This window comes from Erythrolamprus reginae, chromosome 6, assembly GCF_031021105.1.
Source record: "Erythrolamprus reginae isolate rEryReg1 chromosome 6, rEryReg1.hap1, whole genome shotgun sequence".
Classification (NCBI taxonomy): Eukaryota; Metazoa; Chordata; class Lepidosauria; order Squamata; family Dipsadidae; genus Erythrolamprus; species Erythrolamprus reginae.
The window spans coordinates 98,934,563-98,996,630 of NC_091955.1; the positions used below are offsets into that span (position 1 = coordinate 98,934,563).

General features: G+C 58.6%; 2 protein-coding genes across 13 annotated transcripts; one reads left to right on the plus strand and one right to left on the minus strand.

The window, feature by feature from the left end:
• The first annotated feature begins 948 nt into the window (after positions 1–948).
• PPP6R2 (protein phosphatase 6 regulatory subunit 2) lies at positions 949–32,858 on the plus strand. Of its 5 annotated transcripts, none has more exons than XM_070754632.1 (22): positions 949–1,040; positions 6,442–6,702; positions 9,114–9,300; positions 12,779–12,916; positions 13,455–13,520; positions 13,998–14,110; positions 15,573–15,686; positions 16,511–16,637; positions 16,968–17,120; positions 17,215–17,394; positions 18,329–18,393; positions 19,086–19,201; positions 20,073–20,158; positions 20,272–20,352; positions 21,047–21,144; positions 21,404–21,464; positions 21,911–22,041; positions 24,023–24,192; positions 25,384–25,546; positions 26,192–26,280; positions 26,826–27,015; positions 31,569–32,858. In XM_070754632.1, exons 2-22 carry the CDS (start codon positions 6,476–6,478, stop codon positions 31,618–31,620), a joined length of 2,607 nt encoding a protein of 868 aa, XP_070610733.1. In that variant the 5' UTR covers positions 949–1,040; positions 6,442–6,475; the 3' UTR covers positions 31,621–32,858. The 5 variants fall into 5 exon arrangements, with proteins under 5 accessions (XP_070610733.1, XP_070610736.1, XP_070610737.1 ...); XM_070754635.1 differs by having other exon boundaries at positions 966–1,040; positions 26,829–27,015; XM_070754636.1 differs by lacking the exon at positions 31,569–32,858 and adding an exon at positions 31,026–31,170 and having other exon boundaries at positions 966–1,040.
• Positions 32,859–35,303: 2,445 nt separating this feature from the next.
• On the minus strand, positions 35,304–60,021 carry SBF1 (SET binding factor 1). Of its 8 annotated transcripts, XM_070754630.1 has the most exons (38): positions 59,916–60,021; positions 56,304–56,409; positions 55,974–56,106; positions 55,762–55,870; positions 55,494–55,607; positions 53,551–53,628; positions 53,250–53,363; positions 52,884–53,012; positions 52,660–52,758; positions 52,141–52,345; positions 51,307–51,419; positions 50,940–51,089; positions 50,786–50,854; positions 49,886–50,044; positions 49,556–49,800; positions 49,296–49,468; positions 49,126–49,199; positions 48,846–49,041; positions 47,547–47,683; positions 47,272–47,447; positions 46,906–47,048; positions 46,600–46,807; positions 45,653–45,849; positions 45,418–45,558; positions 44,929–45,021; positions 44,559–44,636; positions 44,099–44,268; positions 43,822–43,998; positions 42,456–42,557; positions 42,179–42,364; positions 41,948–42,074; positions 41,726–41,856; positions 41,402–41,638; positions 37,285–37,395; positions 36,961–37,178; positions 36,785–36,872; positions 36,540–36,671; positions 35,304–36,426 (listed from the first exon to the last, which is right to left on the minus strand). In XM_070754630.1, exons 5-38 carry the CDS (start codon positions 55,494–55,496, stop codon positions 36,328–36,330), a joined length of 4,758 nt encoding a protein of 1,585 aa, XP_070610731.1. In that variant the 5' UTR covers positions 55,497–55,607; positions 55,762–55,870; positions 55,974–56,106; positions 56,304–56,409; positions 59,916–60,021; the 3' UTR covers positions 35,304–36,327. The 8 variants fall into 8 exon arrangements, with proteins under 8 accessions (XP_070610731.1, XP_070610730.1, XP_070610728.1 ...); XM_070754629.1 differs by lacking the exons at positions 44,929–45,021; positions 55,762–55,870; positions 55,974–56,106; positions 56,304–56,409; positions 59,916–60,021 and having other exon boundaries at positions 45,653–46,008; positions 55,494–55,573; XM_070754627.1 differs by lacking the exons at positions 44,559–44,636; positions 55,762–55,870; positions 55,974–56,106; positions 56,304–56,409; positions 59,916–60,021 and having other exon boundaries at positions 45,653–46,008; positions 55,494–55,573.
• Positions 60,022–62,068: the final 2,047 nt, after the last annotated feature.

A 62,068-nucleotide genomic window follows, 5' to 3' on the forward strand; every position in this document is an offset into this window, starting at 1 on the left:
TTACTGAATGGGTAGTAGATTGTTTGGAACAAAATTAAACAGTAACTGAATTTAATCATGCCTGGGATAAACATAGATCCACCCCAAGATAAAATACAGGAGCATTGACTCAGGGCCAGGCTGGGCTGCCATGGCCGGACCCCTGCTCCACGGGGCTGCCTCCTCTGGACTCGGGCACTCTGGACAGCTGCACGTGGGGGGGGGAGATGACATACCCTCCCTGCCTCACCAACCAGCCGGAGGGTCTACGTGAGGGAAGCAGGGACAAGGCTCAGGGCCTGGGAAGAGGCCAGTCTGCCCTCCCCAGGGGGCCTGGCGGGAGAGGAGCGTCCAGGCGTAGGGCAGCCCCACGGAGGAGACCAGAGCCGAAGGGGCCAGCCTGGCGGAGGGAGGGAGAGACCAGCCTTCCTGGGAGGCTGCTAGAGGAGCCCCCTCTCACACGTCTGGCCGGCCTTTGGGTTCTCTCCCTGAGCAGCCCCTCCTCGTCCCAAGGCCACCCGCAGGGGCCACTGCAAGAAGGCCCCGCCTCCCCTCCCCAATCAGCGGCCTGGCAGGGCTGGAGTCGGACTTGTCCGCTTGGGAAGGAATCCTCACCCACCTGGCAAAGCGCAGAGCCCCGGAACAGAGCTGTGGCCCTGGCAGGTGGCAGCCGGGGGGAGCGTCTGGCCAGGCCCTGGGGGCGCTGAGGGGGGGTCCCGGCCCCTCCCCCCCCCGCCCTCCCCTGCCTCCGCACGCGGGTCCGGCTTCATTCAGCAAGGGCTCCGGGCCCATCAGGCGCAGCCCCGCGTGCAAGAGGCTCAGGCAGGGCAGCCGGGACGCCAGCACCAGCGAGTGGAGGAGGACCAGGCTGCACGGAGCGGTCGCGGACTTGCCGGGAGCGGAAGCCCAGTAGGCGAAGAGGTGGGCGGGATCCGGAAGGGGAGGAGCAGCGCCGCCCCCTCTCTCCCCTCCGCCATTTTGCTTCCGGAGCGGCAGCGGCCCAGGAGCGAGCGGGCGGGCGAGGCGGCCGGTCCGTCAGCGCCGAAGGACCTGCCTGGCCGGTGAGGGCGCCTGCCCCCCTCGCCCCTCCTTCCCTACCCCCCTCCCGGCGGCTTGGTGTTCCGGCAGGGGAGGAGTCGTCCGCGGGCCCTCTCGGGGCAGCCCCTCCTCCCGAGCCCCCCTTCAGCCCCCTCCTCCCCCCCGAGTCCTGTTGCGGCCCCTGGGTGGGGGTGGGGGGCTGCCTGGCGGGGGGGCTGCATTTCCCTCCGCTCCTGCCGGTCTTCCTTCCTACAGGAGGCCACAAGCCCCCCCCTTCTCTCTCCCCCCCCCCCGGAAAGGCCCCTCTCTCTTGCTGCCCTTGGTCTCCTGGATTGATTCCCTTTCTGCAGGAGACCCCGAGAGGGGGCCCGCTCTGTGCCGCAGAGGGAAAGCCAATGTCTCTGGCCTGGACGAGTCCCCGGCACCGCAGGCCCTGCGTGAAGGAGGGGGCGAGAGGAGGAGGGGGCCAGTAGCAGGTGGGCCCTGCAGGGTCAGTCTGCTGCTGGGAGGAGGAGGGGGCCCTGGGGGGCTCAGCCAAGAGAAGGGGACCCTCCGCCTCCCCTGGCCCCACTGACCGGCCTCTTGACTAGCAAACTCTGTATTTGGGGAGCCTCAGAGGGCCTGGGTGGCAAGCGGTGGCCGGAGGATAGGTGCCACCGTCCACTTCCATGCTTCAGGCGTTTCTTTTGGTAGAAGCTGGAATGTTGGATCCGTAGCTTTTTAAATTCTGGACCATGGAGGCGTCACCTCGTCTGTTTGTTTTCCTAGGCCGGTTGGGATTCAGAACTTCTTGTGTTAGGTCTTGCGGTTGCAGAGGGGACTTTGAAACAGATGGAAAAATCAGAGGGTCTCGAGCAATACTGGAATCTCCTTCTGGCCTAAACGGGAGTTCCCAGTGGGACAAACATGGGGGAAGCATAAGGCGTCCATTTATGGGGCTGGGGCTTCCTTTGAAGAGTGTTCAGAAACTTCAGATCGTGCAGAATGCGGCCGCGAGAGCAGTCATGGGCTTCCCCAGGTATGACCACCTATCTCCAACACTCCGCGGCCTGCACTGGCTGCCGATCAGTTTCCGGTCACAATTCAAAGTGTTGGTTATGACCTATGAAGCCCTACATGGCATCGGACCAGAATATCTTCAGGATCGCCTTCTGCTGCACAAATCCCAGCAACCGGTTAGGTCCCACAGAGTTAGCCTTCTCTCGGTCCGTCGACAAAGCAGTGCCGTCTGGCGTTACCCAGGGGAAGAGCCTTCTCTGTGGCAGCCCCAGCCCTCTGGAATCAACTCCCCCCAGAGATTAGAACCGCCCCAACCCTCCACGCCTTACACGTTGTTGAAAACCCACCTATGTCGCCAGGCATGGGGAAATTGATATACCCCCAAGCTTTTATGATTTATGGTTTGATTGGGTTGTGTGACTATTTTAATGGCAAGGGTTTTTTTTAAGTATTGGATTTGTACACGTTATTAGCGCTATTTCAGCCTTGTTCTGGCCGAAGTAGATATACAGTATATAAAATATATCCCATAGCTCTATCAATTGAAATTTTTTTAACAAACTACCTCTGGGTAGGCCTCAAAAGGGCAGTTTGTGTTTGCTTGAACAATATCATTAATTAAAAGTTATTTTAGGACTTTTTGTTTCTGTATTTATTTTTTGGTCCACTACTATACTAAGCTACTATGAATAGCTTTTTTGCTATTCAATCTACTGGGTAACCGAAAAGCTATAACGCAGAATAACAGAGTTGGGAGGGAACCTGGGGGAGGGGAGGGGGGGTCCTCTAGTCCAGCTCCCTGTTTTTACGGCATATCACTTTGCTAGTGTTGGGACGTGTGGGCCACAGGTTCAGTGGATTTCATAAAGGTGGGCTTTTAAACCAGCCCTCCAATTTTCTCAGACACAATCACTTGGAGAATTTTTGCCAGTCGGAGGTCCAGCAGGGGAGCAGTCTACAAAAGTTAAGCCTATTCCAATTAAGCTATTTTTACAGTTGTTTATTTTATTGAATATTTTCTTTCCAACTTAAAAGTGTAGAAAAGAAATAATGAAAGAGAAGATATAGATCCAGAAAAAAGAATAGTTAAAGAAACACCCTCCTGTTGCAAACAATAAAACTGTGTTTCCCCAAAAATAAGAAAGGGGCTTATATTTTGATCCCCCCCCCCAAATGCTCTTGTCCTTATTATTGGGGAGGTTTTATTTTTGGAGGGGGGGTGCAGGAGGGGGGGCGGGCCGCGACCTTTATACCTCCACTGTGCTCCTCGGCCGCAGGGTGTCCATGGCAGACCGCTCGGAAAGAAAGCTCTCGCGAGTTCAATTAAACATCTCAATCTTGTGAGATGTTTTCTGTCGGAACGGCCGGTCCTGTGGACACGACAGCAAGGAACGCGGTGGAGGTACAAGTGTCCCACGGTGGGGCGGAATTTGGGAACGGGGCAGGTCAACAACAAAGGTCCAATAAATTTGAGGTAGTATGTTGCCAGAAATTTAAAGCACAATTACACAAAAGAGGCTAAAGAGCCCAGCTATAAAAACCCAATGTGTGGATATCTTTGCACCGTGACAGATACTCAAAAACGCTGAGACAGTTCTGCCTAAAGTTAGGCCAAGGGGGGGGGCAGTGGGGGGGCTGCATGCCAAGCCTTCCCCCCAGGCAGGAAGGGCCCGGGTGGAGGTCCCCTTCTCCTGGGCCTCAGGGGCTCCCCTTGCCTTGCTTGAAGGGCTGGCGGCCTCAGCCTCTCAGATGATCTTTTGTTGTTTATTTGGGGGCTTTTTAAAATTTATCTTTGCAGCCCACCAGGTAGTTTAGAGAAGCAGATTAGCCGCCTATTGATTTTTTTTGCTACAGGGGGTGTGTGTGTGTGAGTGGATCACCCACTTGTGTTAGAAGGAGAAGCTCTCGGTTTCCTGGGCTGCACCATTTGGATCGCTGTGAGTTACTTCAGGGGGCCACTCTAAGAACACAAGAAGAGCCCTGCTGAATGGGGCCCAAGCCCCTCGAGTCCGGCATTCTGTGTCCCACAGTGGCCCCCCAATTGTCCATGGGGATCTTGAGCAGAAAGAGAAGGCAAAACTCTCCCTTTCCCTGGACCCCCAACAAATGGGACCCCAGGGAACCCTGGCTGCCTCAACCCACATAGAGTCTTAGGCACATGGACATCCATTTCAATCACCACCATGGATACACCTGGCATCCCTGAATCTGTCTCATCCTGCCTTGAAGCTCTCCAGGCTGACAGCTGTCACGACCTCTTCTGGAAGGGAATTCCATCAACCGAGGGCCCTCTGGGTGGAGAAATATTTCCCTTGATTTGTCCTCACTTTCTCACCTGTGACCTTTAGGGAGGGGCCCCTCGTCCTAGTATTGTGTGACACACAAAATATTTTTTCTCTATCCACCTTTTCTATCCCACACCCTTCCATCAAGTCCCCTCTTTGAAGCCGCCTTCCAAGGCTTAATTAGACCACTCTGTAGGTTTTTTTGAGTGAGTGAGCGAGCGAGTGGGGGGGGAGGCGACTTCCTTGAGACTCCCCCCCCCCCTTGGGAATTGGTCCTCGGTCTGATGGAACAACCTGGGAGAGCCACCTGCCTATCTTCACCCAGTGGTGGTGGCTCTTCCCTGAGCCTTGAGTGAGTGTGGTTGTGTGGCTTTGTTGCCTTGCTTCGTCCCTGCTTGGGGGGGGGGTGTTCCTTTCTAGGGAGGTTGAAAGTGCTGGGTTTTATTGTTGACTTTATAGTTTTTCTATATGTTTAGCTTTGATTAACAAACGCTGCATTACAAAACAAGGCTGCCGTGGCCCACTATTAGTCAATTTTACAATTTTCAGGTGAAAAGATTAAAAAGAAAGAATCCTAGAGATAATAAAGATTTGTTTTTGTATGCTTTACTTTTATAATTTGTGTGTATGTATATTTGTTCAGTCATATTTCCAGAGCAGTTTAGCAAGTGGGTCGCCATATGGGATGAGTGGATCAGCCAGACTGTCAATCAAAGAGAATATTGGTAGCTCAGGCTTGAAATGAGGAGACCCTCCCTGAGCTCGGTTCTTTCGTTACCCAAACCCAGGTCGGCCTCATCGGCACTTGTAGTGACCGAGCTCTGGCTGGATGTAATTTTAAAAGGACAACAGACACTTCAAATGTCTCTCCCGCCCCCGCCCCCATTCTGAACTGGGAAGCCACGGCTAATAGCCAATTGGAGGGGAGCTGGCAGCCGAGAGAGGGATACTGGCCGGGCGGACACAACTCAAGTGTGAAAGGACTGATGGCTGCCCTGTCCGAAATGGGAGGCTTCCTTTGCTGGTGAAGGAGAGAGCCTGTGGCTAAGCCCCGGCGGGGGGGGCGGCGTAGCTGTTCTCCTGGCAAAGTACAAACGCGCGGATGCTCTGCGGACGTTGTTCCCATGCCTGTCTCGGAGGAGAAGCCCATCAGGTCAACGAACGGGAGACTGAGATAGAAGGACTTTGGTTGTGATCTGTGATTTTTTTTCTCCTCCTCGCTGTCCATCCTTTTTGGTGCCAGGGTTATCAAATTGCAAAGACCTGAGTAGCTTTGAAAGTGGACTCTGCCCCAGAATATCTTTCCGTCCTTTTTTTGTTCCAAATCTCTCAGCAGGGTGTTGAATGCGAGAGGGGTCCGCCCTGAATTATTCTGCGTGCAACTAATGGCCACGCGATGGAAGGAGGGCAAAGGGGGGGGGGGGGCCTCCGCAGAGCAGAACTCGCAGGGGCTCCGGACACCGGGCCTCGATTTCTCCACATGCATTTCAGGTGGACAATCCTGAACCTGATGGTCAGTTAGGGAGCTCTGCCCAGGCCCCTCCCTCCCTGTGATAGGCGGGCAGGGGGTCCAGCCTTCTTTCTCCCCACCCCCACCCCGCTTGGGTTCTTGGGCTGAGGGCGGCCGGGGGGGCCCTCGCAGCAGCGGCCCTTTCCTTTGGCCCCCATTCAGAGCGACCTGCGACCTCTGCAGTATCCCCCAGGCCTCTGTGGTCCGAATGAAGAGGCTCAGCATCCGGTGCATACTCACGGCCATTGCCGTCTTCCGGGGTCTCATGGTCGCCTTTTGCCGCCTCCTTTCACGAAAGTCAATGGAGAAACCAGATGTAATTAATAGCCAGTTGTTATCAGTTGGAGCTATTCACTTAACGACCATCGGTCGTAAAATGGGCAAAACCTCACTGCACAGATCTCTCACTTTACAACGGGACTTTGGGTTCAGGTGGTGGTCAGAAGCTGAGGAGCACCGGTATTGAACCCCCCCAGCTTGTTGGTTCTCGGTCATCGGAGGCGCCCCCCCCTGCCCAGTCAGCCCCTGGCGTGGGCCAGTCCAGTCTGTTAGCCTTGGCTGCCGCCCTTCCCTGGAGAAGCCTTGGGAGCAGGGGGTGCAGGGGCAAGGCCGGTTCCTCTCCCTCTCCAGGTCGGCGTGAGTGCGGTGTCCAGTTGTCCCCATCATGTTTTGGAAGTTCGATCTGAACACGACGTCCCAGGTGGACAGACTGCTGGAGAAAGCAGATGTGACTCTGCGCGAGTTGATGGACGAGGACGACCTGCTGCAGGAGTGCAAAGCCCAGAACCGGAAGCTGGTGGACTTCCTCTGCCGTCCGGCCTGCATGGAGGAGCTGGTGCAGCTGATCACCCGCCAGCCCCCCCCGGGGGTGGACGAGAGGGTCCGCTTCAAGTACGTGCGCCCTCCGCTTGGGTCAGCCCCACGGGCGAGAGGGGGGAGAAAGCCCCCGGTGCCCAGACCTCCTCCTCCTCCTCGGCCCTTGGCCGCCCGGGAATAGAGGATCCTCCGGGGAGCCTTTGACCTTCCTGCCTTTCCCTGGATGCATGGCGGGGGGGCCAGGCCCAGACCCCCCCACTCCTACTCAGCCCTTGACCGCCCGGGAATAGAGGATCCTCCGGGGGGCCTTTGACCTTCCTGCCTTTCCCTGGATACATGGCAGGGGGGCCAGGTCCAGACCCCCCCACTCCTACTCAGCCCTTGACCGCCCGGGAATAGAGGATCCTCCGGGGGGCCTTTGACCTTCCTGCCTTTCCCCGGATGCATGGCAGGGGGGCCAGGCCCAGACCCCCCCACTCCTACTCAGCCCTTGACCGCCCGGGAATAGAGGATCCTCCGGGGGGCCTTGGACCTTCCTGCCTTTCCCTGGATGCATGGGGGGGGGTCCAGGCCCTCTGTACGCTCTGTGTTCTGCGGGATGATTTAAACACCAGTACAGGCTCTTATTAAAACACCTTTTGTTTTAAGTTTGTTTTTATAAATATATTAGCATTAGTCTATATATGAAGAATTATTATGAGAAGAGTTTTGAATTTATATTAGTATTAGTATAAATGTGAAAAATTTTAATGTGAAATTTAACAAATTATTTTTTTTAACATCTATAACAATGAATTGTCTTTGAATAAGTATTCTTTTTTCTATATTCAAATTTATACTTTTGAGATAAGCGGGAAAATTATGACCCCATTTTTTTTATGTTAAATGTTGGTATGTTTGTCTATTTTATGAAAACTAATAAAATTTATTGGGAAAAAACAAACAAACACCTGGATTCAACCCCCCCCCTGGGGCCCCCTCCCCCTGACAGAAAGGGCCTCAGCTAGGCGTTCCTCAGGGCCAGCGTCTCCCCCCGGTCCCTGAGCCTCTCGGAGGGGCCCCACTTCAGGGGGGTGGCCTTGGAGGCCTTGCTCTGTCTTACACACACACACACACACACACACACACATACTCCATGGGACTCAGATTTGGGCTTCGGCAGCCCCTCCCCTCCCCAACTGCTCCAGTGCCATCTTTCTCCCACCCACCTTTTGGGGGGGGGGGCTTTCCTTTGTGGGTTGACTGGTCATGGTCATTTTGCAAGGTCCGGCCTTCCGGCAGGCGGCCTAACCATCTCCTACAGAAGAGGTCCCCCCCATCCTGCTCTTGGCCTTCCGTGAGCCAGCTCTGGTCTCTGTCCGGAGAGGGTGTGGGGCTCCCCCAGCTTCCTTCCAGTGGCCGAGTCTGCCTTTTGACTTTGGCTGTGGGTCCCAGGATGCAATTCTCAGAGACCCTCTCCGGCCTCCTGGCTTCTGCTCTCGGGCGGCACTGGGGCTGGGGTGGCCTGGCTTGGACAGGTGGACGATTGACACCCAGGCCCAGAGGCCCTCCCGCCTCCCTTCCCAGGCCTTGGGGGGGCGCTCTTTCGGCCTGGGCACGTGGGGGTGGGCCCCCCACTTCACCCCCCACAAGGCAGCGGGGCGCCTGAGGTCTCCCTCCTTTGGTGACCGGCTCTGAGCCCTTGGCGGCTGCGCTCGGTCCGCCTGTGGCCATCTCTGCCCAAGGGACCCACACCAGGGGCTGCCTGGGGCTCGTCCCCTTTTCTCCCCCCGCCCACACGGTGGGAGGTTCCAAAGAAGTCGGGGGCTCCCCCCCCACTTTATTCGGGGATATAAAGAGGAAAGTGGCGGAAGGCCCCTCGTTTGCAGAGAGCCCAGCTGGGGAGGGCAGAGATGAAGACCCCGGAGGGGGAGGGCGTTCCGTGGCACAGGTGGTCTCCAGATGGTGCCCAGTCGGTTAGTGATGGGTCCGCTGAGCAATGCAAGGGCCACCTCCCCCCCCCCTTTTTCTACAATAACCGTCAGAGGAATCCTCTCCAGGAACCTGCAGGGCCTTTCCCCAAATGAGGGGAGGGGGCTCAGCCCAGCCATTGGACAGGGCCACCAGAGCCTGGGAAGGGAAAGCCTGGGGGCAGCCCCACTTCTCCCTTCGCCCTTGGTGCCAGTCTGGAGCCCCCCCCCCCACCTTCCGTGAGCTGCACTGCCTGGCTAAGGAGGGGGCGGAGGTCTGTCTCATGGGCCAGTCTGCCTGTTGGGAATTGTGCTGTTTGGCTCTGTGCGTGTGTGAGAGGGGGGGGAGAAGAACCCCCCCCCCCGCAATATCTGGCATTGGTGTCTATAAATGCCACATCGCGAGAACTCAGTGCTTCCTGCCCCTCCTCCTCTGTGTTGCCCGAGCGTGGCCTTGCTGTGTTCCTTGGGGCCGTGGGGAGGGTGGGGACGAGGCCCCGCTTGTCCTCAGCTGTGGCTCTGCTTCTGCTCCTGCAGGTACCCAAACACGGCCTGCGAACTGCTGACCTCGGACGTGCCCCAGATCAGCGACCGGCTTGGGGGAGACGAGGCCCTGTGGGACGCCCTCTACGCCTTCGTGGAGCAAGAGCCCCCCCTGAACCCCCTGCTGGCCAGCTTCTTCAGCAAGACCCTCGGCAGCCTCCTTGCTAGGAAGGCAGAGCAGGTGAGGGACGCTCCCCCCCACCCCACCCCACCCGCTCCCTTTAAGCCCCACACGCGCACACAGGCACACTGCCTGAACTTGGGGGTGAATGAGAGCCTCTACCGCCCTGGCAGAAGGAACGGCCGGTGCTCGGTCCCTGGGCAGCCGCACTCTGGGAGGGAGGGCCGAGGGTGGAGGATTTCGGTGTGGTCGGTGGCTTCCCCCTCTCGCCTGCCCCTCCCTCTCCCTCCCCCTGAGTTTTACACACACACCCCGTGCCGGGATGGTAGTGGGCTCAGGGCCCTGGACGGGCGCCCCACGATCGATCGATCAGGGTCGCTGGATCAGCATTGACATCAGATCCGGGTTGTGGTCAGCCTTCCAGTTGGCATCTCCGCTTCAATCGGCCTCCTCAAAGCGCCCGTTTATCCCTGGAGCCCCCTTACATAAGGCCCTCAGAGGAGCCCTGCTGAAGGGGCCAAAGCCCCTCGAGTCCAGCCTTCTGCGTCACCCAGTGGCCCCCCAATTGTCCATGGGGATCTTGAGCAGAAAGAGAAGGCAAGACCCTCTTTTTCCCTTGACCCCAACAAGTGGGACCCCAGGGAACCCTCCCTGCCTCAACCTACAAAAGAGGCATAGGCACATGGACATCCGTTTCAATCACCACCTATGATACACTTGGCATCCCTGAATCTGTCTCATCCTGCCTTGAAGCTCTCCAGGCTGACAGCTGTCACGACCTCTTCTGGAAGGGAATCCCATCAACCAAGGACCCTCTGGGTGGAGAAATATTTCCCTTGATTTGTCCTCTCTTTCTCACCTGTGAGCTTTAGGGAGGGGCCCCTCGTCCTAGTATTGTGCCTTTTCTGTCCCCTGCAGGATTTTATGCCCTTCCATCAAGTCCCCTCTTTAAACGCCGCCTTTCGAGGCTGGACAGACCGAGGCCTTGCAACCTGGTTTCATTCCCTTGGTCATTCTGGTGGCCCTTTTTCCAGTTCCATCCTATCCTCCTTGAGGTGCGGTGACCACCTTGGAGCAGCCATGTCTCCGGGGGAACCCAGGTCTGACCTTCCCCGGGATTTCTGGGTTCCCCCGTCCCACCCCCACAAGTCCGTCGCCCCATGGACCACTAACCTCCTGCACACACCCGCCTTCTTCCGGCCCGGTGCTCGAGAAAGGATGACTTTGAAACTCTAAAAATAATTCATGTGGTCTAACTCCTCGCGTGACAGGACCCCCCCCCCCCCCCAAAATTCCCAACGCAAGAGGCATTGCACAACAATATAGCATCAGGGGGCAGGCCAAGACCTCCAGGCATTCCGGCTTCGGCCTGACGGGCTCGCGGATCTCGGGGCCCTGCCGGTGGCCAGTTCCAGCTCTAAACATCCCTCAGCCAGGGGTCATTGCACCACCCAGAGCCCCAGGGGCTGCGACTGACCGCACGGCCGCTGAGCGGCGCTGGGTGAGACAGCAGGATTACGACCCAGAGGTCACTCCAGGGGTTCATCTGAGGGGCTTTCTCCCACGAGGCATTCCCCTCCCTCGTTCCTCCGGAAGGGCCTGGCCGCGGGACTGTCCAGGCAAGGGTTGCCGCTACGCGCACTCTGGGAGGCGCATGCGCGCAGAAGGGACGAAGCTACGGGTGCGGCGTCCTTATCCGTGCCAGTGGCCACAGGCCCCCCGGGACTGCCCCCCAACTGACTGTACGCCATCCCAGGCAGCGCCCCCCCCCCCCCATTCTGACACGCAGCCGGGATGACCAGGGAATTAGAAGAAGAATTTGGAATAGATCTTACAGTTGGCTTGAAATTAGGAATCAACGTAGGAAACAGAAAAAACTAAAATCTGAATGATAAAATAATCATTTATATTTTATTTATTAATGGGATGCGTCTGCCACCCAACTCCAGTTGGACTATACGTGAACCCGCAGGTTAAATAAACCTAGATCCATCCTAAGATAAAACACAGGAAATAGTATAAGGGCAGACTAGATGGATCATGAGGTCTTTTTCTGCCGTCAGTCTTCTATGCTTCTATGTTTCATAATCGCTAATGGCAAAAAAAGTGTCCCAGCTGAAACGGTGGAGTTTGGAAGTGGTGCAGTGGACAAGAACCTGAACCGGGGGCGCAGGATTCTTTTGCCTCTTCTTAAGAACCATTTCCTACTTAAGAACCCGAGACCGGAAAACTTTCCCAGGAAATTTGAGAGCAGCACGAAGGCCCGGTCAGGTCCCTGCCCTTCCCCCTGGGTTTCCCTCTCTGGCGCCAGGTGTATGGGGGGCAGCCTCGCGTTGGGTGTATGGGGGGCGCATGCTCCTCGCCGCCTCAGAGTCCCTTTGGATTTCTTTGATTCCCCTCCCCTTCTTCCTTCGGCAGTGACCGTCCTCCTCCTCCCACCCAAATTCCAAGCTTTTATTTCTTTCCTAATGGGTTTGCATCATTTGCTTTTACGTTGATTCCCATGGGAAAAATGGCTTCTACTTACCTACATTTCTACTTAAGAACCTGGTCATGGAACGAATTAAGTTCTTAAGTGGAGGTACCACTGTATATATATATTGACACAAAATACTGCAAAATATATTGCTATATTATATATGTCTGTATTTGTTCCATTTGATTTTTAACTTACTATTTTTTACTTTTATTTTTCTTTGGGGTTTTTTTGCATTTGTGTTTTTTAATGTTGGGAAATTAAATGTTTAATATAAAAAAGAGAAAACGATGGTGCTACAGCCTCAGAGATGCCTTGAGTTTAAAAGATTCCCTTTGGCCAAGCGAGCCCCCCCCCTGTCCTGTGTCCCTCCCGGTTTCACGCTTGGAGGGTCTCTGGTGAGGGCGGGGCAAAGATTGGGCTTCCACCCTTGCGCCCCTTGACCGTTTGGCAGCTTTCCAGACCGTCTCAGAGGACCGGTGGGGGGAGGGGGGCAGAAGGGGGGCTGCTTTGTCTCCCCTTTCAGGGCCGGTCAGGGGGTTGTTATGGGGGTCCTGTAGGAGAAGCGTTTTGCAGAAGCTAGTCCCTTCCCCCCCCCCAGATAGCCACAGCAGCTGACCAGCTGGCCTCAGACCAAGGTATATCAGGAGCCTTTTTGTCTTGGAGATAATTGAAGGTACATACTGCAGGTAGCAAACCTACACTAACTATTTACACCGTGGCTATCTCTCCAGCAGTTACTATACTAAATACAATTCTCTATCTACTATTCTCAGTGGCAATGGTCAGCTACGAGCCGTTCTAAACCCTCCCAGGCCACAATACCTTCAGGCCAAGCCACAAGCCACGGCTATGCAAAGGTGCATTGTGTACATATACTTTTGTCAGGCAATCAGATTACATGGCCGTCTGCATATTCCCCGTGGCTAAGCGGTCAGTCCCGGTGGGTTCTTTTCTCTGCAGTTTGGAGCACGGCATCAGTTGGGCCCCGATCCTGCTGGGGAAAGCCAGCTGTCAAGGCCCTGAGTGACGCCTGTCTCTTGTGGTGCTTTTCCCCACCAGGTGATTTCATTCCTGAGGAAGAAAGCCGACTTTGTCAATCTGGTGTTGAAGCATCTCGAGACCTCCGCCATGATGGACCTGCTGTTGCGATTGGTCAGCTGTGTGGAGCCGGCCCCCCTCCGCCAGGACGTGCTGCAGGTCAGGGCGTCTCCCCTGCGGATGGGCGGGGGGCTGGCCTTGGGAGAGGGGCCCCCCATGAAGGGGCCCGGCCCTTTCCTCCGTGCCCTGGCAGGCCTGAGGGGGGGTGCGGGGGCCTCCTTCCCTTGGACGGCTGAGAGGTGGCCAGAGGGGGGCGCTCCATAGCCGGATCCCCCCCCTCGGCTGGCCTCCTTCAGCCTGATTGCTGGGAATGACAGTGTGTGTGTGAGTGTGAGAGAGGGGGGGGGTGCCTGCCCTGGGAGCCCCTTTTCTCCCAGCAGACGGGCTGGGGGCCGGCTGCGCTGGGGCGGGGGTCAGGGGAGGGAGGGGTCAGGGGAGGGGGGGGGCAGGGGAGGGGGGGCGGGAAGCCCTCCTTTGGCTGCTGTGGGCCTCGGCCTCTTCCAGGCGCCTGGGAACGAAGCCTGCGGGGGGGGGGGGCTGTGGCGGTGGTGGCCAGGACTCAGGGGGGGCCTCGGGGAAGGTGGCCGTGTACTTACTCTTCCCCCCTCCCCCCCACCGCCCTCGTTTTGCCCTGCAGTGGCTGAGTGGCACAGAACTTGTTCAGAGGCTGCTGGACCTCATTCGACCCCACCAGGATGAAGACGTGAGTGTCTGTCCCCTCCCCCCCGGGGCCCTCTGGCCAGAAGGGAGGGGGGCAGAGCCTGGACTCCTCAGGGCTTGGCCCGCCTTCTTCCCGGGGGGGCTTCCCTGGCCACCCTGGAGCGTTCCTGGCCCCCCAGGGGCTGGCCGAAGGAGCCCGCCTCGCCTTGACTCACACAACCGAGGGCGGGGGCTGTTGGGGGCGCCTGTTGAGTGATAGGGAGAGATACCCACGAATGAATACAGAAAGGGAGAATAGAGGCACCAGGGCCTGCCCCTCCCTCTTAAACCCATCAGGGCCAGTCCAGAAATCCCGAGGGGGGGGGCCTCCTGCTGCTCCGTGTGGGGAGGGTTTTGGTGCAGCCGCGGAGGGCCCCTGCTTCATCTTCCCCACTCCTACAATTGGTGGGTGGGTGGGTGGGAATGGCTGGGGCCGCTGGGGGGCCCTCTGGCCAGGAATGACTTCTCGCCCGGTTTGCAGAGACAGTCCAATGCTTCTCAAACCTTGTGTGATATCATCAGGCTGAGCCGAGAGCAGAGCAACCAGCTGCTGGACGCGGCTGACCGGGACCCGCTCCTGGCATCCCTGGAGTCGTAAGTCCCTGAGGGGGGGGGGGCTGGTTGGGCCCGTGCTTGGCTGAGCTGGGCCTTCCGGGATGGGTTGGGCTGAGCTCCTCCTGGAAAAGGAGGCAGCTCTGGGGGTCCAGCGTGGGGTTTGGGCTGGCACCGATGCCCCACGCATGAGCCAGCCTCACCACAAAGTGGGTTGGGGGGGGGATGCCTTGGAGGTGCCGGAGATGGGCAGGGCCGGAGGGAGTAGGGCGGTTTCTGTCCAAGGCCCTCCCAGCTCCAGAGACCCCGCCGGGACTGGACGCCAGGTGAATGGAGGTCAACAGCGGGGGTGGGGGGAGGGAATTGCATGCCGAGAGACCGGGAGGTAAACTGGGACCCCTTCCGCAGGCTGCTGGTGCCGGGATTGTGAGAGTGCTGGAGGAAGGGACTTATACCAGGGGGAGTCCCGGTGCAGCCCGCCTTGCCGTCATGTGGCTGCAGATGGGGTGCCCCGTTGAGCGACCCACCTGAGGGACGCTGCAGCTCCCCCACCTGCCTGTCTGCCCCCAGGAAAGCTCCTTGGGCTGCCCTATGCGTTGGCGCCCGTTGGCAGCAGCACCGGGCCCCTGCCATGGAGAAAGGACGCCTCTCGCCCTGTGCCAGCACCATTGCCCAGAACCCCCTCTGACCCTTCACTCTCCTCCAGGCCACGCGGTCCACCCCTCCCCCATGCCTCATTCCTTCGAGCGGGCTGCTCCATCCCGTCCCCCTGGCCCTTTTGAGGGCGCCTGGTCTTCTCCCAGGAGAGGCGATGGGCTCTTGGGGCAACGGCAGGCGGCCGCGCTACCCTGAAGCCCCGCCAGAATGGGCCTGGGAACCTCCAGAGGCGGCTCAGCCCCAGTACTGACGCCCACGAGTGCCCCCACGCAGGGCGGCTGACAGGGCAGTGATGGACGAGGGTGGCGGCCCGGGCGGGAAGAGCCGCAGCCCTGCTGAGGCTTCCTGGGGCGGCTGCAGTTTGCCCAGCATTGTAGCCCCCTCAATGGGTGCACAGCCCACCCCAGCCAGGCCGCCTCCCGCAGCCCCTTGCGGCACCCCCCATGCCCCTGACCTGGGGCCCCCTTCACTCAGGTTCTCGATGAGCGATGGCAGCCAGAAGGCCAGGGTCGCAGTCGCTCCACGATGCGTCACTTAGCCGTGGAAACTCTGGCCTCGTCCGAGTGCCTAGGTCAGGGGCCCCCTGCGCCTACCCCTGTGCATACACCTGGTTCCTAGCAATGGTGGCGTCGCAGCATCCCACGGTCGTGCAGCCACAATTTGCGGCTGTTGGATTCAGAGAAATGCGGGTGCTAGTGGCCACCTTGTAGGCCCCTAGGATGCTGCGGTCTCTCGGAGATTCCGGCCGGGAGTGCGACCACGGCCGCCCTGAGCTGGCGTGGTCATCAGCTGCAGAGTGGACGGCCCCAGTTCCTCCCGTGGTGCTGACTTGGGTCTGGTGTCTCAGGCAGGAGTGCGTGGAGCAGCTTTTGAAGAACGTGTTCGACGAAGGAGTGACCGAGGCCTGCGTGGTGAACGGGACACAGGTTTTGCTGACGCTGCTTGAGCCAAGGAGAACCGGGTAAGCGGGACGGTCCAGGCCCAGCTGTGGTTGACCGCTTCCTTCAATTGGGCACGCCACCCGATGAAGCCCCCGATGAAACCCGCAGACGAGTTCAGTTTGGGGGGGGGGCTTTGGGCCATGCAGGCCTTATCTGGAGAGGAATTTCCTAGCGGAAGAGTTAACCAGCCGGAGGATGGACCGGGCGCTGCACCGGGGATCCTGCCTTGGGCAGTGGGGTGGGCTCAGAGATCTCCCTTCCAGCTGTGCTTCCAGGCACGGCCCTCCCCAGTCTGGCTAGCCAGGCATCCAGTGGTGGGTCTGGCGTTCTGGTACTTCTTGGACTGCGTCCATCTCTAGCAGTGCTGGCTGGGATCCAGCTTGGGATCCGACTCCGCCGCTGGTTGGCCCTGCAGGATTTGTAGGTGCCGCGTGTGGCTCCTTTTCCCCAGGCATGGAAGCCACGCGTGGCCTTCCCCTAAAGAGCCACAGGCCACATCGCTCCCTCGGGCTTTGTTGGAGGGTCAGCCCAGCGGGCTGCCTTTTGCGCATCAGGCGGCAGGGCAGGGGTTTCGGCCTGGGCAGAAGAAGGCAGCGCCTCCCGGTGGAAGCCGCTCCGAGCAAAGGCGGCTCCGCGTTCCCGGAGCAGCCGCTTCATGGCCAGGGCTGCTTCCTCCGTTTCTGCTGCTTTCACAGCCCCCGGCCTTTGGGGCTGGCCCTTCCCCTCTGAGCTCCCTCGGGCGATTTCCCCTGCGTGGGAGGTGGGAGGTGGCGGCTGTGACGGGGAAGCAGGCCCCTTGTCCGAGGCCCTGGCGAAAGTCTGGACGCTGTTTCTCTGCCCGCAGCTCGGAAGGGCTTTCCGACTCCTTCTCCCAGGGGCTTGAGAAGCTCCCTCCGGTCAGTCCCGGCGTCTGGCAGGGCATCCAGCCGCGCTTGAAGGACTTCCACCAGCTGCTGCTTCAGCCCCCCAAGGTAGGTAGGTGGGGGGGTTTCCTTCTCCGCCTGTGCCCCCCCCCTCTCTGGGGCTAGCTCCTGCAGGCCGGCCTGGATAAACGTTTTCTATTTCTACCCCTCCCCCCTTTTGCATATGTCGTACCTCCTGCTCCCGTCATTTAGGATTATAGAGTTCCTTAGCCTAAAAAAAGCCCCCTGGTGGGGGGGGGGGGCTTTGCTGGTGTGTCTCGCAAAGCACTCCCCTCCAGGGCAGCCGGCTGCTCTCCAGAGGCCCTCCTGGTCCCCCAGGGGAGATCGGGGGGGAGGGGGCGGCTCAAAACGTAGGTTTTCCCCTCTTGATGGTGGCAGGGGGCTTCTATCCTGACGACCCTGGGGGTCCTGGAGGAGCCGCTCGGCAGTGGCCGTCTTCATGCCGCCCGCTTGGTCGCCGCCCTTCTCCACACCAACGCACCCACAGTTAATCAGGAGCTGTGCCGGCTGAGCACCATGGACCTGCTGCTGGTGAGTGCAGGGGGGGGGGACATTGCCCTGGCACGACGGCTGACGGCTGGTAGGAGTGAGGGCCCCTCCTCCTCCTCCTCGTCCTCTTTCGCAGGACCTGTTTTTCAAATACACCTGGAATAATTTCTTGCACTCCCAAGTGCAACTCTGCCTCACAGCCGTCCTGATGCCCGCGGTGCCCGGAGTCCAGCTGCTCACCGGAAAGGAGGGGGAGGGGGATGGAGACCCCTCCTGGGAAGAGGCTGAAGTGCCCGAGAGCCCCCTGCTGACCCACGTAAGCCCCCTCGGGCGTTGGCTGAGTCTTCAGAAGGGGGGGGGTGGCAGCCATGGGAACTCTCAGGCCACCTCCCGTCCTTGGCCAGAGAGCGAGGGAGGGAGGGGGCAGGGCAGCCCCAGTGTTCTTCCCCGCCCCCCTTTGTCTGCCGGAGGGATAGGGAGAGGGGGGGGGGCCTTCGGAGGCGCTCACCTTCTTCTTTGGGGGCTCCACCTACCCGTCTTTGTGGGTGACCCTGAAGGCCGGCCGAGCGAGGGTAAAGGGGGGGGGGTCATCTCTCTGCATTGGCATCAGAGGAGCCAAAACCTAAATTGAAATGTTCAGTGATTAAAAATTCTTCCCGTCAGAAATGTCAGAATTGAATGTGGCAGTTTTGGGGCAAGAATGTTATTAAATGTTGTAAATGTTGACAGCTCCCTGATAGCCTGCCCCCCCCCCCCCATGTTCACTTTGGCAGACCAGGAAACAACACACACACACCCCTCGCTTCCTCTGCGTTCTCTGGCCTCCAGCCAGGCAGGGGGGGCCCAAGGCCTCAGACCAGGTGGAGACGGGGGCCCTGGTTAGTGACCAGAAGGGGAAGCCCCCACCCTTGACCCCAGCAGCTGCCCTCCCTCCCCCCCCCCCACCCCAGGGCTTCCAGAACTCTCCACTAGCACCCCCCCTCCCCCACCCTCCTGGCTGTGAAATTCTGGGGCTTGAAAATTCTGCTTGTCCAGAAGACGGAGGAACTGGCCGGGGTTTCTTCCAAATGCCCCGTCCACCCCCTGCCTTCGTTGGCCTTAGGGGGGTTGGGGGGGTGCGCATTAGCCCCGTGGACTGGGTCTTCCTCTGGGGGTGGGCTGCTTCTCCCTGCTCTGGCCCCCCTCTCCTCTGCCCCCCCCTGCAGGGGGCTTCATCCCTGAGACCCCTCGCCTGCCTTCCCCCCCTCCAGCTCTTGCACGAGTGCTGCCTGGTCCAGAGGATCCTGGAGGCCTGGGGGGCCAACGACGAGATCCAGTGAGTCTCCGAGGCCGGACGGCTTCTTCCCGAGGGGGATGGGGGCACACACGCACACGCCTCTGCTTCCAGGGGCCTTTTCTGCCCCCCTCCTCCGCAACCCCTGGGCCTCCCCCTTGCTCAGCTCAGCCGTTGAGTTCGGGGGCGGAGGGGGGGCTTTGGGGAGAGGGGGCAGGTTAACCAAGAGAGGGCAAGCCCTCCCGTGGGCCCCTCCGGGTGACAGCCGGGAAAGCCTTTCTGCCCCCACTCCCCCCCGCTCTGAGGCAGAGGGCAGCTGAGCCCCCTCCCTGCCACCGCCTGCCCTCCCCTTCCTCATGGCCCCAGTCCATTCACTGAGCCTCCTTGGCACATCTGGGTCTGAATTCCTCCGGTTCCCCCACCCAGTTGGAAGTTCAGGTCCTTGCCCCCCCCCAGGCACAAACCCATCACGTGGCCCTGAGCCCCCCCCCATCTCCTTCCGTACAGGTGCAGAGGCAAAGGATGACCTTGGCTTCCTAGAAAGAATTCGTTTTGCCTGCGTACTTAACGACCTCGTCCTACCCCCCCCCCCAACCCATGTCCCCACAGTAGACAACGCGCAGTAGAACCCAAGTGTGCCGGGCCCCCAGAGACCAGGGGCCACGGTCTGGCGGGGGAAGGGGGCCTGGGCTTCGGCCCCCCAGCGGCTGCCTCTTCTTGCTTTGGTCTCCCAGGGCCGGAGGAGGGAGGAGGCGGGGCTACATGGGCCACCTGACCCGTATCGCCAACGCCCTCGTGCAGGCCGCGGAGAAGGGTCCCACGCGGAGCCAGGCCAGGGCGCTCCTCGGAGGTAGGAGGCCCCCCGCCCCGTGACCCCTCTGCCCCCCAGGACAACCGGTGCCCAGCCAAGGGAGGGGGCCCTTTGGGCAGGGGAGGGGGCCCTTTCCTTCGGGGGCCCAGGCTTGGCTGGCCGGCTTTATATGGCGGATCCTCAGACCGGGGCTGGCAGTAGGGCTCTTCACACACACACACCCCGAAGGGAAACCCTCCCAGACACACACACACACACACACACACACACGTAGGTGGAACAAAAACGTGGCACCATCGATGGATCGGCCAGTCTCCTGAGCCCTGGTCACCTCAGGACTACTGCAATGCGCTCTGCACCGGGCTACCCTTGAAGAGCATTCGGAAGACACACACACACACACGCAAGGTGCAACAGGGAAGGCAGGTTTGGGGCCCCACAGGGGGGCTGTCTGTCTGGCTCAGTTCCAGGGGTTGGCCTCTTCGCTTGAAAGCCCAGCACGTGGGCCTGGGTCTCTCTCCCCCCACTCACGCCGACAGAGGAAGCCCCCTTTGCCAGTCAGGGAATTTTGGCTGGAGGAGTGGGGGGGGCAGGGCGGGGGTGGGTATCCTGGAGAAGAGCCTTCTCTGCGCAGCTCCGGCCCTTTGGAACACCCCCTCCCTCCCTCCCTCCCTCCCCCCCAGGGGCTTCCGGAAGGGCCTGGAGAGCGGGAGCCCAGCCCACTTGGGGCGCTTGGTGAACGAAGGGGAAAGCCCCTCACCCCACCTGCTTCCTCAACAGACGGCTGCAGAGCGTTGGCCCCTCTGTGCCCAGGCGCAGGGCCAGACCGGCTTCCCTCTGGCCTCCCCCTTCCCGAGGACCAGGCCCCTCCTGGGCCCCTCCGCCCCCTGAGCCCTCCGCTCCCTTTCAGGCCTCCCTGAGGATTGCCGCGATCGCTGGGAGACCTTCGTGGGGCAGACGCTGGTGGAAGCCAACCAGAGGAACACTGTGGATTTGGTGAGGGGGTCTGGGGGGCTGAGGAAATGCCGCGTAAGCTGCCCCAAGGAGTGCTCAGGGGGGGGCTCTGGAGCCCATCCCTGGAGCCCATCCCTGGTCTCTCCCCCCTGCAGGTGACGGCCCACCACCTGCATGCCTGCAGGGAAGACGAGGAGGCCAAGGCGGCCTTCCCCAGCGAGGTCTCCCTCCAGCAGGTGGGCAGCTCTGCCCCTTGGGGGGCGGGGGGGTCTCTAGCCGGTCTAGCTCCCTGGGCCATCCTGGGGCGGCCCTGGCTGGGACTGGCTAGTGGCTTTGGGGAAGAGCTGGCGGGATGGGGAGGAGTGTGTGGAAGGCGAAAGATTGAGGGGGGGGGGCTTTGAGATCCACCAAAGCCTCAGGTGTGACCCCCAGAGACCCCCCCCCCAAGGCCTCCTCTGCATCATCATTTTAATGGGGGCAAAGCGGGACCATAATTTCCACTTCCTGTTGAAGGTCACTTGCAGCCTTTGGAAAAAGAAGGGGGGGGGTTATGCTGAGCTGGTGAGGGTCTCCCGTTCGCTGGGGGTGGGTTGGTTCTGGGGCTGAGCCCAGAGAAAGAAGTGGAACCTTTGGGGGCTGCCTCCAGCAGTGATGTCTCTGGTTATGGGGCAGATTTTAGAGAAGAGGCCGGCCGGCCGGGGCCACCCCCCTTCTCTGATCAGGACCCCGTCCTGGGAGGGAGGCCCCATCAGTCCCTCCAGAGGTGGCAGCTGCTGCTTCAGCGAGAATATCCCACCGCTGCCCTTCTGGTCATTTAGTATCCACCTCCGTTTGATGCCCCCCCACCCCTCTGCCCTGCCAGCCTTTAGGAGTGCGTGGGGGGTGGGATTTCCACTGAGCGGTTCCATGCGCACGCCCCCCCCCCCCCAGGCCTTCTCCGAGTACCAGGTGCAGCAGATGGCTGCCCTCTTCGCAGACCAGTTCGGCTTCACTGACGAAGAGTTTGCCGGCCAGGTGGACAGCATCAGGTGAGTCCCTTCCCCCTCCAAGCCCTCTTAACCCCCCCCGGCTCCTCCCCCGGGCCCCCCACCTCCAGAGGGAGGTCCATGCCTGGTGGGAAACAGAGTTCACCGAAGCCTCTGGGGCGATGCAGGGGGATCCCTGGCGCTGGGGAGGGGGTGGGAGACCGCCAGGGCCTCTCCCGCCTTCCCAATCCGAGGGGCTTCCTTCCTCGCCCGGATTTCCCACAGGCCTTTCTGAAAACGCCCCCCCCCCCCTCTGTTCCAGCGCCCCTTTTAACCGGATGGCAGAGATAAACTTCAGCATTGATGTCGATGATGACGACAGTGTGAGTAGTCCAGCACGCCAGAGACTCCGGGGTCCCAGAGGCTGCCCGAGAGGCAGGAAAGACCCTTTCGAGACCCCTTTGACTCCAGGGAAGGGGCTGGGAAGGCCTGGGGCGGGGGGGGGGCATTTGCACCCCTCCCACACATCCTTCCCTCTGGGGGCCGGAAGGGAGGGAGGCCATTGGCCCGCATCCCTCCCACAGGGGGTGGGGGGGTCTGGATGCTTTTCAAGGGTGCTGCCCCTTGTAGACCTCCAGGCGGGAGAGGAGCAGCCGAAGGGAGGGGCCTCCCAGTCCAGCAAAGCCATGACTGCCCTCCCCTCTCCGGGCACAGGAGTCCAACAGCACACACACACACACACACCCTGGGAACTGCGGGGGGGGGCACGGGCCAGCCAAGGAAAGCCCCCCCCCCCCGTGGCCTCACCCAGTGCTCGTGTCTGCTCCAGGCCAGCACTTCCCTCTTTGAAACCTGCTGCAGTGACCGCCTCCAGCAGTTCGATGACAGGGGGGAGGAGGAGGAGGAGATTTGGGAGGAGAAGGACACAACCTATGCAGCCCAAGCCAAGTCCAGGTCACGGTAAGAGGAGACCGGGAGACGGGCCCTTGGGAGGGGGCTGTTTGGGGGGGGGCTGGGCTCCATTAAAGGGCCCTTGTAACAAGGACAGAATAAGGAAAGGGGCTTTGGGAAAGGGTCTCTCAGGAGCACAATCGGCTCTTCCGATAGGCTGGGAGAGTGGGGGTGGGGAAGGTTAGTCCACGGGGGGGGGTGAGTGGGGCAGGGAAAAGAGTCCCTCCCTCCCTCTCTTCCTGGGTCTGGTGGGGTCAGGATTTTTCAGCCGAGGTGGTCTGCAGCATCCCCCTCCCCTGCCTGACCCAGTGGGGCAGCCCTATGTCCAGTTTAAATGTAAACCCCATAGAACAAGGTGATCTGGTCCCATGAGGAAAAACAGGCTGGTCGAGAGGAGAGACCACCGGGGAAGGTTCTGCCTGGGGGCAGTGGGGGATTCAATGCCCTTTTAATCCACTCAGAGCCACTGAGCCTAGTCAGGGGGGGAGGCTCCCTTGACCCCCAACACAGAGGTCATCACACCAGTTTCTGCTCCTTGGGCCAACCCTTGAAGGGACTTTAAAGGGACGGCAAGCAAAGAAAGCTGACCTTGGTGCCTCGTGCCGCTTGGCTGCCCCGCGTTTGCCTAGGGCTTCTGACTGGGGGGGGGGACCATGCCTCCCCCCCCACTCTCACACAGTTACTATCGGTAATACAGTGGTACCTCAAGATACGAACCCCTCGTCTTACGAACAACTCGTGATACGAACCCGGGGTTCAGAAAAATTTTGCCTCTTCTTACGAACTTTTTTCGAGTTAGGAACCGGCGTTCGGAGACTGCTGGGAAGCCGCGCGGCTGTTTTAAAAGGTGACAGCCAGGCGGCGGGGCTTCCCAGAAGCCTCCCGAACGCCGGTTCCTAACTCGAACAAAGTTCGTAAGAAGAGGCAAAAATTTTCTGAACCCTGGGTTCGGTTCGGGGGGGTGCTGGGAAGCCCCCCAGGCCGGCTGTCACCTTTTAAAACAGCTGCGCGGCTTCCCAGCAGTCGCCGAAAGCCGTTTTTTTGCGGGGGGGGTTTGGTTGCACGGATTAATTGACTTTACATTGTTTCCTATGGGAAACAATGTTTCGTCTTACGAACCTCCTCCTTGCACCAATTAAGTTCGTATCCTGAGGTATGACTGTATTGAGCAAGGTGCCACATAGACTGTACCTGTGAATTGCCTAAATGTAGATTCTTACTTTTTTCACCACTGAATTTCATTTTGTTGAGAGCCCCCAATGTTCACGTCTGTCAAGATCCTCCAGGGTCTTCAGCCCGTCTTCCAGAGTGTCGGCTACTCCTGACAGCTGGATGTTGTCTGCAAATGTGATGAGTTCCCCATCGACCCCTTCATCCAAATAATTGATGAAGATGTCAAAGGGGACCAAGCCTGAAACAGAGCCTTGGTGGGGGCTGTTCTCGCCTCCCAGCGGTCTGTGCAGCTGGTGGCAGATTCGGACAATGAGGAGGCTGGAGAAGACTTTGTGCCCGAGGCAGGGGGGACTCAGTCAGGGTCTTCAGGACCTCCAGAGACTGCAATGAGCAGAGAGGAAGAAGAGCTGCCAAAAGGCAGGAATGGTTCCTGAGGAGGAGGAGGAGGAGGTCTCCTCGGGAGTAAGGCTTGGGGCTAATTGGCCACCCTCCTAGCCTATTTAAGGGATAAGGACGACTGAGCCAATTTGCAGGAAACAACTTTTTTTCGTATTCCTTTGTGTCTTGGCTCTTGTTTTACAGTGTCATTTTTCCTGCAAATTGCTTCTGGGCGTTTTGCCAACCACAGTAAGATTACTGTTATCTGTCAGACTTTGCATCAGAATTGAGCCATTTTTCCTTGGACCCTTGCCAGCTGTTAATGAAGTTGAATTAACAGCCATTGTTCAGAAAAACCGTGTTTGAGCGGCTACTGAGAAAGCTCAGCTGGGCCCCTGTTCCCTCCCTCATTGTCCCTTTTGTTCACGGGTCACTTTAGCTTTGGAGGGCTTCATTCTGCGGACAGTTCCGGCAAAGGTAGCCTAGAGAACGGGGACCTTGATGGCTGCACGGACTCTGGGGAAGAGGAGGCCGAGAAGGAGGCAGCTGCCCGTCCTGAGGAGCCTCCCTGCAAGGCGGGAAACCAAGCCGCCGGTCCCTCTCCCGAAGGTAATTTGGGGAATCGCTGCCAGCTCTCCAGGGCAGCCCGCAGCTCCTCCTCCTCCTCATCCTGTGGCGGTGCAGGGCTATATATTTCTCAGGACTGCCAGGCTGAAGGCTTCCAAGGGCGGGGCCCCAAGGTGACCCACTGACCGCCTTCGTCCAGCCACCTTCTGCTTACTGCAGGGCCACCCGGAGCCCTCGCGATGGAGGCGGCTGCCCCCCATGCCCCCCCCCACGGTCCGAAGAGGCAGACGGCCGTGGCCTGCTCACCACGGAGGCTGCCTTCCCGCCAGTCCGTCCATGGGCAACGGCTGATGCCTAGCAGACCCCTGGGAGTCCACTCCTGCCAGCTTGAACCCTGGGCTGGGTTGTGAGGCCAAGAGGAAGCACGTAGATCTCAAGATCCCGGGCGAGGCTTTCCCAAAAGGCGGCTGGGCTTCCTTGGGGGGGGTGGGGGTCTTTTTTCGAAAACGCTTCACTTCTCATCCAGGAAGGAACTGAAGAGGCTTCTTGGGTGAGGACCAAGACCTCTGCAAGGAAAGAAACCAAGGACATAATATCGTTTATATTGCATTTGTATTTTATTGTATCTATTGTTGTTGTGAGCCACTCCGAGTCCTTGGAGAGAGGAGGCATTCAAATCTAAATAATAATAGTAATAATAATAATAATAACACCACGCAGTTGCCTTTGGGACCTGCCCTGCTCTGGGGGGGGGGGGAGAACCGACAGACAGACATTTAGCCCCACAGAAGCAGCGTGAACGCTTTTCAAGGCACTTTTTATGCGCCCCCCCTCGGCCTCCTCAGCACTGAACTCACGGCCTTTGCCCAAAGCCCCTCGTTCTCACCGAGGCCCCCGGCCAGAGCCCCGTCCTGGGCCCAAGAGCATCCCGAGGGACGGGCTCCAGCCGGCACCAGGTGACGCGGGAACCGAGCGGCCAAAAAGCCCTGGCGCAGAGCAAGGCAGGGGGGCCGGGAAAGTGACCCCCCCCCCCGGCTGGCTTCCCACATTCCAGGCTGCGGGGGGGGGGGGCAGTTCCATACCTGGGCCTGAGTCTTTGAAAGTAGCCCAGAAATGCTCTGGATGCAGTTGGGTATTTGTGTGTGTGTGTGTGTGTGTGTGTGTGGTGCCAGAGGAGAAAAGTCCCTGAGCCTCCCCCTCCTCTGGCTGCACTGGGCCTCCTGTGCCTTGCAGGGTCTGGGTGGACGATGGCCACTGAGCCCGTGAAGTCCAAGCCTCCAGCCGCCTGGGTGGCCACAGACGTCGGGTCCGGCGTGTGGGATTCCGTGGCCCTCGGCACGAAGGCTCCCGAAGAGCGCGGCTGGGCCAACTTCCCAGACTTCCAGCCCTTCTGCTGGTAGGTGGCCAGGGAGGTTTGCTGGGCGTGTGGGGGGGGGCTTCTGCAAGAGAAAGGGATTCAGGGGGGGTTCCGGTGTGGAGCCCCCCCCCGTCCTCCTCCTGTGGCAGTGTAGGTGGGGCAGCATGCCCTGGAAGAGATGGCACCATCAGAGCCGGTCCTGGCAGGGAGCCCCCTGTTTTGTGGGAACAGTCCTGGAAGCAGCTACCCGGGGGGGCGCGGGGGGGGGGGGCAGCCTTTGAGTCTCCCTCCTTGTGAAAGTGCCCAAAGGATTACATTGGGGCAGCTGTTGACTGAAAGGAAGGGTGAGAGCCCCCTCCTCCTCCCCCAATTAAGCACCAGTTCATCAGGGGGGATCGAGCGCAGTCTCGGGGGGGGGGGGGGCAGCCTGACTTGCCACCCGTGGCCGCTCCTTTCCTCTCTGGGTGGGGCAGAGGAAGGGGCTGAAGATGGGGAAGCCGAGGGTCTACCTGGGCAGCTGCCTCAGGGCTTCCCATCAAACGGCTGCCCTGCGAGCAGAGATTCTGCCCCTCACCGGTTGGGGGCAGGAGGCATTTGGCTCCCCAGGGCTGCCCAGGGTGCAGGGCCGGGCAAGGCCGGGCCCTAGAGAGAGAGGGAGAGAGAGTCCGGTTCCTTCCCTTCCAGCTCCGAAGTGGCTCCCCGGTGCAGCTCCCCTGGGGATAACGGCAGCCCCGACTGCGAGGGAAGTCCCAGGACGAGTCAGGACGAGAACAGTGAGTGGCCGCTGCCCCCTGCTTTCTGTCCCCTGCAGGGGCAGAGGTGTCCTCAGAGAGAGGGGGGGGCATACAAATCCAATTACACCCAAGGGGGCTTGGGACAGGCTGAACCTCCCTGGGGGTCCTGCTGGAAGGACCTCCCACCTCCCTTCCCACCACCGGCCGGCCTTCCTTCCTGGGTCCTGTGGCAGGAGGCAAGGACCCTACCTGAGCTGTGGTAGCCCTGGGCCTTCGCTCAGGAATTTGAGCTGCATCTTGGAACACCGATGTAGGTGTGGCAGGAATTTAGTCCTCTGCCAGTGTCCGCCAGGAAAGGTTAGTTGAGTGGAAAGAAGGCGGCTTGACAAGATGCCCAGGCCGTTGTTGGACACCCTGCAAGACGGCCCCCTTGCCGCGGCTGGCCCTCCCGTCGTGTCCCCCTGGCTTCTCTGGGGGTTTTGAGCTGGCCTGTTGGCAAAGGGGGCCTCCCTCCTTTTAAGCCAACGCGCGAAAGGGGGAAAGAGACGCGCGTGACGGGGCATTGTGTGCTTCCCCTCGTACAGCAGGCGCTGCCTCCCCTTGCGCCTGGAGCGTCTGCGTGGCACGAAAGGCCCCCCTGGTGGCCTCCGACAGCAGCTCCTCTGGCGGCTCAGACAGCGAGGAAGAGGAAGAGGCGGCCCTTAGCCCAGGCTCAGGCCAGGAAGCCCTCCTGCCCACCGTGGACCCTGGCAGCGCAACGGCCTCCTCCCTCAGGTGCGGAAGGGGTCAGCTGGGGAGGGGCTAGGGGGGCGAGAGGCAGGCCCTGGCAGCGGCAAAGAGAAGCCAGGGGGGGGAGGGAAAGGAAAGGGTGCCCATCCGTGGGGGGGGGGATGTTGAGCTCACTTAACAGGCAAAGCCTTGTTTGGGGAGGGGGGAGAGCAGTTGAACGAACCCACGTCGCCCAGCGCCCTTAAAAGTCACTTGTGGCCCCTGAAGGGCTTCGCGTCTTCTTCCGTTTCATGCTAATAATGCTCCTGTTCAGCTCCAGGGTGGGGGTGGAGCCCCCCAGGAGGGACAGGGGAAAGGGACCCCCTCCCTCTCACACCCTGATGGTTTTGGAGCTGGATTGGCTTCGGACTCCTGGCCCACACATCCTGTGGTCCCAGAACTTCATGTGCAGGTCCACCGGAGGTGTCCTTGCCAGCCGACTTCTCTGAATTGGCGGACATGTTCAGTGAGAAAGAGGCGAACCAACTGATCCTGCCCCGGCCCTATGGCTGCCCCACTGACTTAGTCCCAGATGTGCCACTCCCTGCAGGGCAATTATATTCTATGTCAGGTCCAGAGTTGGCCGCATTCTGGGACTTTGTGGGCAAAACCTGGCCCAGGGTTTTATCCAGCCCTGGCCACCACCCTTGTGCCCTCCGATTTTCTTTGTTAAGCAAACAACCAGGGACTTGCGCCTGTGCTGCTATTACCGCAAACTGAATACCATTACATTACACAACTGGCATCCGTTGCCCTCGGCCACTGAACTCTTGGAGAGACTCTGGGCGGCTGCGGTGTTTGCCAAGTTGGGCCTGTGCCGCGCTTACAATCTGGTCCAGGTCTGTGAAGGGGACGAGTGGAAGACAGCGTTCCACACCAGTATGGCCATTTTGAATATACGGTCAAGCCGTTTGGCCTCACAAACATGTTGAGATTTGTTCCTGACTGAGAGAGCCAATCAGAACATGGTTAGTCAATGAATCTTGTCTGGTGACTCAGTCAGCCAATCAGAGTGAAGTGTTGACTGAGCATGCCCAGAAACTGAGGAAGAAAAAGGGGCGTGGCTTACCCAGTCTTCCACTGTTATACTTTGTTATGAAAACGTCTCTTGCAATGCAGTCTGTGAAGGAACAAGAGGCGTTGTAGAAATCTTTTGTTATGCTTATAAAAGGTTATTTGAACCAGCAAAATGCAGTCAATTGTGAAGCTTCTGGTTTATTTTGTTACGCACAATGCAACAAACTGCTGCCTTCCAGCATTCCACGTATGCCATTTTCCCGGATCTGCTGGATCAGTTTGTCATGGTCTATCTTGACAATATATTGATCTAATCCTGGAAAAGTCATCTCCAATATCTCCGTCTGGTCATGACAGCCATCAATTTCATGGGCCATCACATTTCTCCCAGGAACATAGTGATGGGCTCTTATCTCGAAGTTGTTGCAAATAGTGATGGACTCTCTAGTCTGTTCTGTCTGGGTCCCTCCAGAAGTCAACACCAACCAAAAAGAGAAGCCAGACACACTGGTAAAAAGCAAAGGCAGTTTATATAATTCAAAGCAAACACAGTTAACAGAAACTGTTCTTACAGACAGGAACACTATGAAGCTTCACAGAGGTTTCACGAAGGCCAGGCAATAAAACAGGATTCTTGCTGGCAAAAACAACACTGGAGATAACAAACCCACGCCTCCCCCAAGTCTTCCAGACTTCTAGGCCACAAGCCAAGATCAGAGACGCCGAGAAGCAAAGCAGCGTCACAGAACTTCCAGTTGATAACGCTCCACAAGGCTGCAAGGGTGGGCCTGCCTTTTAAACCCTGCTGAGGAGAACCACACCCAAACCCAGCTGTTGCCAATTCAGTGATGCAAATACCTTTCTAATTGGTCCCGTCTCTGAGCTGCACGTCGCTGTCTCATGTCAATTATAGCCTGTGCTCCTTCATCCAATGAATCCAGGCTACTAGCTGGGGAGAGCCCGCCCCCCCCGGGGCTCTAGGGCTGCTCTCCCTCCTCCTCTTCCTGACTTTCCTCTCCCCCGTCTGCCTGGTCCTCCCCCTCCTGTTCACTGTCCTCCTCCTCTGGGCATGGATCCAGCAGAGACGCAGCCGGTCCCTGAGGAGCCTCAGGCTGAATCACAACATAGTCGAAGTGCTGCAAAGTTGGCAACCTCATCATTGGGTGAAAGAGGCCCAGTGACTCCTACCTAGGGCTCACCAATTATTACTGGATGTCCGTCTCTGGCGTTGCTCCCTCACTCGGCTGCAAAAGGAGGTCCCGTTTCAGTGGGGCAGCCTCGAGTAGCAGGCGTTCCTGGCCTTAATGAGGTGTTGACGAAAGAGCCAATTCTGAAGCACCCTGACTCTGGCCATCCGTTTGTGGTGGAAGCGGGTGTGTCGGATATCGCAGCCGGAGCAGTGGATGGCAGGACTCTCCCTTCGCACTTATTACTCCCGGGAGTGGAATACTTCCAAGCGCAATTGTACTGCCTCGGAACAAGAGCTCCTGGTCATCAAGGCCACGTTCAAAACCTGAAGACATGACCTTGAGGGGGGCCGACATCAAATGGAAGCACAATTGATTCTGCAGGACTAACACGGTTGATTGACAGCAGGAGGTGGGGCTCTCCCACACTGCCTCTGCCGTTGGGTCTTCGGAAGCAGGAAGGGGGCTGCCCTCCTTTTGCTGGGGGCTGACCAGAGTCTGCAGGCCCTCCTAGCCCTGGTGCACCCAGGAGGTCGTGAGGGAGCCTCCCGGGAAGGGCCAGTGGGGGCTATCTGGGCAAGAGTCGGCCCTTTGACCAAGTCCAGCTCTTCTTCTCGCTCAGCCGCGACAGCTCCATGACTTGACGATTTGGGGAGTCCTCTGACCAGGGAAGCTGCCCCGGAACTTGGCGGTGTTCCAGTGGTTAATTGTTCAGGAAATTTCCCCTTAGTTCTAAGTTGCTTCTCTCCTTGTTTAGTTTCCACCCATTGCTGCTTGTCCTGCCCTCAGGTGCTTTGGAGAATAGCTTGACCCCCAACTCTTCTTTGTGGCAACCCCTGAGATACTGGAAGACTCCCCTGGTCTCCCCTGGTCCTTCTTCTCATGAAACCAGCCATGCCCAGTTCCTGCAACCGTTCTTCGTATGTTTCCACCTCCAGTCCCCTCATCCTCTTTGTGGCTCTTCTCTGAAATCTTTCTAGAGTCTCTGCATCCTTTTTGCATCGGGGCGACCAAACCTGATTGCCGTTTTTCAAGTGTGGCCTCACCAAGGCCTCATAAAGTGGCATTAACACTTCACGTGACCTTGATTCCGTCCCTCTGTTGACGCAGCCTGGAACTGTGTTGGCTTTTTTGGCAGCTGCTGCACACGGCCGGCTCCTATTTGAATGGTCGTCCACTCGGACTCCAAGATCCCTCTTGCAGTTGCTACCGTTGAGTAATGTACCACATATACTGCACCTGTGTATTTTGTTTTTCTTGCCCAAATGTAGAACCTGACTTTTTTCTCCATTGAATTTCAAGTTGTTAGCTAGCGCCCATTGTTCCAGTCTGTCTGGATCCTTCTGTGTCTTGACCCTCTCTTCTGGAGTGTCAGCTCTTCCTGCCAGTTTGGTGTCATCTGCTAATTGGACGAGTTCCCCATCTCTCCCCTCGCCCAAGTCATTGGTGGAGATGTGGAAGAGTCCTGGGCCTAATACACAGCCGTGGGGCACCCCACTGCACCCTTCCCTCCATGTAGGTGCAGTTCCGCTGACCACTACACGTTGAGTGCGGTTGATCAGCCAGGTTTGAATCCATCTGGTGGTGTTGGATTCAAAACTGGCTAACCAGCCGCACTCAATTTAAGCTTACTCATTGCTGAAATTGCTTAAATGTCTGTAGCACCTCTGTTTTACTCTTTAGTAAACAGCAGAACCCAAAGCTGCTGTAGTCGCCTACGGTGACCAGGGCCCACTTCACTCCTCTCAAACTGGGTTGAATTGGGCCAAGCAAATCTGCATGTGCCAGTTTCAGTTTCAATTCTCTGCACAGACTCAGGCGTGTTTAGCTCCCATTGGCTGACTTATCCCACTGGCCAGGGTGATTTGGACCGAAGGAGAAAGGCCACCCTGGCGGCAGCAGCAGCAGCTGTTCACCTCTCCTCCTCCTCCTCCCTCCCCCCTTCCACTTCCAGCCAGTGAGTAGCCTGACCTCGTTCCCATGGCTCTGCCCAGTCCGTGAACATCGTAAAACGGCTCGTGTAGCTTCTGGGTTAAGGTTGCGTTTGGCTGCAAAGTCCGGGTTGCTCTTCTGCAGGAGGGGAAACTGAGCCCGACCAAAGGATCGCTCCCCCCTCCGAAGCGGTGGGGCTCAGCAGTGGGAGCGGGCTGCCTGGGGTTTTGCTCAGAAGGGCCACCCCGCCTGACACCCCCACCCGGGGGCTGGGTGGCTTCATCCAGGCCACCTCTGCCCCCCTTCTCTGTTCTTCCAGGAGGCACCCGGGAGTCCAGCTGCCAGGGTGATTTGGACGGGTGGAGAAAGGCCCCCCTCCCTGCGTTAACCTCTCTTCCTCCCCCCCCCTCCACTCTTCTGCAGGAATGAGGAGCCCCACCCGGGGACAGAGGCCCCACTGAAAGGCCCCGCTTGATGGGGGGCAGCCTGGAAAGTGCCTGACTGCAGCTGGGCTGCCCACATGTCCGCCGTCATCCAGGCTGCCTTTGAAGAGAAGAGGGTGTCGAGAGTGGCCCCTCTTCAGCCGCGGCTCGAGTGCAGCAGCAGCAGCATGTGCTCCTCTTCCTCTGCCCCCAACCCTCCTCCACAGACCCACCCAGCCAGGACTGGGCCTGCTCCGGTGCCCGTTCTTGGCTTGGCTCTTGCGGGCAGAAGAGATGGACGGGCCCTGACCTCCTGCCAGCCTTGCACCCGGAACCCTTTTTATCAAGCAATAACTCTTCATCAGGAATGCGGCTGCTACAGGAGAACTTTTGGGTAGGGGAGGAGTGGGCAGCTGGTGTCCTGAAGGAGAGGGAAGGGAAGGAAGGAAAGGAAAGAGGGAAGGAGGGGAGGGAAGAGAAGAGGAAGGGAAGGAAGGAAAGGAAAGAGGGAAGGAGGGGAGAGAAGAGGAAGGGGAAGGGAAGGAAGGAAGGAAAGGAAAGAGGGAAGGAGGGGAGGGAAGAGAAGAGGAAGGGGAAGGGAAGGAAGGCACGCCAGTGGAGCCAGCCAGCCTCACCCCTGGGAACAAAGGTGACCTTGCAAGGAACGAGGTCCTGGAAGGTTTGTGGGGTGGGGGGGTCTCTGGAGACCTTCCATGTAGAGTTTGTAAAAATTCAACAGAAGCAAGAACTGCAGCACTTTGCACTTTGGGTCTCATGCCAACCTTGAAAGTTGGAAGAGGCATTTGAGGAAGCCCTGCCAGTCCCCCCCCCCCCCCCGGCAGTGCCCGAGGAGCTCCAGCTGTGCCTCAGACGAGATGTGGACTCCAGGGCGGCCGGAGAGGCTCCGTGGGGCAGGGGCAGTCTCTTCCCCACCCCTCCAGCATAAGAATGGTGGGTGGCTGAGCTGCTGCAGAATGAAGACCGTGATGCTGCCGTGCGAAGGAATCGGCTCCTTTGTGTTTCCAGGCTCCTTGCCCAACCTTGGGGGGGAGGGGGGGCGTTGCTGATGCTCAGCAGTGGCCTAGGGGTCAAAATCAGATACTTCGGAATGGAAAACTTTCCTGAAGTGGGTGAAGATGAACTTAAATGTGGCACGGTTACAGTCCACCCCTCAACCTAACAGCCCTCTGTTTGTTTTTAGGAAAAAACTCTCTGTTGTCCATTGGTTTTTGCAAATTAAAAGAGTTGGCCAGAGGCCTTCGAGGTGTAAGGCCCGCCCACTTTTCTCCTACTATGTGAGCTGTGTGGTTTGTGGTCAGGGAATCGGTGGGCCGAGGCCACCTCCTGCACATGTCACTTAATAACGGGGTGAAAATTAATTTTGGGAATTTCTTTTCAGTGAGGGGTTCTAAAAATGTGTGTTTTTACACAAAGAATACAAATCTATTATTTTTGCAATTGCACGTTTACTTTGGTATGGTAAATCCATATCTAATCATATAATCCACAAAAGTATTTTGTAACCCAAATACTGTTTCTCTTCTCAAAATTACACTTTGGGCAACAAAAATTAACATAGAGAGCAGTGAAGGCTAACCTTTTTCTCGTCACGTGTCAACAGCGCACATGTGTGTCGGCACCCATAATGCAATGTGCCCCCCCACATATGCACATAAACCACCCACCGCCCTTCATTTTGGGTGCCTAGCAGGCCTCTCTGCAGCCTCCTTGGACAAGAAACGTGCCATGGGGGATATTGTCCCCTTCATGCCCCGTTTTGGGCCTAGCCGGCCTCTGCCAGCCTCCACACTGCCTGCTTGCTTCAGCTGCCATAGAAATGGGGTGGGGGAAGGTTAGGTATTTGGGAGGGGGAGGGCGCGTGTGTTGGAGATGTCTCTAGTTGTGTTGGATTAGGAAGTTAGAGAGGAAAGTTCCCATCACATACTGCCAAACTACATGGACGTGTTTATAGCCGGCTCAAGGTCAGCAGCTTTGAGGGAAGGACCAGATGTGGAAGCCTGACCGGCTAGCGCACCCAGCTGACCTCCTGGGACGTGGGGATTGGATGGTTTGCCCAGGGGGGCTATGAGGGGAGGTTTGGGGGATTCTTTGTATATGCATTTACGTGCCTTTTGCCCCAGAATTTGCTTTCTTTTTGCCGCTACTAGTTCTTGTCTAGTAAAAGTCTACGGAGAGGGGCGGCATACAAATTTAATAAATAAAATAAAATAAATGAATAAAAGTACTCATTTCTATCAACATGGAGTTGGGGTTCCTCTTTCCTGGACTTTGTATGGAAACCCACCTGGCAGCCTCCCTGCAGCCGCCTGGAACCAAAAAGGGTCCGGAGGGTGTGCCAGACCGGCTGCCACTCCCTGCGTATGGACATGTGACCCCTGCCTCCCTGTGCATTCACGCACAATACCCCATGCATGCATGAGTGCCTTCCGCATGGGCCCTGCCCCCCATCCCAAAAGTCATCCGGTGGGTCACGAGTGCTCCAAGATGTGCCCATAACGCTCACGTGAAGTCTGGAGCATCCGGCGGTGTTGAAGGTCAGAGCACATCAGAAGAATCCAACAAGAAATGGCGAAAGCACGAGTGATGGTCAGTCGGCCAGTCCAGGAAAGAGTGTAATTGGTGTGTGGGAATGAATCTCTGCCACAGTGGCCATTGGATCTCTTGGCAAGAAGCCAGAAGGACCGGCCAAACAGTGCACCAGTTCCTTCTGAGGAGGCAAAACCCCATCGAGAACGAAAGGCGGCTGCTTTCTGGGCACAGAACCGAGAGCGACTCGCTTGTGTTTGAGCTGATGAGCCTCTGGTGCCAGAATGGGACAGTGTGAATGGGTGCGGCAGGCATTGCGAGACACAAGGGGTGTCACCAGCGACTTCGTGCTCCACTGCCTTCCTGCCGGCAGGCACCCAGCCAGACGAGGGCGCATGAAGGGCGCATGGCTTGCTAGGGCTGGCTTAGCACTCCCGCCCTGGACCATCCAAAGCCACAGCCGCTGTCGCGCAGGCCTTGCTTTCTGCAAAGTGTCTGCCCCACGTGGTGAGGATTGATTGATTGATATTGATTCATTCATTCATTCAATTTTTATGCCGCCCTTCTCCTTAGATTCAGGGCAGCTTACAACATGTTAGCAATAGCGCTTCTTTTAACAGAGCCAGCCTATTGCCCCCACAATCCGGGTGCTCATTTGACCCACCTCGGAAGGATGGACGGCTGAGTCAACCTTGAGCCAATGATGAGATTTGAACCGCTGACCTTCAGATCTACAGTCAGCTGCAGTGGCCTGCAGTACTGCACTCTACCTGCTGCGCCACCCCGGCTCATTATTGTCGTTCATCGTAGATTACAAATCCAGAAAATGTATTAACCGGTATTTTAATGCATCAGAAGAAGAAAACTGAAATACATTATCAAAATAGTATTTCTTTTTAAGCATTTCATTTTCTAGCTTCATTCTTTTAATATAATAAAACAATGTCAAAAATGAAATCGTATCAACTTTTGTGTGTGTCGAACAAAATCCTCTTTTGCTTTTTGGCCAGGGAGAACCAGCCCTCTTGTGATGCCCCCGCCCCTCCAAAGGAAAAGCCCCCTCCCCCAGTCAGAGTACACTGCCTTGGAAGATCTCTGAAATGGACCTTAACAGAGCAGACCGAACTGACCTGTGGCAGGAAGACCGCAGGGACCCCTCAGAGAGGCATAGAGTCACATCTAGCCAAACTCATGATGTGGTTTTTTTTATTAAATTCCATTAGTTTTTTTCTCTTCATATATATTTTTCCTCTAAGCACAATACAATACAAGAACTCTTTAGGTTTGACACAATGTACAGGAACTTCAATAATCTACAACTGCTCAAGTTACAAAAACCCCCAAATTCACACCAGCCACGGCCGTTATGGTACCAATAAAAAAGTAGAAGTGGGAGGGGGCCCCAGACTCTAGTGGGTCTAGGAAGGGCTTCTCCCGTCCCCTGTTCGAAAGAACAGAACGGAGGGGGCTGAAGCCTGGGATCGGGGGGGGGGGGGGGGGAGGCTGGTGGTGCAGGAGCAGAGAGACCAAGTCACATGATTTGCTCTCGGGTGCTAGGCCAGCACGCAGGGGGGGGGAGCAATGGGGGGAGGGGAGGCCACTAGCTGTCCTGCACTCCAGGCCTGGCCCTGAGGATGCTGGGGGGGGGGGGGGAAGCGAGGGGTGGGAAGGCAGTAAGGACCGTTTTTTTGGGGGGGGGGGTTGTCACAAATAAATGGCTCCCCACCACCTGACTGAGCCTTCGACCAGGAACCGCCCATCCTGTCCAGCGGTGCCAGCAGCAGCATTAAGGGGCAGACGCCTCCCCCACCCCCTTCTGCCTTCCAACCTCCGGACATCGGGACTGCCAGCCCCAGGGGTTGGTGGGGAGGGGGAATTGGTGTCGCGCTTTGCAGCCCTCTCTCGGGAGCCACCACCTCTTCCCGGCAACAGACCCTCGGCCAGCTTCTCCGACAGAGCTTGCTCCGAAGGCCGCCGCGCCAGGGAGGACCAACGGCTCCGCCAACCTCTGGAGAAGAACGGAAGATGGCCCAGTCCCTCCTCCCGAGGAGCCGCCAGGCGGGAAGCACGGCAGACTCTCCTTTGCAAGGCGTGAGAGGCCGGCCGCGCCCTTCCCTCAAGCTGCCCGTGGCCAAGCCAGGCTGGGGTCTCCCTCTGGGGCAACACCCCCACCTCCTCCTCCTCCTGTGCTGTGCCAGGCCAGGCGCGGCAGCTCAGGCGTCAGACAAGCAGCTCTGGATGCGGTCGATCCACTGCTGGGCCAGCTGCACGTCCTGGGCGCAGAAATTGTAAACCCTCTTTATTGTCTTGACCTGCCAAGAAGGAGGAGGGGGTCCTGAGGACGAGCGAGGGGCAGCGGGCACGGGTGGGGGTGCACCTTGCACCGGCCGCTTCCCAACCTGACCATGGGACCAGGGTCACCTACATCGAAGAAAGCTTTCTCGTCCACCATCTTGGGGGCTCCCATGGTGGGGGTGCCTGGCGTGATGGCCTCCACCTCAGCCAGATCTATCACCCCTTTGCACTCCACGTCCAGGTGGCTGTCATAGTATCGCAGCTGGGAGGGAGGGAGGGGGGTGGAAAGAAGGAAGGACCAGAGGTCACAGCCGTGCCAAGGGAAAAAGGGGTCCCTGCCCCCCGAAGCACCCCCAGCCTCCCCCCCCTCCATACCTGGTGCTTGGTTTTATCCAGGACAAACCAGCGCAGCTTCCAGGGCTTCATGAAGGCCCCTTTCTTGTAGAGGGAGCCCTCGTAAGAGCTGAGGGGGAGGGAAAGCATCTCGGTGAGAGGGGGAGGTCAGTGCCCTCTCCCCCGGGACCCTCCCAAGTCCCTCCCCTCATCCGCACCGATTCTCACTCTCTGCCGTCTGGAACTGGCTGTAGAGGGTGCCGGTGCTCCTGCGGCCCCCTTGCTTCCCGCTCGAGGGGGTGGAGGAGCTGCTGGTCTCACTGTCCAGGCTGAGGTTCAAGGTGGAGCTGCCGCTGCCCGCTTCCTGCAAATAGACGCCGAGCGAGCGCCGCTGGTGGGACAGGCTGGAGGCCATCAGGAGGGAGCTGGGCGTGGCCTGAGGGGGAGACAGGCAGTCAGCGGAATGGAGGCCTCCTGATTAAAGCTGCTTGCAGAAGCAGCCCCCCCTCCGCCCCCCGTATGACCAGCCGGACTCTCCTCACTTTACTGTCCAGCACGGAGCCCTCCGACAGCTGGGAAGCCTTCACTTTGTCCCAGGTCTCTTTCCAGCGTTCTGGCACTTGGCCCAGCTCCATCTCCAGGCTCTGCACCTCCTGGAACCGGGGGTGGGGGTGGACAGGGCCGGTCAGGGCTGTTTCTCCCAGGATTGGAGGGTCCCAAAGCCCAAATCCTCAACCCATTTCTGCTTGCAACTCATTGGGTTTCTCATTAGGGGAAACTTATTGAGGATTTACAAAATGCTGAATTTTAAATAAAAATAGATCTCAATAATTCAGTCAGAGTAGAACAATTTCAATTGGGAAAATTCCATTTTTCCTTTCCTGCTCCAAAAACGAACACCTGTCACCTTTGCAATCACGTGTTTTCCTTTGAAAAGGTGCATGGGAAATACCAGGTGCTGAATCTCATGGCCTGCTTAGCTGTGGCCCTAACCTCCTTCCTCTCTTTCGAACAGCAGCAAGAGGGAAGGGGAATCCGGTCTCAAGGCTTGTGCCAGGGAGGGAGGGGCACGGTCACCGGCCCAGTGAGACAGACTCGCTCTGGCGGGGGGATATCTCAATCCCTGCCATTCGGGGGGGGGGCGAATCCTTTGAATCAGCTCGAAGCTTCCCTGAAGGGGGGGTGAAGAAGGGGACTCGGCTGAGGGTCTGTTTTGGGGTGGGCATACACCCCATGGATACCATGCCTGGAGCCTCCACCGACGATGGATTGAAACAGCTTCAGTCGCCATAGCCGTGGCTAGACTACGTGTCAGGAAGGGACTTGGAGATTCTTAAAGAGTTTGTGCATGAAAATTGTGAGTTCTTATTTCTATCCATTGGATTATAAACATTCCTATTTTTACCCGTTGGATTACTTATCTTTACCTATTGGATTACAAATATTATGAACATTAGATCACAAATATTTCTATACTTTTGGATTAAATTGCATCTGCTCTGCTTGACCGATTGAACTGCAGGATGGCAGCAAAGACAAGACCTTCACATTCTGCAAGTACACAACCACACCACCTTCGTTAGATGTTGGAGAAAAGTTGGATATAGCAGAAATTAAAAATTTGTTTCCAACCTTAAATGAAGGCTTTAAATCTCTTAAAGAAGAATTTTGCTCTACAAAGGAAAGTTTGAGTCAAGTGAATGAGAAGGTCAATCAGATGAAAGCAGAAATGAAAGAAAGGATGGGAAAAATGATCAGCATTTACAAAAGATAGAAGGTAGAAAGGAATGATTCAAAGCTGGAGGAGTTGGCTACAGTTGATAAAGTCCAGGAAAAGGTGATATTATGCAAACTGACCGCTCTGAATTATATCTACGTTTTCAAAATATTCCGGAAGAAAGAGGAGAGGACTTGTGGGAAATAATTGCTGAAGTATTATCAGAACCTTTAGAGGAAGAAAAAGAAAAAATACTCAATGATATTGCTATGAAGAATAACTTACTGAGAGAAGTTCATGTGAGATTTATAAAAAAGGCACAAAGAATCCAAGTGTTACAAAAAATGAGAAACACAACATTTAAATACCGAGAAAAATAAATTATTGTTTTGAAGCAAGTGCCAAGGAAGGTGAGAGATCTAAGAAGGTGACAAGAAACAAAGAGGAGTAAATTTCCGATGGTTGGTTCCGGAAGGTATTTTTGTGTTCTGACATTTGCCAGGCTGAGATATTCTTCAGACAAAATTTTGTACAGACAGGACGAGGGGAGAGAGAACGTCCACAAGTAAAAATAAAGGGAACAGAAGCGGCCCAATCATCACCAGCAGAGGGAGGCAGGATTCTTATTGGAACTGACCGAAGAACAGCTGGACATAGCAGCAGGGGGGATGGAACCAATACTATCACTACCACTTGAAAATATTGCAATTGCAGAAGAATTTAAAAAACAACTAGCGGCTAAGGAAAAGAGAGAAAGAGTTATGACGAGATCAGCAACAGAAAGGCAAAAGCCTTAAGATAGGGGGGGGGGGAAATAATAATAATAATTTATTAGATTTGTATGCCGCCCCTCTCCGTGGACTCGGAGCGGCTCACAACAAATTAATAATGTAAACAAATGTAAACAAATCTAGTATTAAAAACATTTAAAAACCCAATACTAAAATCATACAGCACAATCATTCCAGACATAAACTATATATGCCCGTGGGTATCTAGTTCCCCCTTGTCTGGCGGCATAGGTGGGTCTTTGATAATTTATGAAAGACAAGGAGGGTGGGGGCGGTTCTAATCTCTGGGGGGAATTGATTCCAAAGGGCCGGGGCCACCACAGAGAAGGCCCTCCCACTGGGGCCCACCAACCGACATTGTTTAGTCGACGGGACCCAGAGAAGGCCAACTCTGTGGGACCTAATTGGTCGCTGGGATTCGTGCGGCAGAAGACGGTTCCGGAGGTATTCTGGTCCGATGCCATGCAGGGCTTTATAGGTCATTACCAACACTTTGAATTGTGACAAGAAACTGATCGGCAGCCAATGCAGGCCACGGAGTGTTGGAGAGACATGGGCAAATCTAGGTAGCCATATGATGGCTCTCGCGGCCGCGTTCTGCACAAACACTCTTCAAAGGTAGCCCCATGTAGAGAGCATTGCAGTAGTCGAACCTCGAGGCGATGAGGGCCTGAGCAACTGTGAGAAGTGACTCCAGATCCAAATAGGGCCGCAACTGGTGCACCAGGCGAACCTGAACAAACGCCCTCCTCACCACAGCTGAAAGATGGCTTCTAATGTTAGCTGTGGATCGAGGAGGACGCCCAAGTTGTGGACTCTCTCCGAGTCTAGTCGGAGAGTCAACGAAGCAGTGGAAGTGATGTGCCGGTGCCTGGAGGCTGTTAGGGTCTGGATGGGTGTCAACAGACTCAAACTTAACCCTGATAAGATGGAGTGGCTGTGGGATTTGCCTCCCAAGGACAATTCCATCTGTACGTCCATTACCCTGGGGCCACAATTATTGACCGTCTCAGAGAGGGTCCGCAACTTGGGCGTCCTCCTCAATCCACAGCTCACATTAGAGAACCATCTTTCAGCTGTGGCGAGGGGGGCATTTGCCCAGGTTCGCCTGGTGCACCAGTTGCGGCCCTATCTGGACCGGGACTCACTGCTCACAGTCACTCATGCCCTCATCACCTCGAGGTTCGACTACTGTAATGCTCTCTACATGGGGCGACCTTTGAAAAGTGTTCGGAAACTTCAGATCGTGCAGAATGCAGCTGCGAGAGCAGTCATGGGCTTACCTAGGTATGATCATGTTACAACAACACTCCGCAGTCTGCATTGGTTGCCGATCAGTTTCCGGTCACAATTTAAAGTGTTGGTTATGAACTATAAAGCCCTTTGGACCAGAATATCTCCGGGACCACCTTCTGCCGCACGACTCCCAGTGACCGGTTAGGTCCCACAGAGTTGGCCTTCTCCGGGTCCCATCAAAGAAACAATGTCGTTTGGCGGGACCCAGGGGAAGAACCTTCTCTGTGGCGGCCCCGACCCTTTGGAATCAACTCCCCCCCAGAGATTAGAACCGCCCCCACCCTCCTTGCCTTTCGTAAATTATTAAAGACCCACCTATGCCGCCAGTCAAGGGGAAACTAGATACCCACAAAAATAGAAAAAAAACTGATGATTGATATTAGTTACTAACAAAATACTGCATTTTATTTATGGAAAACTAGATGGTACATTGTATTGTTTGAATGTATGTTGAATGTTTTTTTTAAAAAATATATGAAAAAAAGGCTTGTGCGAAAGGGGGGAGGGGAGCGAGAGGGGGCTACGAGGACGGGAGATACGAGGAGGGGCCACCTGAGAATAATATCCTGAGTCCTTATTCCACTCTTGTTTTGAACTGGCCGGGTTCTCTCCCTCCTGCCCCCCTCCGGAGGGAAGCCCTGCATGGCGATGGGGGGGAGCAGCCACTCTCGCTCTGGCCCTGCCGGGGGTGGGGGGGAGGACGCCCCGGAGTCCCGCCAGGCCAGCTGCGAGCCCAACTGCACGGGCTGAGCGCTTCCCGGGCCCGACCGAACTCTCCGCAAAGGCTGGACGACGACTGGGTCGTCTGCAAGTGACCCCACACACACACGCAACAGGCCCACCGCAGCCACTCACCTCCAGCAGCCGAGAGATGGCGTCCGGCTCCACCTGGCGGCAGCTGTCGTAACAGGGCCAAACGATCCTGCGGTGGCTCTGGGGAGTGCCGGAGTCCGACTGGCCGGCCTCCTCGCTCAGCTCCCCCTGGTCCTGCTGCACCAGCTCCCAGTCATAGGAGGGTCCCTCCGCCAGGGCCTCGTGGGTGTAGTAGTCCCACACCTTCAGGCTGGAAATGTTGCTGTACGGGCGCAGGACCTGAACCCAAGGCAGGCAACAGCTGACGCACCCTCCAGCCGGACCCGGGACACTCCCTGCCCCCCTACCCCCCCGGCCGGCACTCACCTCCCCGTCCTCAGGGGCATACATGTAATTGAAGAAGACGGGGCTCCTCTTGTGCAGCCGCTCCACGTAGTCCCAGACGGAGCGGTAGGGCTGCGGACCCTTGCGCTCCCCTTTCTCCTCATACAGGAGTCCTGCAAGGCGGAGCCCGTAAGCAGCTGGCCGGCCCCTCCGCCCCCTGCCCCAGGCCCCTCCCCCACCTGCTACGCCCCCCACCCGCCTCACCCAGCTCCAGGCGCTCGTAGTCGGAGTCCAGCAGGAAGGTGCGGAAGCGGTTGGAGACGTAGTGGTAGCTGAGAAACTTCAGGTAGTACTGGCTGAACTCAAACTCCATGGGGAACTGGGCGTGAATCTGCAGGGGGCCCAGGGGGTGGGGAGGGGGAGAAGGGGGGTGATGAGCCTGTACCACCACCACCACCCCGTCCCTCCCTCGCCCCCCGTGTCCCTCTCTCTCACCTGGTGGACACAGTCCAGGAACTGCAGGAAGATGGGCGTGAAGCCATTGCTCTGGCTGGCCAGCGTCTGTGCCCCGCGGTGGGCGAAGCGGTGCCCGAAGGACAGCCACTCCTTCTCCACCAGAAGGCGGAAGCCCTCCATCGTGCGGTAATAGGGGTCCGAGAGCAGCTGCACCAGCGAGACCACCTGAGGGCAGGGAGGAGCCGGGGGTCAGGGGGAGCCTCGGGGCCAAGGGGGTGGGGGTGAGAGGGTCGCTCCCGGGAGGGGCCCTGCTGACCTGCGTGGTGATGTCCCAGCCGTCCTCCAGGCTGACCAAGACGGAGGATCCGGTGTCCAGCAGTTCGACCACAAGCACCGAGATCTGCAGGATCTTATGGATCTGCCATAGACAAAAGGAACAGGCAGCTGCCAAAACTCCTCCCTCCAGCCCCCCCCCCCCGTGCCCCCCCCCCCCCGGGCTTCCTGCAGTATATGCGAGCAGAGGATAATCCTTCTCCGATTCACACGCCCCCATTCATAATTCACACCGTCTCTTTGCCCCCCCCTCCCCACCCGGCTGTTCTCCCGCCAGGGCCCTGCGCCTACGCCCGTCCTTCAGGCTGCCCAATGCCCCCTCTCGGCTTCCAAGCATTTATGTGAATGGCGCTACAACACATGTAAACTAACAATGTATGCTTGTTCCTTTAAGAGAGGTGCGCTGGTTGACCAAAAGAGGCAGCCAACAGAGTTCTTCTTGGGGGGGGGGGGAGTGTTATTGATTAGTAGTTGCTGTGCGCATAGAGCCGTGTGGTGACATGTGGTTTGTCTATGGCAGTTTGCCTTGTGTGTGTGTGTGTATGGTTTGGCTTGTATAACGACTGCTCTATATCTGTATATCTGTATATCTACTTGTACTTATTGGACTGAATAATCCACAGCTGCCACGTTTACTCTGTGTTGGGTTTGTATCAGGGATGCTGTATTTTTCCTGAGCCACCTAACATGAATTATGCAGCTGCCCCTCTCTCAGACGCATGGGGCTCTGGGCAGCATACAATAAAATAAATTACAGAATGTAAGAAACCAAACAACCGACCGCTGGACATCATCTAAACAATGATCGAGGCAGCCGGGGGTCGGGCTCCAACCCACCTAATCCCAGAGGGGGCAGCGTCCCCAACGGCCACGGCGGGAGAGGCTCCCCCTCTGCTAACAGCCCCCTCCCCCCGCTGCTGGGTCAACAGCCTGAGCGGAGCAGTCGGGGGAGGGTCAGGTTGTGGGACCTGCCTGTTCATCCCACCCTCCCTCCCTGAAAGCCTTCAAGCCGCCTCCAAAAACATTAAACCATCGTGGGAACGAAGCCCAGCCAGGCACCAAAGCCGTCCAGTGCCCGAGAGAGGGGGACGGAATGGAAGGGAGTAATAATAATAATATCCTGAAAACAGGGCCAGCCAATGGGGCCGGACTCAGCCCAAACCCCTCGCGTGGCCCCCTCCGCCCCCCATGACTAGGGCTGCCTTGCTCTCCTGCAGGAGACGGGGATGGCACGGCCTTTGCAACATCAAGGGGGTGTGTGTGTGTGTGCCAACGGGGGGGGGGTAGTCGATGGGTCAAGACCGGAGGGGGAAGAGGGGGGGGCTGGGCCCAGGCTGCCTGCCACTCACCTGCACCAGCCACTCCGACTCCTCCAGGGAGCGCAGGTAGGTGGGGCCGGACTCTGGGGAGGGGCTGCCCGGGACACAGGCCTTCATCAGCTTCTTGAAGCTGCTCTTGACCTGCCGCGCCTCGAACACCTCGATGGGGACCATCTCCCAGTGCTGCAGAGGGTCCGGCTTTACTCCCTGGGAAGCACAAGGAAGGAAGGTCCTTTTCCCCCCTGGCCACCGCCTCCCCGGCCCCCCCGGCCTCCTCCCAGCCCCCCTCGGAAGGACCCAAGAGTACCCGCAGTTGGGACTTGTCTCCGATGATGTAGAGCTGCCGGAGGAAGCTGGCGTCCGAGGGAGACCCATTGGGCTGTGCCCCAAACTCTTTCCCCGCCAGGCGGGACCCGATCTCCACGTTGAGGGCGTAGCTGCTTAAGCGGCCCCCGGCCCGGATGCTGCCCCACTTGCCTGCAAGGACAACGGGGCCCATCACCACCACCACCACCACCACGGGAGACGCAGCCCCTTCGGAGCGAGCCGGCCTTCTGCAGGGAGGCAGGACCTGTCTGTGGCAGAGGGGGGTGGGGGCTGTCCTGAGAGGGGGCCCCCACGGACGCAGGGAGACGGGCGCAGGACGGTTAGTGCCGAGCCGGAGGAGAGGGGGGTCCTGCCCGGATGGGGCTGGTGGGGGGGGATGAGTTAGCCACACGTGAGGAGCTCCGCAGCAGAAACGAGGGGGCTCCGTGTCCATACGATACCTCGGGGGGAGTCGGGCTTCCTTGAGGCAGCACTCTTGGGGCTGGAGAAGGTGATTACCCTACTTCTGTGACCTACAGCTGAGAGGGACACGATGGAGAGGCAGCTCAGCTAGGGGAGAAGGGGGGGGGCATGGGGACTGCTCACTCTCAGGAGGGGGGGCAGGGGGCACAAATGGCCGGATGGAGGAGCAGACGAGATGAATGACAAAAGCCTGGGAGACCTGTGGGCCAATCTGGGACCCCCACCCGCCCCTGCCAGGAGGGGGTGACGTGCCTCTGTCCCCCCCAAACGCTCCCTTCAGCAGCTAGCGAGGGAGCCAGCCGGCCGGCCGGCCAGGGGTGTCGGCAGAGGCTGCTGCCAACGTCTCACCTCCACGGCTCCCTGTGCCGGACCCTTCGTCTCTCCCGCCCATCACCTGCTTCATGAGGGACCCCAGCTTGGGCTGCCTCTTCTCAGATGAATCTGTGGCACCAAGAGAGGGTGGAGCCTTTACCTCCCTCCCCTCCCCCTGTCCTAGATCCCAGGGCAGGAGACCCTCCACGCCTGCCTAAGCCTCCCCCTGGCACCGCGGGGCCCCTTCCCTGGTGGGGGAGGGCAGGGTCCCAGGTCAGCCGTTCCAGGTGGAGCCAACGCCAGTCAGACAAACAAGGAATGAGGGGGGGGGGGCTGCGGAGCAATGAAATGGGGAGGGGGACACCTGCCAACGAACGTCATGGAGCCACAGGAGACTCACCTAGCCACGCCGTCCTTCCCGCAGCCTCAGAGCTGCCACGCCCAGAGGGGCTTCTTGAAGCGGCCCCTCTTGTTTCCAGCCCCCAGCGCAAGCCCCCCACCCCACCCACCCACCCTCGCGCTCACCTGAGTGGCTCACGTGGGCAGAGCTGAAGCCGCCACTGAGCGTGTTGCGCCCGCCGGCATCCGCATAGTGGGGCATGGAGTGGATGATGGCCTGCAGGTACTTCTCCTGCTCCAGACTGGTCGAGTCTGCCTGGGAGGGGCCTGGAAAGAGAGGCAGGAGGAGGGGAGGGCCTCGGGCGGGGGAGGGGAGGGCAGGAGGAGGGGGCACTGCAAAGAGACCCCGCCCTCGAGGTACCTGGGGCAGGGGCGTTCTGGGACTTGAAGAGACCCACCACGCCCTTCCCGTGCAAGCCGCCCGATCGCAGCAGGACCGCCTTGGTGCGCGAGTTCCGCCAGCAGACCACGGGGAAGCGGTTCTGCCGGTAGCAGCGCGAGATCCGCTGGACCGTGTTGTCCTGGATGCTCTGCGGGATGATCAGCAACCCTGGGTAGCTGCGGAGGCAAAGCAGAACCGGTAGCCCCGGTCGGTGCGCGTGGCCTCTTCGCGGGGAGACCGGGAGGGGAGGCGCCTCTGTTCCCGGGCTTCTCAGCCCCAGCCACTTCGGCCACCCGGTCAAGCCTGTCCTGCGGTCGGGGACCCTCGGGCCAAATCTATGACGACAACACAGGCACCAAAGGAGGCACCACCACGCAACATTTTGGGTGACCATATGCTACCATACAATAGAGTAGGTAGGGAGGTCGATAGATTAGATAGGATAGATAAATGATTGATTGGTTGATTGATTGGTTGGTTGGTTGAATGAATGAAGGCTTTGAAACCAAACATGGAATTTTCACACCAGATGTGGGAACCGAGACTATTTGTCTTGACGTCCCAGAAGGCAGCTGCCAATCCAGCTGAGGCCAACCAGAAGCCCAGGAAGAGGAGCAGGGCGGGGCCCACACGGAGTAGCCCCACCTGCCTCAATGCCAAACGCCATTCAGCCCCACCGCGTCCCCCTCTTCCAGGTGTTCCTAGAGCCCCAGGCCGCCTCGTCCCCTGCCCCCACCGTCCACCCCCTGGGAAGCGTCCCTGGCACATCCGCGGGGCTCCCTAAAGCAGCTGCAAGCCATCGCGGACTCTGAGGGGCCCCTCGGTTCTTCCCGTGACAGCTCCCCCTGAGCCCCCTAACCCTAAGAGCTCCGCCCTCCCTCCCTCCCTCCGCGGCCTCCAGGGCAGCCCCTCCCCTAGTGGCCCACCTCCTGCAGATGGCGTACATCCGGTTGACGGTGGAGATGCGGAAGGGCTCGTTCTTGGAGCGGGTCAGGCTGTTGCTGAGGGTGCCCAGGCCCAGGCGCTGGTAGTCCCGGCAACAGGCTCGCTCCACCAGGTGCGACATGGTCATCTTGTCCGAGGGCCGGAGTGCAGCCGAGGGGGTCAAGGTGCTCCTCTCCGCCTCTTCGGACACTGCAGGGGGTGGCAGGGGGCGCGTCAGGGAGGGGCTACCAAAGAGGGGCTCCCTCCGCCTGCCGCCCCCACCCGTGGCTGTGGCTGTGGGGCCCTACCGGAGATCTCGTCCTCATTGTCCTCGGGGAAGGGGTGATGGCTGCCCCGCTGCTCCCAGGGAGGCGGGCTGTATTTCTTGCGGGTGACATATTGGCGGCCGATGGTCCTCTTGGCGTTCTTCACCAGGTTCTTGGAGATGGTCCTACAAGAGCCAGCGGGAGAGGTCGGCCCCCTGCAAAGTGGAAGGCCCCACCCCACCCCCTCCTTCCGACCCCGAGCGTCCCCCACCCTTCCTGTCTCCCCCGCGTGGGGGCGCTGGGGCTGCCCAGCCTCCCCCAGGAGCCTCCGCTCACGTCAGGCCGACCCAGGGAGCAAAATCAGGGGCTGCTCACCGCCACCCCCCTCGCCCCCACGATGCCCCCCACCTGAGGGAGGGGTTCTTGTCCTTGTCCTTGGCCGGCAGAGCGGGCTTGCTGGCCTGTCCCACCGTGAAGGCAAAGGTGTCGGAGACGTGCTGCGGGTAGCGCAACTTGCTGAGATGCTTCCGGAAGGTCTCTGCGCTCTCGGAGGCCACTTCCTCGTCGAAGACGATGCGCAGGACCTGCAGGGCGGACGGAGGTGGGCTCAGCTCCCCCCTCCCCACTTTGCTTCCCCCAGCACCGAGGCCAGAGGGATGGGGAGGGGGTGGGGGGGCCCTCACCTGGAATGTGCAGGAGCGCAGCTGGAGCTGAGCGCATCCGTCCTGCAGGAACTGATCCAAGGGCGCCTGGGCGGAGACCTTCTCCTCTTTGGTCAGGGAGGCAATGGGGAAGGAGCGGACCACCACTTGCTCTCCCACTGCGGGGAGGGGAAAGGGACCGACGTCAGCCACGGGGCGACCCTCCTTGCGTTACCCGGCTCATCCCCGGGGGCCTCCAGGCAGCCTCCCCCCCCCCCTCCTCTTGGTGGTCTTCCCTGCCCTCTCTCCTAACATCGTGGCGACCAGAACCGGCTGCCGGATTCCAAGTGGGGCCTGACCGAAGCCTTGCAAAGCGGCATCAACACTGCGCCTGACCTTCAGTCTCTGCTGGCTTTTCCAGCAGCTGCTGCCCACGGCTGGCTCCCATTCCAACGGCTGCCCACTAGGGCTCCAAGGTCCCTCTCACAGGTGAGCAAAGTACCACACCTGCTGTGAATTTCATTTGGTCCGAGAGCCCCCGTTGCTCAGGCCTGTGTCCTGGCTGCTCATTTTGGAGGCTTATATATTGGTCCTTTTGTTTCTTTTAGTGGTTTGATTAAGCTGCCCAGAGATATTGGCTGAGATGGGCAGCGGTCGGAACCGAATGAACGGATGGACTATCGAACTGCGTTTGTTCAGGTCCACCCAGACCCGATTTATTCATGAATGACTTGGATTAAGAGCGTGAGAGAATATCAGATTCGCTGACCACCAATGTGCAGTATTTCAGGCTGACTCAGCCAACTGCTCGGAGTTCGATCCTGACCAGCTCCAGGTGGACTCACCCTTCCCTCCTTCTGAGGTGGGTCAAATGAAGAGACCCCGATGGTTGGGGGCAGGAGGCTGACTCTGCGCTATGGCTCAAATGTTGCCAAGAATGGAACGGAATTTAAAACAATATCGATACAAGTAAAGAAGTGACGAAATAAAAACGCAACGTCCGAGGGCCACTTGGCTGCAAAACAAGCAGACGCGACTCTCGGCTCCTCTGGAGTGGACGGAGAGAGCCAGGGTTGGCCCCCTCCCACCCACCTCAAGGGCCCGGTCCTGGGCACCCGATTTCAAGGACTCCCGCACTGGACTAGGGCTGGTTAAGGGGAGATCGGAGAAAAGACGGGGAGAGAGAGAGTCTACAGACACCTGAATGGGGGTCACCCAGTGGGGGTCATGTCTCTCTCAGCCTTCAGCTGGGTCAGGCGGCTGGGCCCGGCCTCCTCCAAGGAGCCTCCTGCCCCCCGGCCCTCCCTCCCAGGGGCCTGGACTGCCCTGGCGCCCCCTTACCTAGCGGGTCAGTGGGCGTGCCCTTGAAAATGATGCGGTAGGTGGTCAGGAAGACGGCTCCTTCGGCCGGGAGCAGCGGGGGCCCACCGAGGCTGCCCCCAGCGCCTTCTTCCCTGCCGTCGGGCACCAGGTAGACGCGCAGGCCCCCCATCACGCTCTCCTCCCCCATCAGCAGGTTCGGCTGGAGCAGCTTCGGCTGTGGGGAGCAGACCCTGCTTACCTCCATCCCGGAAGGCCGCCTGCCCCCCTCCCCCGCCCCCCGCCCCCCGGGAAGCCTCACCTTCTGTATCGGAGGGAGCCTCTTGCTCTCCCGGTGGACGGCGTCCAGGGTCTCGATGTGCATCTGGACAATGTCTGGGGGGAGGTGTCATGGGGAGACGGCCGTGAGAGCCCCTCCCTCTCTCTGGGCCTCCCCCGCCCCCTCCCGGCTCAGGGGGGAGGGGCACCTGCCTGGGATCATGACATGCAGCCCCTTGAGGTGCTCGTTGGTGACGCCGCTCTCGGTGCAAACCTTGTCCACAAAGCGGTTGATGAACCGTACCACGTAGTTGGCCACGTCGGAGCTTTCGGCATCCTCAAAGCCACTTTCAGTGTCGTAGCTGTCCGCCACACTGCCAGCGATGCTGGGGGAGGCAGAGGGGCCCCTGAGCACAGCCCCCCTCCTCTCCCCACCCCCCGGCTGGCTGGCTCAGCGGGACCCCTCCCACTACCTGCTGGTGATGAGGCTGTTGCTGACGCTCTCGGCGTCCCCCAGCGCAGCCCCCCGCAGCAGCCGGTTCTTGCTGGTGTCCAGGGGCAGCAGGAGGTAGCTCATGCGGTTGGCGTAGTGGATGGCCTGGCTGAAGACGGTGCTCTCTTCCTTCTGGATGAGCTCCTGCTGCTTCTCCCGGCCCATGGTGGGCCACAGGCGGCACTGCACGGCAGCGATGTCCAGCGCCGACCCCTCCTCGGCCACCTGGGAACCAGCAGTTGAGCCGGGAGCCCAGCCCCTCCCCGCACTCCCCGCGGCTCTGCTCCTCCTCCCCAGCTCAGGCCCACACCTTCTCCGCCGAGTCCTCCTCGTGGCTCTCCAGGTAGAGGGCGCGGATGTGGTTCTGCACATCGCTGTAAAACATGGCTTCCCAAAACTGAAGGTTGGTCCACACCAGGTGCTCCTGCACGCAGCTGTAGGCAAACTGGGTGATCCCGGGGCTGAGCTTCTGCAGGGCGGCACGAGGGGAGGGGAGGGGGGGAGGGAAGGGAAGGGAAGGAAGGAAGGAAGAGAAAGAAGGAAGGAAAGGAAGGGGAAGGAAGGAAGGAAAGAGAAAGAAGGAAGGAAAGGAAGGAAGGGGAAGGATGGAAGGGGAAGGAAGGAAGGGGAAGGAAGGAAGGAAAGAGAAGGAAGGAAGGGGAAGGAAGGAAGGAAAGAGAAGAGAAGGAAGGAAGGGGAAGGAAGGAAGGGGAAGGAAGGAAGGAAAGAGAAGGAAGGAAGGAGGAGGAAGGAAGGGGAAGGAAAGAGAAGGAAGGGAGGAAGGAAGGAAGGAAGGAAGGAAAGAGAAGGAAGGAAGGAAGAGAAAGAAGGAAGGAAAGGAAGGAAGGGGAAGGATGGAAGGGGAAGGAAGGAAGGGGAAGGAAGGAAGGAAGGAAGGAAGGGGAAAGAAGGAAGGGGAAAGAAGGAAGGAAGGAAAGAAGGGGAAGGAAGGAAAGAGAAGGAAGGAAGGAAAGAGAAGGAAGGAAGGAGGAGGAAGGAAGGAAGGGGAAGGAAAGAGAAGGAAGGGAGGAAGGAAGGAAGGAGAAGGAAGGGAGGGAGGGAGAGAGGGAGGGAGGGAGGAAGGGAGGGGAAGGAAGGAAGGAAGGGAGGGGAAGGAAGGGAGGCCTTGTGAAGGAGGGCACCCGCCCCACCCACCCCCCGCTCTCCTGGGCCAGCGCCATCCCACCCCCGTGCCAGCCAGGCTACTCACGCGGCAGAAGGCGGTGACCAAGGGCAGGAGCGCTGCGGCCACCCCGTGCTCGTCCGTGGCATTGCAGTCCTGTGGTGAGAGGCGAGAGCAACGCTGCAGCCGGGCGCTGTGGGGGTTGGGGGTGAAGGGGAAGGGGGGGGGTCTCCAGCCGCACCTGCAGGCAGCAGTTCATCATCCGGACGATGAAGTCGAACTGCTGGGGGTCCAGCATGGCCCTGTTCTGCTGCACGTGGAGGTTCAGCTCGTGGCTCAGGCACTGGCGGGCGGCCCGGCTCTTCATGGCCCTCAGCACGGCCGGCAGCAGCTGCGGGGCAGACCCACCAGGCGCTCAGCACGGGGGCCACGCTGTCCTGCCCAGTGGGGAAGGGAGCCCTCCTCCCCCGCAGTTGGCAGCCAGTCCTCCCCCCCTCCCTCCCCCATCCTGGGGGTTCCGTCCGGCTTCAGGCCACGGGTCAGGGGAAAGGCCTCCAGCCACCTTTCCCCAGTGGGAGTATCTCGGCCCAGAGCCCCCTGCCCGGCACCTTCTTGGCTTCCAGCATCTTGCCCTCAAAGACGAAGGAGATGCAGTTCCTGACCACCTCCAGCCGACGGGCACTATTGGCCAGCAGCATCCCGTTCCGTTCCGTGAGGGTCCCTGGAAGAGAGAAACGCCAGCCTCTGCCTCCCTCCACCTCACCCAGGCCAGTGGGGGCATTCAAGGGCCCTGACCCCCCCCCCCCTGCACCTCCCCAGGGCTCCACCCCCGGCCTCTTCTGGAGCTTCTAAGCAGGAGGCTGCGGGGCTGGCCAAAGGACGGACCGGAGGGGAGAAGGCCAGCTCCTTCGACAGGGCAACACGGAGGCTCCCGAGTCCAGGGTGGAGGCCGGGAGGGTGAAGCCAGCTCATTACAAAGCCGGACGCGAGAGGGGAGTCAGAGGCCACCCAACGAATTTGTGGTCACCAGATCTAGAACAGCCAGAAGTGACGCCAATCCGGACGGTGCCACCGCATCTCCCGAGAGAGGGGGCCACTGGCGCTGGGCAGCTCCCCCCTGGCCACTGGGGACTTCCTGGTGACCCCGGAACGGCCCAGAAGGCGAGGTGGCCCTTGCCGGACCCTGCCTGGGGGATCCTGTCCTACCAAACCCAGCAGGGGCCGTCGAGAGGGAAGGCTGGGACCTCCGGCTGACCCTTTCAGACCCTGAATCCTCTGAGTGGTCAACTTGTGCTCTAGATTCATGTCCGGCTTTTCTCCTTTGCTCCAAAGAGAAACACCCCCCCACCGGGGCCCCTCCCCCACCATCGCCATTCCTTTGGCTGCCCACTGCCCCTGGTCTCCGGACCCACCAAGGGCTGCAGGGGCTGGAACCCACATACCCAGGGGCGGCCCTGATGGCACCACAGCTTTCTTCTCCGCCTTCACCAAAGGAGGCGCTGTCTGCTGTTTGGCCGTGGCCTGGTCAACGATCCACTGGATGGTCCCTTCGTCCAGGTGGGGGAAGGGCTTCTGATGCAGGCGCAGGTGGCAGCCTTCCGTGGGCTTCTGCACCTTGTGCATCGTCACGGCCGGGTAAGGGTTCTCCTGGAGCAACAGAGCCGGCGGCGGCAGCAGAGGTCAAGGGCAGCGGCCGTCCGCGCTGGGACCAAAGCTCACCCCCACCCAGCCCTCCAACTATCCAGCCACGGGCAGCACACAGACAAGGACAGGGAGGCCCAGCCGGATGCCCAAAAGCTACCCACCGGTCTGGAGTCTCTGCCTGCATGTGTGTGGGGGGGGAGGGGGGGACGGGGCGGCCGGAGGGGAATCCCAGCCAAGCGCCTATGCAGTGCAGGGCCTGTGCCCCCTGCCCAACCCTCAAAGCGGGAACAAAGCAGGGGATGCTGGGGGGGACGTACGTTTTTGTAGAGCTGCTCGGCCAGTTCCTTGACCTGGCGTAGGATCTTGGCCTGGTTTCCTTCATCGGCCTGCGTCCATTTGGCTTCACTGGCCACAAGCTAAGAAAGGGGAAAGGAAGGTTTTCGTCCAGCACCCCAACGCGCACACACGCACACACGCAGGCCCGCCAGTCAGCTGGAGCATCGGGGGGGGCCCTCGGGGTCCTTCCCCACAAGCCTTTCACCTCGTCAAACAAGTCCGTCTCCCGGTAGGGGGGCCCCCTCTCGGTCACAAAGCCCGCGAAGGCCATGCCCTCCAGCACCTTGGGCAGGAAGTCGTCCTCCACCAGGCCCCTCTGGCCGAGGAAGGCGGCCTGCAGCAAGGGGGGGGGGGGAGAGAGAAGCCCAGGAAGGGGGCCTGTGCTGGGGGTGGGGGAAGGCCAGAGGCCCCCAAGCACAGAGGCCCCCTCTCCTGAGAAAGGGACCCGCCCCAGCCCCCTCCCACCCTGCTGGGCATAAACCCCTGGACTCCACCGCCCACTCATGTCACTCATGTCACGCTGGGTGAGCCAGGGGGCTGCTCGCTCCGACCACTCTCCTCCGCTGCCTACCTTGTGGAAGCGAATGACCGGCTCCGGGTGAATGCGGATGGTGTGCAGGGACCAGCGGTAGCCCTGCAGCAACTGCGCAAACAGGCGGAGGAAGACGGCCCGGATCTCCTTGTCCTGCAGCCAGATGAGCGAGGGAGGGGGGGTCAGGGGGCACGTGCCCCCCCACCCGTAAAGGCCCCTGCACGCACACACACACCCCGCAGCCCCTTGGCAGAGCTGTGCGCTGAAGGCTCGGGACGGAGGGGGGGCCCCGGAGCTCCCCCCCCTCCCCCTCCTGCAGAGGGACCACCGCCCCGCTCACCTGCATCTTGAGGGAGGAAGCCGAGACGGTGGAGGGGGGGAAGGCCAGGTCCGCCATCTCCAGCTCTGGGTCCAGGACCTGCTCAGAAGACAAAAGTCAGCAGGGGATTCGATCAAAGGGTAGGTGGTCATGAGGGGGCTTACGTGTCTTCCCCCTTCTTGCGCTCCAGTGGAGCCAGGGAGGTGCTGGCGTGGCCAACGCCCAAACGCCAGCTGGACCTTGGGAGAAGCGCCCTTCCGCCACCGGGACCAGCTCTTGTGTCCTATGTCCCTCCAGGCCCCCCCGTTCCTGGCCCTCTACGGCGGCCTCACCTCGGTTCCGTCACCCCGCCTGCCCGGTAGTTCACGGGCCCCAGCCCAGCTGCCCTGGACACACGGTGGTGGGGGTGTCCTTCCCACTGCCCCCCTCCCCCGGTGGCTTTAAAGTTCTCCTGGTCCACTTTCTGCCCCCCCCCCCCCCGCCTGAGTCTTCAGGGAAACTACATTCCCTGACGCTCCCAACTTCAGGGCCACAGGGTGGACAGAGACTTATGTGCAGAGACCTTTCCTTTGTCTGGAAACGTGGAACATAAGTGGAGCATATGTGCTCCTCAGAAAAAGAAACGTTTCCTCTTTAGAAAAATTAAAACAAGGCATAATTATTACATTGCACAATGTTGTTATTATTATTATTAGGAAGATATGAAATACTTGACTTGCACACACACACACACACACACACAAATACCTGAGTGGCTTTACATGTTAATCCCCAATTAAAACCAGAACTTGTATTGAGTGACGAATGCGGCAGATTTACTGGGGTGAAAGTTGAATTACATGGAATTGAACTTTAGGTTTTTCGTTTGGGGAACATCTCTAAATTTTCAAGGTATTGGTATTGGTTGTATTGGTGGATTGATTGATTGATTGGATTTATACCCCGCCCCTCTCTGAGGACTCGGGGCGACTTGCAACATACGGAAAAGACAATAAAAACATCTTCAATCCAATTAGCTTAAAATTAACTAGTTTCAGAATCCCAATTCACTTCCCTTCCCGCCACAGCCGTACGTTTCCTTCGTCGTCCGGGGCCAAGTACTTAACAGCCCCAAGCCCGAGGGCCCAAATGAGTCTTCAGACTCTTGCGGGAGGGTGGGGGCAGTACGAACCTCCGGGGGCAGCTGGTTCCAGAGGGCCGGAGCCCCCACGGAGAAGGCTCTTCCCCTAGGCCCCACCGAGCGACGTTGTCTAGCAGACGGGGCCTGGAGAAGGCCGGTCTCGCGAGTAGTCTGGCCCGGTGCCATGTAGGGCTTTATAGGTCACTACCAGCACTTTGACTTGTGTCCAGAAACCAATCGGCAACCAATGCGGGCCGCGGAGGGCTGGAGAGACGTGGGCGTGTCTGGGGGGGCCCCGTGAACGCTCTCGCAGCCGCACTCTGCACGATCTGGAGTGTCCGAACGCTCTTCAGAGGCAGCCCCAGGGAGAGAGCGTTGCGGTAGTCGCACCTCGAGGTGAAGAGGGCAGTGAGTGGCCGTGAGCAGAGACCCCCTGTCCAAATAGGGCTGCAACTGGTGGACCAGGCGGACCTGGGCGAACGCCCTCCCCTCTTACATAAATTGCTGGACATATAAGGTGTTTTTAAAATTCTTTTAAAAATTGTCACCAAGTTGATTAAAACAAAATTAAACTAAAGCGTTAAAGCCCAGTAACGGAATCTCTGTTTAAGATATGCCCCCCCCCCTTTTCTGAAAGAGTTGAGGACACATCTTGGGGTTCTTCCAGATTCACTCGTCCACAGTTCGGCAGAGTCTCGAGCAGCCTGGCCTGGGATTAGGAAGGGGACGAGGGGTGCCCCTCCCCCTGAGCAGAAAGGGCTCCGGAGGGTGCGGCCCTGCCCCTCTGCCCTCACTCGGAGCGGGCCCTCCTCCGGCCGGGGGCCCCCCTGAGAGCAACACTCACCATCGAGAGGGCTTCACGCGTCTGGTGGAGGAGGGGCTCGGGCAGCAGAGGGACGTGGATGCACTCCGGGAGGGCGACCGTCCCTCCGTCGAGATCTGCGATGATCACGTCCAGCTGGGGAAAGCGACCACTGGTCAAGCACCAATTGCTCAGCACTGGCCATACCTTGAATGGCTGCCACGCCCAGAGTTCCTGTGTAGGCAGCTGGGGGGGGGGGACGAGGGGGACGAGCTGCCCACTCGGAAGCCCAGCCGGCCCCCCCACTCACCAGCTCTTGGGTCTCCGGCTGGAAGAGGGAGCTGACCCCAATGATGAAGGGGGTGGGGGTGCTGAGGACCTCCAGCAGCTGCGCTGGCAGAATGGGCACATAGGTGAAGCTGCAAGAGAGAAGCCCGCCCAGCACAGACCCTCTCGTCACGGAGAGGCCCTCGGTCCGAGGAGAGGAGCTCCAGCCGCCCGGGCCTCCCCTTGCGCACTGACCTGTACTTCAGGGGAAAGAGGAGGGCAAGCAGGCCGCGGCAGGCATCGGTCAGCCTCTGGTAGCTGCTGGAGAGGAAGAGGATCTTGTGCTCCGTCAGGGCCGCGCAGAAGAGGACCAGCACATTGGTGATTCCTGGGAGAGGAGGCAGAGGGGGGTCTCCCTGACCCTCCTGCGCCAGCCGAAGGACCCTCCCCTCCCCTCCCTCCCTCCCTCCCACTGGTCTGGAGAGGATGCCCCACGTCCAGGCTTCTAGCCCCCCCCCCCCCCAGGGACAGAGCTCTCCCAAGGGAAGCAGCACTGGGGGGGGGGGGCTGGGGGGGCAGCCTCACCTAGCTGCCGGAAGAGGAGAGCCACGCTGCAGTTGCTGACGGGGAGGGAGTCGCTGATGGGCGTCTGGATCACCTGCCTGTCGCCTGCACCCAGGGAGATCGTCCTCTGCAGCAAGGGGGTGGGGGTGGGGGCAGGGACAGACAAGGCCCCGGGTCAAATGCTGCAGGGGCCACAGGACGGAGGCTGGTGGGAGCGGCTGGCGTCTCCAGAGAAGCTCTGAGGTGTGTGCTGAAACACACGTCTGGCCCCATCAAGATGCAAAGTCTGTGTGGTCAGCCCCTGAGCCCTGCCGCAGCGGGAGGCCCGTCCGGCTCGCTCCCCCACTGAGCCCCCTGCCTTCCCCCAGCCCCACACATCTCCTCTCTCCCTGGCCCACGCCCAGGGCCTCCTCTTGGGGAGGGAGGTGGCCCCGAGGAGGAGGAGGGAAAAGTCGTGCATACCGCTGCTTCCTCCTCCAGGTCAGGCTGAGGTAGAGACAGACAGAAACAGCACAATCAGTTAGAAACACACAGCACAACACGGACGGGCGGGGCCGAGCAACAAAGGGGCGGCAGGCACACACACACACACACACACACAGCAGAGAGACACAAGGCGGCAGCGGCAGCAGCGGCAGCAGCAGCACAAAGCGGGAGGGCGGGGGAGGGGGGCAGGGAAGAGGCGGAGCCCACACCACGAAGGCCCAGAGAGGAGCCCAGAGCCCTTCGGCCTCCCACTCGTGGCACAGGCGCCCGTGGCTGCCCTTCTCTCTGGGACCCTCCCAAGCAGACTACGGCCACGTGTAACGAGGTTTCTTGGGCAAGTAGCAAATAAAATAAATAAATAAAACGAGTGAGTTAATAAACAATACAGACATTTTAGAAGCCCCTCTAAAGAAAAATGAAGACCCAGCTGCAAAATGACGGTTGGTCCTTGAAAATGCCACAAACTCCCCCCCCCTTTGCAGGAAGGAAGGAAGGGGGAGGGGAGGGAAGGGAAGGAGGGAGGGAAGGAAGGAAGGAAAGGAAAGGGAGGGAAGGAAGGGGGAGGGAAGGGAAGGAAGGGAGGGAAGGAAAGGGAGGGAAGGAAGGGGGAGGGAAGGAAGGGGGAGGGAAGGGAGGAAGGGAAGGAGGGAGGGAAGGGAGGAAGGGAAGGAGGGAGGGAAGGGAAGGGAGGAAGGGAAGGGAAGGGAGGAAGGAAAGGAAAGGGAGGGAAGGAGGGGGGAGGGAAGGGAAGGAGGGAGGGAGGAAAGGAAAGGAAAGGGAGGGAAGGAAGGGGGAGGGAAGGAAGGGGGAGGGAAGGAAGGGGGAGGGAAGGGAAGGGAAGGAAGGAGTGAGGGAGGGAAGGAAGGAAAGGAAAGGGAGGGAAGGAAGGGGGAGGGAAGAGAAGGGAAGGAAGGAAGGAAAGGAAAGGGAGGGAAGGGAAGGGAGGAAGTAAGGGAGGGAGGGAGGGAAGGAAGGAAGGAAAGGAAAGGGAGGGAAGGAAGGGGGAGGGAAGAGAAGGGAAGGAAGGAAGGAAAGGAAAGGGAGGGAAGGAAGGAAGGAAAGGGAGGGAAGGAAGGAAGGAAGGGGGAGGGAAGGGAAGGGAAGGAGGGAAGGAAGGAAGGGAAGGAAGGAGGGAAGGAAGGGGGAGGGAAGGGAAGGGAGGAAGGGAAGGAGGGAGGGAGGGAAGGGAGGAAGGGAAGGAGGGAGGGAAGGGAGGAAGGGAAGGAGGGAGGGAAGGGAAGGGAGGAAGGGAAGGAGGGAGGAAGGGAAGGAAGGAAGGAAAGGAAAGGGAGGGAAGGAAGGAAAGGGAGGAAAGGGAAGGAAGGAGGGAAGGAAAGGGAAGGAAGGGAAGGGAGGAAGGGAAGGAAGGAAAGGGAGGGAAGGAAGGAGGGAGGGAAGGAAGGAAGGAAAGGAAAGTGAGGGAAGGAAGGAAAGGGAAGGAGGGAAGGAAGGGATGGAAGGAAGGGAGGAAGGGAAGGAAGGAAAGGGAGGGAAGGAGGGAGGGAAGGAAGGAAGGAAAGGGAAGGGGGAGGGAGGGAAGGAAGGAAAGGAAGGAAGGAAGGGAAAGAAGGAAGGAAGGAAAGGAATGAAGGAAAGGAAGGAAGGAGGGAAGGGAGGGAGGGAGGAAGGAAGGGAGAGAAGGAAGGGAGGAAGGAAAGGGAAGGAATGAAGGAAAGGAAGGAAACGGAAGGAAAGGAAGGGAGGGAGGAAGGAAGGGAAGGAATGAAGTGAAGGAAGGAAGGAGGGAAGGAAAGAAGGGAGGATGGAAGGAAGGAAAGGGAAGGAAGGAAAGGAAGGAAAGGGAAGGAAGGAAGGGAAAGGAGGAAGGAAGGAAGGAAAGGGAAGGAAGGAAGGAAAGGAAGGAAGGAGGGAAGGGAGGGAGGAAGGAAGGGAAAGAAGGAAGGAAGGAAGGAAGGAAGGGAAGGAAGGAAAGGGAAGGAAGGAAAGCGAAGGAAGGAAAGGGAAGGAATGAAGGAAAGGAAGGAAGGAAACGGAAGGAAAGGAAGGAAGGGAGGAAGGGAGGGAGGGAGGAGGAAGGAAAGAATGAAGGGAAGGAATGAAGGGAAGGAAGGAAGGAGGGAAGGAAGGAAAGGAATGAAGGAAAGGAAGGAAGGAAACAGAAGGAAAGGAAGGGAGGAAGGAAGGAAAGAAGGGAGGAAGGGAGGGAAGGGATGAAGGAAAGGAAGGAAGGAGGGAAGGAAGGAAGGGAGGAAGGAAGGAAGGAAAGAAGGAAGGGAAGGAATGAAGGAAAGGAAGGAAGGAGGGAAGGAAGGAAGAAAGGAAGGAAAGGGAAGGAATGAAGGAAAGGAAGGAAGGAAATGGAAGGAAAGGAAGGAGGAAGGAAGGAGGGGAGGAAGGAAGGAAGGAAGGAAAGAAGGAAGGAAAGAAGGAAGGGCGGGAAGGAAGGGAAGGAAGGAAGGAAAGGAAGGAAAGAAGGAAAGGAATGAAGGAGGGGAGGAAGGAAGGAAGGAAAGAAGGAAGGAAAGAAGGAAGGAAGGAAGGGAGGGAAGGAAGGGAAGGAAGGAAGGAAAGGAAGGAAGGAAGGAAGGAAAGGGAAGGAATGAAGGAAGGGAGGAAGGAAGTAAGGAAGGAAAGAAGGAAGGGAAGGAAAGGAAGGAAGGAAACAGAAGGAAAGGAAGGGAGGGAGGAAGGAAGGGAGGGAGGAAAGAAGGAGGGAAGGGAGGAAGGAAGGAAAGAAGGAAAGAAGGAAGGGAGGGAAGGAATGAAGGAAGGGAGGAAGGAAGGAAGTAAGGAAGGAAAGAAGGAAGGGAAGGAATGAAGGAAAGGAAGGAAGGAAACAGAAGGAAAGGAAGGGAGGGAGGAAGGAAGGGAGGAAGGAGGGAAGGGAGGAAGGAAGGAAAGTAGGAAGGAAAGAAGGAAGGAAGGGAGGGAAGGAAGGAAGGGAAGGAAGGAAGGAAGGAGGGAAGGAAGGAAGGAAGGAAGGGAGGGAGGATGGAAGGAAGGAAAGGGAACGCAGCCAGCCAGCCATTGTAGCCCACCCACCCCCTTCTTTCCTCGGTGCTGGTCTGGAGAATCCCTGCGTGCTGCTATGCGTCGGCCTTTCAGGGCCACGGCCACCTTGACCAACGAAAGAGAAGTGAGGTGTGCCTGGGCATGCATACCCCTCCCTCTGCCCCAAAGACCCACCTGGGAGCCCCCTGTGATGGGGATGGTGCAGGTCAGGAGGTTCCCAATCACGGTCTCCAGGGAGGTGCTCAGCCCGTCCACGTAGATGGTGTAGATCAGCCCCAGGCAGTTCTGGGGGGGGGGGGCAAAAGACACAGGGGGCTCAGCCGAAGGCCCCCACCAGGAACAACAAGGCACAGACTCCCAGGAGCTCATGGGGTCGTGGCAAACTCGGCTGTCGGGCCGGCCCATTTGGACCGGGATCGCCCTATCGAGGTGGGAACCAATCGGAGCCCAGGGAGCCTGCCTACTCCCGCAGGGGCTCAGAGGAGGCGCCCAGGTCAGGCCCTGTGTGCAGGATCAAAGCTGGGCCAGCCAAGGGGAGAGACTGTGGGTGAGAAGTCTCCAACCAGCACGGGTTTACATACTTTTTTTAAAAAAAACTGATTTAAGAGCCCACCTTGGACTAGTAAGTTAATAGTGAGACACAAACCAAAGTTACCGGTGAGGAGAACTTCTTTAGGGTGGCACTTTGATCAGGAAGTCAGTTTGGGGAAGGTTGGAGGGGGGGGGGATAAAGTCTTTGTTGATTGAAAAGCTGGACTAGATATTTGCGAGAGTATAGAAGGTATTACAGACCACCTTGGTTTTATATCTCTTTTTTCCATGGTTATTACATAGTTTACACTAGACTGGGTCATTTTGCTTGAAAAAGAAAAGCTGGGAAGAGAAAAACAGAGCAAGAGCGCCATCTACCGGTTAAAAGTGGGATACCGGAAGCAGAGCAGAGAATTTGCAGCTTTGAAGTTGTGCAAATAAAGATGAAGTACAGGAAATGACCTTGAGAACTCCCTCCCACCCTGGACAACGGGAGCCGAAGCAGCCCTCCCCTCTGAAAGAAAGGCTTTGGGAATCAGGGGGGAAAGTCTGGACGAGGTCGGGAGCCCCCCCTCTCTCTCTTGACCCCTGGGGGCTCCGTTTCACGGGCTGCCCCTGTGGGAACTCCGCTGCAGCCAAGGCTGCTGGTGAGGAGGAAGGCGCGCGTGGCGCGAGGCGTGGGGTAAAAGAGCCACGGTGATACAATTCCGATTTCTGCGATCGGGACGCAGGGCGCAGGATTGGGGGTGGGGGGGTGATTTCTATAATGTCCCCTCCTCCTGGGCCACGCCTGCGCTTCACTCGCCCCATTTTCCACCTGTGTTAAAGACGGCGCTAGCACCACGCCAGGCGAATGTCTCCCCTTCTGCCCCTTTTCAGTGATTCGGGGAGAAGCGCAGTCTCACGTCCTGCTTCCCGATGGCAGAGATCAGAATTCCAAGCGTGGCTTTCCTCCCCAATTCCAAAAACCTTGCTTTTGGGAGGCTGCTTCGCCTCCTCTCGCCCAGTGGGCTGGCTTCGTGGCCGGAGGGGGGGGGCGTCCCGTACGCCCCCCCCCCCCGGCATTCTTTCCATTACGAAGTTTCCTGGTCGGAGAACCAGGCGGGTGGCTCCCCTGGCAGACCTGGCCTGTGAGGACCGCTCGATCAGGACTGGGGAGGCTCGGCCAACAGGTCTCGGCCTCCCACTTCGGCAATCAGGCTCTGGTCGAGGCAGAAAAGGTGCAAGGGGTGGGGTTGCCGGGAAGCCCAGCCCTGTGTGTTTATGGGATGGCAGCGTCCAGGAGGACCGGAGCGCTGCGTCTCTATCGGACCTTACTGCGGGGAAGCCTGGCTTTCAACGCCCACGGCTATAGGTAGGAAGGCAGGGGGGTCTCGGGATTGGAGCCCAAATCTCTCTTCTTTCCCCATGAAAATCACCCCCCACGCCGCCCACTCCAGTTATAGTGCCCACAGGGGGAGGAGAGGGTTTGTTCTAAATGGATGATGGGGACCTGTGCTGTTCGTTATCAAAATCCGGGGAGAAGTGAGGAGGCCGCTGATCCCGGGGCAGAATCGTTTTTTCCCCCTTGCTTTGCTCCCCCAAAATTAAGGCGTGTCATATATTCCGGTGCATCTTATGTTCCGAGAAATGCAGTAGATAAAATCCCAAGAGGAACAGGAGAAAAACTAATTAAAATCTGCATTGCTACTTATTAGGATTAAAATTGGAATCAGGACAAGAAAAACAAAAATGATAGCAAGAAAATTTGGTTATAAGATAGAATTGGAAAAATGGGAGTTGTGGGATACGTAAAT

Coding starts and splice junctions, on each gene's coding strand:
- PPP6R2 (XM_070754632.1), top strand. CDS start 6,476: ATGTTTTGGAAGTTCGATCTGAACACGACGTCCCAGGTGGACAGACTG. Junction 6,703..9,113: donor GACGAGAGGGTCCGCTTCAA/GTACGTGCGCCC, acceptor CTGCTCCTGCAG/GTACCCAAACACGGCCTGCG. Junction 21,465..21,910: donor ATGTCGATGATGACGACAGT/GTGAGTAGTCCA, acceptor TGTCTGCTCCAG/GCCAGCACTTCCCTCTTTGA.
- SBF1 (XM_070754624.1), bottom strand. Junction 52,759..52,883: donor AGACGGACTTGTTTGACGAG/GTGAAAGGCTTG, acceptor CCCCTTTCTTAG/CTTGTGGCCAGTGAAGCCAA. Junction 51,420..52,140: donor GCCATCAGGGCCGCCCCTGG/GTATGTGGGTTC, acceptor TCTCTCTTCCAG/GGACCCTCACGGAACGGAAC.